Here is a 67,384-nt window from a genome sequence, read left to right on the forward strand (position 1 = left end):
AAAAACTAATCACTCAAAGTTGTCAATGCAGGCTTTTCTGTCCAATTACACAAAACTACCCGAACCTATGGAGAAGGTGAAGAAGAAGGAGGAGCCTCTGCCCTAAAACTTCCATCTTGCCCCATATATGTTGCTATATTCCAAAACCTTAAACTCCAAGTTTCCCACCCTGTGATATTGCACGCCTCTATTCAAACTCCACACTCACAACCCCAGTTCTGTCATTCCATTTTGGAAGCTTCTCCTTGGCGTCAGGTCAGTGCAGTGTTCTCCTGGGGGTCATATCAGTTTCTCTGGATCTGGACTGAAGGCACTTGAGATGATAGTTCATGTTGGGACTCAGGTGTTTATTATTTCTTATCAGTAAAACAGTCTCACTACTGTGAGCTCGGCAGCTTTTTATTAGAAGGCAAACAATCTCTTGCTACAAGGTCTTTTAAGACTAAACCATCCAATTACGTACTGACACCAGATTATTTTCCCTTTTAACCCAGTAACTGATCCCAAAGGGCTGCAATGCAGACTCTTCTGTCCAATTACAAAATGTCACCCAAACCCATGGAAAAGAAGGTGAAGAACAACCAGCCACCACCCTAAAACCTCCGTCTTGATTTATATATATTGCTATATTCTAAAACCTTAAACTCTAAGTTTTCCACCCTGTGGTATCACACACTTCCATTCAAACTCCACATCCACAATCCCAGTTCTGTCATTCCATTCTGGAAGCTTCTCCAAGGCCTCAGGTCAGTGCAGTGTTCTCCTGGGGGCCAGTGCCTGTCAGCACAGAAAGTCTGAAATTCTCAGCATCCATAACCCTTGGCAGCTGGATCCTCTCAGCATCCTGGGGCAGGATGAAGCTGGGCATCACCAGAGCATTTCTCCCTTGGAAAAGGAAAATCAGATCCAGGGGGGTGAATTTGGCCTTTCCTAGGAAGGGGCTGCATTTGGAGGGGTCCAGGCTGGTGCATCATGTGCCAGAGTCACAGCCCACCCTCACAGCCCCAGGATGCTGCTTTTGGGTTGTTTTCCCCCAATCTTCACACATTCCAGCTGGGCTGGGAATGTTTGCCTGAAGGAGGGATGTGGGACCTGCCAGGGGTCTGGGGACCTTCTGGTGTCCTGTCCTCCACCATGAGGGGAGACCCATGGAACCTCCCCAGGGAGGAGCAGCACTGGGTACCCCAATGCCAAAGCACCTTCGTTAATGGGGCATCCTCATTAATGGGACACTCTCATTAATGGGACACCCTCATTAATGGGGCACCCCAATGTCAGGGCACTCTCGTTAATGGGACACCCTAATCTCAGGGCACCTTCTTTAATTGGGGACCCTCATTAATGGGACAGCCCAATCTCAGGGCATCCTTATTATTGGGACACCCCAATCTTAAGGCACTCTCATTAATGGGACACCCCAATCTTAGGGCACCCTCATTAATGGGACACCTCAATCTTAGGGCACCTTTTTAATGGGGCACCCTCATCAATGGGACACCCCAATCTCAGGGCACCATCATTAATAGGACACCCCAATCTTAGGGCACCCTCATTAATGGGACACCCCAATCTCAGGGAATCCTCACTAATAAGACACCCCAATCTCAGGGTACTCTCTTTAATGGGACACCCCAAACTTAGGGCGCTCTCATTAATGGGACACCCCAGTCTTAGGGCATCCTCATTAATGGGACACTCCAATCTTAAGCACCCTTATTAATGGGACACCTCAATCTTAGGGCACCTTTTTAATGGGGCACCCTCATTAATGGGACACTCCAATCTTAGGCGCTCTCATTAATGGGACACCCCAGCCTTAGGGCATCCTTATTAATGGGGACACCTCAATCTCAGGGCGCCTTCCTTAATTGGAGACCCTCATTAATGGGACACCCCGATCTCAGGGCATCCTCATTAATGGGGTGTGGGAAATGGATTTGTAGAGAATTCTCAAGGCTTAACAGAAGGCTCACAGAGTGTACATTTGTCTGCAAACCTTGAGATAAGAAATGCTGGCTTAGAAATGTCAAGAAACACTTATAAGGTATTATAATTAGGAAATAGTTGGCTTCTAATTGTAATGGCATGAATTATAACATCTGTATTGCCTGACCCTTCACATAAGACTAAAAATGGAATAGAATTTTTTAAAATGCCTCTCAGTTGCCCCATCTCTGGGTCAAAAAAGGGCATAACTTGACAATGGGGCATCCAGATTAATAGGCACCTTTTACTTGGGGTGCCCTCATCTTTAAGGCACCCCCATTAAAGGGGGACCCTTGTTTTTAGGGGCATCCCAGCTCCATGGCACCCTCATTAAGAGGGCACCTTCATTAATGGGACAGCACCATTAATTGGGGACCTTTGCTTCTGGGCTACCCTGTGTCCTTATTAATGGGGTGTCCTCATTAATGGGGCACCCTCATTAATGGGGCAGCCACGTTAATGGTGGACCTTCATTTCTGGGGTGCTCCCTTGTCTCCAAAACACCCCCATTAACGGGGTACCCCCATCTCTGGGCACCCGCATTAACCAGGCACCCTCATTAATGGGGCACCCCCATCTCTGGGCACCCCTATTAATGAGGCACCCTTATTAATGGGGCACCCCATCTCTGGGCACCCCCATTAACCAGGCACCCTTATTAATGGGGCAGCCTAATTGTGGGACCCCTCCCATGACACCCCCCTCCCCTGGCATCCCCCCTGTTTTTGGCAGCCCCACAAGGGGTGGGGGGCACCCGTCACCTCTCTGCCCCCCATTCTGTGAGCTCCAGGCCTGGCTGTGTGCTTGCAGACCCAGCTGCAGTTTGGAGGAAAAAAAAAAAAGGAGGAAAAATTGAGTTTTCCTCCTCTGCAAGAACGAAAGTGGGGGAAGGAGAAGCGGCTCCAGGACCTGGAGCTGTTGCTGGACTTTCCTCCCTGGGGGAGGATTTTATTCAGCTGATACAAACGATATCTGGGGCTTTTTTGATTCTGGTTTCCTCCCGGCAACGGGTGGAGATGAGTCAGAAATCCAAAATAAAGATAAATAAGTTTAAAAATAAAGGGAAGCAGAGGCACAACTCCCATCCTACTTGTAAATAAATGCCGGAGCTGCTGGATGGAGCGGCAGAGGATGGAGGCAGAGCAGGAGCGAGGGCTGGGAGGTGTCCCGGGACAGCTCCGGGGGGATTTGGGTGCTCGGTGATGCCGCCTGCATTCCGCGCTCCTCAAGGGGAATGCCCTGCCTGGATTACGGGTAATAATCCAGGATTTTGGACCCTGGAGCTGCAGTTTGGCAGCGTGCCGGGTTTGCTCGGGCTGGAAAGGAGCCGGGATTCGGCGAGGTTTAACCCCTGCGTGTCCCGCAGCATTCCAACGCCACCGCACACTTCCAGCCCCCGGGCGGGTGGTCCCGGCAGGGATTCGGGAACAGCCAGCGTGGCTTGGCCAGACACCCCGCCCGGCGCTGCTCCTCATCCTCTCCGCCACCACAAACCCCATCCAAACGCCGCCGTCCCCGGGGGGCTCTGCCGAGTGACCCCGGGGCCGCCCCCACAGCTGGATCCGCAGCCAACATCTGGGCAGCGCCTCTCGCAGCTTCCTAATTAAGGGATTCATTAGAACACCTCCCTCCCGCGGGGGTGGCGGAGCGGGGGCCGTGCGCCGCCTCCAGTGACGCTTCTGCAGCCCCAAAATTCCCACCACGGCCGTCGGCGCTGGGTTTTGGCAGCAGCAGCCGCTTACTCAGCCTGGAGTGAGCCGGCTCTTCCCGGGGCAGAGCCCTCGCCCCTCCGGCCGGCCGGGCTCCGGCTGAAATCCATCCCTGCGGCTGAAATCCATCCCTCCGGCTCAGATCCATCCCTTCAGCCCAGATCCATCCCTCCAGCCCAGATCCACCCCTCCTGCTCAAATCCATCCCTCTGGTTCAAACCCATCCCTCCGGCCGGCCGACTGGGCTCCGGCTGAAATCCATCCCTCCAGCTCAGATCCATCCCTCCAGCTCAGATCCATTCCTCTTGTTCAAATCCATTCCCGCAGCTCAAATCCACCTTCCCAGAACCCCTTCCCTCCCGGCTCCGATCCATCCCTCCGGTTCAAATCCATCCCTCCAGCCTAGATCCATCCCTCCGGTTCAAATCCATCCCTCCAGCTCAGATCCATTCCTGTTGCTCAAATCCATTCCCACAGCTCAAATCCACCTTCCTGGAACCCCTTCCCTCCCGGCTCAGATCCATTTCTCCGGTTCAAATCCATCCCTCCAGCCCAGATCCATCCCTCTGGTTCAAATCCATCCCTCTTACTCAGATTCATCCCTCCCGTTCAAGCCCATTACCCCAGCTGAGATCCATCCCTCCTGCTCAGATCCATCCCTCCTGCTCAGATCCATCCCTCCTGCTCAGATCCATTCAGAATAGAATAAAATAATTAAATGAAATTAATAAATTAAATTAAATTAAATTAAATTAAATTAAATTAAATCTGTTTCTAGCTTCCAGGGGGATGGAACTAGAAGCATCCAGGTCCATGGGGCAGAAGGACAGGAGATCCTTTCCCCACAGCATGCTGGACCCCATCTCTATGGATGCTCCATGCAGCACCATCCCTGCCATCACCCCAGCTCAAACCCATCCCTCCTGCTCAAATCCACCTTCCTGGAGCCCCTTTCCCTGCCGTGGGTGCCCCCTGGTGCTGCTGGGCACCCCTGGGCACCTGCAATCCCCGATTCCAATGCTGGAGCTGGGTGGATCCCGCTCCTCCCCGGAGCAATGGGATGTTGCTGGAGAATTAAATGCAAAAGAGGGGGGAAATCGGGAAAATAACACAAGAAAATAGCTCTAAGGGTGATGGCAGGGGTGGTGCTGCATGGAGCATCCACAGGGATGGGGTCCAGGATGCCGTGGTGGGGAAAGGATCTCCTGTCCCTCTGCCCCATAAACCTGGATCCTTGTAATTCCACCCCCTTGGAAGCTAGAAACATATTTTATTTTATTTCATTTTATTTTATTTCATTTTATTACATTTTATTATTTTATTCTATTCTATTTTAATTTAATTAAATTAGTTTATTAATTAAATTTAATTTCACTTTTTTGTCCCTTATTTCATTATATTTGGTTTATTTTATTTTATCTATTAAATTTATTTTCATTATGGTAATTTATTTTATTTATTTCATTTTATCTTATTTATCTAATTTCTTTTTTATTTAGTGCACTTAATCTTTCTTCCTTTCAATTCCTTTATTTTATTTTATTTAAATGGCAGCAATTACTCAATTTCAGCCTCTAGACCCAGAAATTCTTTTTTTAAGGGCTGGGGTGTCTCTGAGTCCCTGACCAGGGAATGGGCACTCCCAGGGATGAGTTGTTCCTCAAACCATCCATGAATCACCCAGCATCTTCCAAACCAGGGTGAAAAGTCCCAGGATTTGTGTTGGATTCAGGCTGGAGATGCTGCCTGGAGCTGGCAAATCACAGACAAAGCCAGAGTGAGCATCCATGACTCCAGAGGCTGGATAACCTTCTTCCAAAAATTCACATTTTGGATCAATTTCAGGACCTAATCAACCTGTTCCTGGACAGAAAATGGTCCTGGATATTCACATCATCCAAGGGCACAGCCCTCCTGACATCCAGCAGAAGCTGCACTGGCTGGAATAGGATGGGCTCCTCCTCCTGCTCAGCTTCCCACAGCAACCAAAGAGTAGGGAAGGTCAAACACTTCCCATTCCTAATATTTATCCATGGAATTCTGTTTTCTGGCAGGAGACAGTTGCTTTTTTGGGGGAAAAGCAGCTGTTTGTGTCCCAGTAAGCCTGGACCATGCTGGAAGCAATTCTGGGGGGCCTGGGACACCTGGACTCCCATCCTGTGACTTTGGGGGGTGTCCAGGGGTGAGAGGTGGCACCTGAGGGCAGCAGCAGCAGCAGCAGCTGGAGTTTTGTTAGAACATGTCACATGCAGATTCTTCTGCTTCTTTTCTGCCAAGGTCAGGATTAAATATGTGAGATGGTATTTCATGTTGGCACTCAGATGTTTATCAGTTCTTATCTCTGTCACAGTCTCACAAACCCTGAGTTCTACAGCACTTCACTCTAGCAAACTAAAAATGGAGCCCTGTCTCTCTCTCTACAAGGCCTTTTAAGGATAAACTGTCCAATTAAGAGATGACACCTAAATTATTTGTACTTTTAACCCAATAACCAACCACCCATACCCTGCAATGGGGACATTTATTATCCAATTACACAAAACCACCCAAACCCATGGAGAAGAAGGAGAAGAAGGAGGAGAAGGAGAAGGAGAAGGAGAAGGAGAAGGAGAAGGAGAAGGAGAAGGAGAAGGAGAAGGAGAAGGAGAAGGAGAAGGAGAAGGAGAAGGAGAAGGAGAAGGAGAAGGAGAAGGAGAAGGAGAAGGAGAAGGAGAAGGAGAAGCCTCTGCCCTAAAACCTCCATCTTGCTTTATCTATATTACTGTATTCTAAAACCTTAAACTCTTAAATTTTCCACCCTGTGATATCACACACCTCTATTCAAACTCCACACCCACAATCCCAGTTCTGTCATTCCATTCTGGAAGCTTCTCCACGGCCTCAGGTCAATGCAGTGTTCTCCTGGGGGTCAGTGCCTGTCAGCACAGAAAGTCTGGAATTCTCAGCATCCAGGGTTCCAGCAGTCGCAGTGCTCCTCAGCCTGTCCAAACAGCCCCCAAACAGCTCCTGGGAGCCCTGTGCCTTTCTGGAACCCCCTCCTGCCCAGCTCCCACCCAAAGGGAGGAAGGACCCACAAACGGCTCTGATGATGTGTGAGGAGGAACCTGGGCAGCTCCTCCGTGGGCTCTCCCCACCCCACACCCCACTGGTGGCATCTGCTCCCCCTTTCACAACTTCCTGCAGAGCTTCTCCCTCTGTGCAACATCCCTGACCCGTGCTGGGTGTCACGTTCTGCACCCATCCCCCTGCCAGGCACCTCGTGGGGTTCCTGTTGAAACCTGGGTGCTGAGAATTTCAGAATTTCAGACTTTCTGAGCTGATGGGCACTGACCCCCAGGAGAACACTGCATTGACCTGAGGCCGTGGAGAAGCTTCCAAAATGGAATGACAGAACTGGGATTGTGGGTGTGGAGTTTGAACAGAAGTGTGTCACATCACAGGGTGGAAAACTTAGAGTTTAAGGTCTTAAAATATATTAATATATATAAAGCAAGATGGAGGTTTTAGGGCAGAGACTACTCCTTCCTTTTCACCTTCTTCTTCATCTTCACCTTCATCTTCACCTTCTTCTCCATCGGTTTGGGTGGCTTTGTGTAATTGGATATAAAATTCCACGTTGTGGGGCATGGGTGGTTTGTTATTGGGTTAAAAGTACAAATAATTTAGGTGTCATCTCTTAATTGGACAGTTTATCCTTAAAAGGCCTTGTAGAGAGAGATGGGGCTCCATTTTTAGTTTGCTAGAGTGAAGTGCTGTAGAACTCAGGGTTTGTGAGACTGTGACAGAGATAAGAACTGATAAACATCTGAGTGCCAACATGAAATACCATCTCACACATTGAATCCTGACTCTGGCAGAAAAGAAGCAAAAGAATCTGCAGGTTCCCAACCCAATCCCTTCGCCCACGGGGTCTCCAGGAACACATTCCCATGGGAAGGGAACCCACCCACCCCACCCCACCATCTCCCTCCTGGCTGCAGCCCCCACAGCCCAACCAGCTCAGGGTCACAGGCTCAGCCTTCATCCACCTTCATCCTCCTCCCTGCAAAGATGCCATGGAAATGTTTGGAGGATTTTTCCTCTTGGAAAAGCCACCACTTGCACCCTTGATCCCATCCTGCTCCCCACCATGGCCACAGGCTCAGCGTCCTTGGGTTTGTCCCTGGGGATGTTGGGTTTGGGTCTCTGAGCAGCTCCAGGGGCTCCATCCAGCCAAGGAACTCCCCTTGTTTTATTCCAGGGAAGAGTTGGGATTCCTGAGCTTTGCTGAGCACCTTTTGTGCCATTCCAAGACCCCACTCAGATCCCAGATGGAGGATTTGGGGCTCATTGCTAAATTTTGGAGGGATTTAGAGTTGGAGGAACATCCCAAGGCTCAGATCCCACCACCAGAGAGGGGCTGCTCTGGCAGAGCAGGTCAGGAATCCTTTGGAATAGGTTTGTCTCTGCATGTGGAAGCAATGAGGAGGAGAGAAGGGCTGGGAAGCAGGATGCAGGGGTAAAGAAGGCACCAGCTCTTCCACGAGGGAATTCATCCCAAATGCCAAAATTGGAGGTGAAAGAGCCAATTTCCAGCTTTCCTTGGGCTCCCTTGGATCCCAGTACATCAGGGGATCTCCATGCTGGAGAGGAACATGGAATAACCGTGGAGCTGTGACCTCCCTGACCTCCCTCCTCACCCTCTCCCACCCAGCCACAACTCCCAGACCTTGCTTACCCCAACATCCATCCTTCCCCTGGCTCCCAGAGCATGGGAAACACCTCCAAACCCTCTGAGGATCCTCAGGGCTTGGCCACCCCCAGGCAGGATTTAACCTGCTCATTTGCATGCCCTCGTCACCTCTAATTAAATCTGTGTGGTGCCACAATCCTTCCAGTCCCCATTCCCCCTGGAAATCCCCAGGCTGCACTGCCAGGATGATGGATGGTGGGAAGAAAACAGGATGGGTCCCACACACAGGAGCGGCCACGGGCATGTTGGTTTTTCCCTCTTCACACTAAAAATAAGAAGGTTGGTGCAGGTTTGTGGCCAGAGCCATGGGGCTGTGGAGGAAAACCAGCTCTGCCTGTGGCCACAGGGCTCCTGGCCTGCCCCTGGCCTGGGATGCATAGACCAAGATCACCCAAGTGATCTACCCCAGCTGTTGTGTTGTGATTTCAGGGTTTACCTCAGAACCCCGGGTCCCTCCCCTGATCATTCCCTCCCAGGTGTGTCAGTCCCCTCTCCTTTCCCCTCCCAGCACTGTCTGTCACTCCTGGCATTCTAGAAGGGCACAGAGTGATTGGCAGATCCAAAGGAGGCCCTCTACCCCTGGGGGGCATTGGGCCATCCAGGTGTCCTTTGTCCCTTTGTCCCTCCCCTCCTGTCCCTGCTTGGTGGCTCCCTACCACTTCCCTGCCCCTCTCCTGGGGTTAAAGGAGCAGCAACCACGGGCTCAGGGAGTTCTGTTGGAGCTGCTGCTGCATTCAGAGGCCTGTGGGCCAGAATAAAGCTCTGCATCCAAACCCTCCATCAGAACCGACTCCTCTCCTTCACCATCACCTTAAAGCTTCTCTGCCAGAGGGAAACCTGAGGAGCAGCCCCTGTTATGGGGGGAAGCTCCATCCCAGCCCCACCAGAGCTCCTGCAGGCCTGGACTTGTCCCCACGGGCCCAACTGCAGCAGCCAGCCAGGCAAAAGTGTCTGTGGGGTGAAACACCACACACCCAGCCAGCCAAAAGTGTCTGTGGGGTGAAACACCACACACCCAGCCAGCCCAAAGTGTCTGTGGGGTGAAACACCACAGTGCCATTGTTTGGTTCAGCAGCAAGGCCCAGACAAGCTCAGGCACGTCCTGTCCAGCTCTATTGGTAATTATTTCAAATACCCAACACTCTGCAGCACGTGCAGCTCCCTCACTGAAATCCCAAAAAAATTTCTATTTCAACCTCCTCAAAGCAAGAAAATGATGGTGTGAAGGTCAGGAGGCTCCAGCCAGGAGCCACCAGCTGCGTCCAGCTGTGGACACCCCCTGGCTGAGGTGACATTGGCACTTCACTTCCAGAGTCCCCCAGATGTCACCCACTCAGCACCTCCATCACCCTTTGGTGGCCATGCCAAGGTGACCGTGCCAGGGTGACCATAGACCAGGGTGACAATGCCAGGGTGAATGTGCCAGGGTGAATGTGCCAGGGTGAATGTGCCAGGGTGACCATAGACCAGGGTGACAATGCCAAGGTGACTGTGACAAGGTGACCATAGACCCGGGTGGCCATGCCAGGGTGACAATGCCAAGGTGACCATAGACCAGGCCATAGACCAGGGGCAGACCAAGCAAGACGTGGAGGCAGGATGACATCAAGTTGTCCCCAAGCATCCTCTGTGTTTTCCTGTGTCACCCCAGAACAGGGTGTGAGCCCAGCAGCTGTGACAGTGACAGTGACATTGGCTTGTCACTGCCACCCCCAAGGAGTCCCCGTGCAGGGCAGGATTTGTGCATTTGTGCCCCTCTGAGAGTCACCACCCCCCTGGGCTGTGCTTTGTGCCATGCCATCCGTGCCATGCCATCCGTGCCATGGCCACCACTGCCCTCACCCAGGGACTCCGACCCAACCATTCCCCAGCCCCTGAGGGGTTAAACGTCCCCAGCCACCCCCAAATGACGGAGAGACGCTGGTCCCCAGCAATTAGGTGACAGACCCGGGTACACCGCAGCCCGGGCTGTGACGTGAGGACGGATCCAGGCTGGCTGGCGGTTTGTCTGTCCCTGGCTGGCACCCAGCGCCCGGAGCCGCCGCAGCTGCTTCCCGGCCCCTCGCGGCACCGGAGCGATGTGTCACCGGGAATTCCGGACCCTGCAGCCTCTGCGGTGCCCCCGGGCCTGGCGACACCCCAAAGCGCCCCGTGGGGTCTCTAGGATGTCCCCACCGCTGTCCCTGCTGGGTGCGGGGTGCCCTCCCCAGGAGCAGAGCAGGGGCGCAGCTTGAGGCCATTTCCCTCCCTAAAGCGCTTTGGGGTCAATTCACTGATTCTGCACGTTTTGGCCATGAGGGTTTCAAAACCTGAAATGGGAAAAGATTTCCTGAAATGGGAAAAGATTTCCGAGTCTCCAGAAGGCTCCGAGCCCTCCCTGGGGGGGTTGGTGGCCCCTTCCCGAGCCTGGGGGGCACAGCCGGGCTGGGGTGAGCAGGGAATCGCTGCCTCTGGCTGGGAATTGAGGAGAAAAACAATAAAAAGGGGGTTTGGAGTGACTCTGCAGCCGAGGCCGTTCCCAGTTTGCCCAGGGGGGTGACTGGGAGGAGCTGGGGGGGGGGGGGGCGAGCTCTGGCCCTGCCGGGGGTGGGGATGGAGGGGCCGCGCTCCTGCCGGGGGGGTCACAGCAATAAATCGGGGAGGGTTTGGCTTTTGTGGGGATGTAACCCCAAATCTCCCACGGGGACCGCAGGTGGCTCCTTGCGCCACCCAAGAGTGTCACCCAAATGTCCCCAGCGCGGTGTCAGAGGCGCTGGCAGGAGCCGGGTCCCTGCACATCTGGGGGCGCCACATCTGGAGGGATCGCACCTATGGGGGGCTGCACACCTTGGGGGATGGATGACACATCTGGGGCAGTGTCACACACTGGGGATCCCCATCTGGGCATGGTCTAAGTCTGAGGGAGCTGCACAGCTGGGGGGGGGGGGGGGGAGTCCCACATTTGGCGCTCCCCCCGTGCGGGTTCGCACATCTGGGAGGTGACACATCTAGGGGGGGACATATCTGAGGGGTGACATATCTGGGGGGTGGCACACCTGGGGGGGTGGCACATCTAGGGGGGTCTCACATCTGGGGGTGACACACCTGAAGGGGTGACACACCTGAGGGGGGTGGCACATCTGGGGGACATATCTGAGGGTGACATGTCTGGGGGTGACACATCTGGGGGGCGACACATCTTGGGGAGGGTGGCACAGCGGGGACAGCGGGAACGTGCTGCCCCCTCGTGGCCGCGGTGGGGACTGCACCCTGCCCCTCCCCGGGGAAACTGAGGCACGACCGGCGCCCCTTCCCCGCCACTTTGGGGGGAATTCACAGCTCCCCCATACCTGATCCCCCCGGTTCTGCCCGTGTGTGGCTGCCCGCTGTCCCCGAACACTCCCCAGGGGTGTCGCCTGCTCCGTGTAACTTGAGGGGTGCAGGACGCCAGGGTCCCCCCGTGGTGGGGTCGGTTTGTCTGTAAACCTGGGGAAACAAAGGAGAGAGAAGGTGAGCGGGGATGTGACAGCCTGAGGGACTGGGGAGCACAAATGGGACCCTTGGGGACAGAGGGGACACGGCTAAGGTGATCCATCACTGCCTGAATTGCACCGGAGAAGCCAAAAGGCTTAAAATGAACCCAAACCTCACAACCCTGCGCCGGGAGAGGTGGCTCAGAGGGTCACTCGAGCACCACAGACACGATCCCGGCCACCCCGTGTCCTCCCGGCCACCCCGTGTCCCTCCGTGTCCCCCCGCCAAGCGGACCCCACGGCTCTGAGGATGATGATGATGATTCCTGCATCCATCCTTCACCCCAAATCCTGGACCCTCACCCCGGCCCCTTCCTGGCTACAAACCGCCCCGGGAGGATTTTCTGGCAGTGCCAGCTTTGGGTGAGCCGGGACTGCCCCGCGGCCAAGGGCACGGAGTGGTGCGGGTGACAGGGTCACAGGTCCCTGCCTGCCTGCGGGACGTCACCGCCACCAGCCCCGGGGCGGGGGACCTTGGGGACACCTCCATCCCCGCTGGATGCCCGGGGCCAGCACGCCCTGCCGCGGGTGGGGTGCCAGGTGCTCGTGTCCCCAGCGTCCCTCCCCCGCTTTAACGAGAGGGCAAAGAGCAGCTGGGTGCGGCGCCGACGCCAAGCCCTGTCCCCTGCCCTGTCCCCTGCCCTGTCACCCTCCGCAGGCACGGCCCGAGCAGCAGAGCCAGCACCGAGGTGAGAGGGGACATCCCGGGGCAGGGACCCCATCTCGGGACATGGGGGGACCCCCGAGAGGCCGGGATGGAGCGGGGGGATTGGGGAGGGAGGGACGGGGCGGTACCTGAGAGACAGCACCGCCCGGGGTGGGGCGTTGGGGACACATCGGGGGTGACACAAGGACCGGGCTGGGGGGTTGGGGACACACCGGGGTTGACACAAGGACCGGGCCGGGGGGCTGGGGACACTTTTGGGGTGACACAAGGACCGGGCTGGGGGGTTGGGGACACACCGGGGTTGACACAAGGACCGGGCCGGGGGGCTGGGGACACTTTTGGGGTGACACAAGGACCGGGCTGGGGGGTTGGGGATACACCGGGGTTGACACAAGGACCGGGCCGGGGGGCTGGGGACACTTTTGGGGTGACACAAGGACCGGGCCGGGGGGTTGGGGACACACCGGGGGTGACACAAGGACCGGGCTGGGGGGATGGGGACACGTCGGGGGTGACACAAGGACCGGGCTGGGGGGCTGGGGACACTTTTGGGGTGACACAAGGACCGGGCTGGGGGGCTGGGGACACTTTTGGGGTGACACAAGGACCGGGCTGGGGGGTTGGGGACACGTCGGGGGTGACACAAGGACCGGGCTGGGGGGTTGGGGACACATCGGGGGTGACACAAGGACCGGGCTGGGGGGTTGGGGACACATCGGGGTGACACAAGGACCGGGCTGGGGGGATGGGGACACTTTTGGGGTGACACAAGGACCGGGCTGGGGGGCTGGGGACACACCGGGGGTGACACAAGGACCGGGCCGGGGGGCTGGGGACACTTTTGGGGTGACACAAGGACCGTGCCCAGGATCCCACAGCAGGACCGAGGCGCTCCGGCTGCTCCCCGGCAGGATGGGAGACCCCTTCGGCCGCTGGAGCAGCAGCCCCTCCCGGCAAGCGCCACCCCGGGGACCCTCGAGGGTTGGGCGGGACAGGGGCCAGGGCGTGCCAATGTCTGTCCGTCCGTCCAGGAGCGAATATGAGGACAGGACCCCGCTCCAACATTCCAACAGCTTCGCCCGCCTCAGCGGGAAGAGCATCTACAGTGAGTGAGGGCTGCACCCCACAAACCCCCTCAGTGCCCCCCCAGCTCGTCCCTGTCCCCTCACCCCACCTGTACCCTCAGACCAGCGCAAGGACTACGGGCAGACGCTGCTCAAGCTCCAGAACGATTTCCAGCACCACGTTGAGGTAGAAGCGCCCCCAAAGTGCCCTGCGCCCCAAAGCCTTGCATGGGACCCGTGTGACACCGTGTGACACTGTGTGGCACCGTGTGGCCCCTGTGCCCCCCAGCACCTGCTGACGATGCCCCTGGAGCGGGAGCTGCGCAGCGCCGAGGATTGCCTGTGGCGCCTGCGGGAGCTGGAGGAGCAGGGCCGGGTCTGGGGCCAGGATGTCATCCTGGAGGTCAAGGACCAGGAGCTGGTGCTGAGCGATGTGGAGAGCAAGGTAACTCCGGGCAGGGCTCCCCCAAACCCCGGGACCCCCCGGGCAGGGCACCCCCAAAACCTGGCACCCCCTGGCTCTGAATCCTGGCACCCCCAGGCTATAGGAACCCCCAAATCCCGGTACCCCCTGGCCAGGGCATCCCCTAAATCCTGGCACCCCCAGGCTATAGGAACCCCCAAATCCCGGTACCCCCTGGCCAGGGCATCCCCTAAATCCTGGCACTCCTGGCTATGGGAACGTCCAAACCCCGGTACCCCCAGGCTATGGGGAACCCCAAATCCTGTCACGCCCTGGCTATGGAACCCGCCAAATCCCGGATGCCTCCTGGCTATGGGAACCCCCAAACCCCGGTACCCCCTGGCCACGGTATCCCCTGAATCCTGGCACCCCCTGGGCTATGGGAATCCCCAGATCCCGGTACCCCCTGAATCCTGGTACTCCATGGACTATGGGGAACTCCAAATCCCGGTACCCTCTGGCTATGGGAACCCTCAAATTATGGTGCCCCCTGCCCAGGGTATCCCCTAAATCCTGGCACTACCTGGCTATGGGAACCCCCAAACCCCAGTACCCCCTGGCCACAGTGTCCCCTGAATCCTGGCACCCCCTGGGCTATGGGGAACTCCAAATTCCAGTACCGTGTGGCAATGGGAACGCCCAAATCCCAATACCCCCAGGCCAGGGCATCCCCTGGATCCTGGCAACCCTTGGGCTATGGGAACCCCCAAAGCCCTGGAGGGCCGCCCCCTGTCCAGGTATCCCCAAATCCCAGTCCACCCCACTGCCCCCCACCCTGGCAGCTCCTACAGCCCTGGCACCCCCAATCTGGGCACCCCCCCAGCCTGGCACCCACAGCCCTGCCCCACCCCAGCTCAGCCCCCAGACTCTCCTATGCGACCAGCACCCCCACTAAACCCCTCAATCCCGACCCCTACAATCCCCCTGCACCCCTTTAACCCTTTCCCAGCCACTGATCCCCCGTGTTCCGCCTGGCAGGCGGAGCTGGAGGCGTTCCCGCTGGGAAGCGTGCAGGGATGCTCGGCCGGGCTGGACAACGCCGTGCTGGCCATCAGCGTGCAGGAGAGGAACCCTCCGAGAACCAGCGTGCTGCTCTTCCAGTGCGAGCGCCTGAGGGTGAGCCCTGAGCGGGGAAACGCGGGGGGCAGCGCCCCGGGACGGGCTCTGAGCGCAGCGGCTCCGTGCAGGCAGAGACGCTGAGGAGAAGCCTGGAGAAGGCGCTGAGGCAGAGGAAGGAGGAGCAGAGCAACCACTTCGGGCACAGGTATGGGGGGTAAGTGGCTCTGCGGTCCATCCCTGGAGACAGCTCGGCTGGGGCTCCAAGTGTCGATCCCCAGAGTTGTGGTGAGTCTGGTGATGGGGTCTCCTTGTGGTCCCACAGCGCCCCAAAGCCCCCCTGCCCCACCTGAGGGGTGATGGGGGGGGCCCTTTTTCCCCACTTTCCCAGCTCCTGGCTCAGCCCCCCCATCCTGCCCCACCCCGTGAACACAACCCCCCCCCCCACCCCACCCACAGGCTCAGCCTCCTTCCCACCCCTCCTGCTTTGTCCCCGTGTGCCCGCCCCCACCCCATCCACAGGCCCAGTTCCCCCATCCTGCCCCACCCCATGAACAACTCCCCCACCCCACCCACAGGCTCAGTTCTCCGCTCCCACCCCCCTTCCTCATCCCCATGGGCACAGATCCCCCCCACGGCACCCACGAGCTCGGTGTCCCCTCATGCCCACGGGCACGGAGCGTCCCCCACCCCATTTCCCATTACTGGCCTCAGACCCCCCCTGCTCCTCCTCCTCCTCCCTTCTCCCCCACACCCACAGACCCCACACCCCACTCTCGGAACCAGCCCCGCTCCTGCCCCACACAAACCCCTCTCCCCCCACCCCGTACAGCCCCCCAAGCTCAGCTCACCCTCCCCACCCCGTACAGCCCCCCAAGCTCAGCTCACCCTCTGTTCCCCTCCGTCCCCGCTGTCCCCGCAGCCCCCCGGAGCCCCCCCCTTACGCGGTCCCGGAGCGCTGGGCAGAGCCCCCCGAGCCCGACCCCCACCCACCCCCCCGGCGGGGGCCGCTCTCCTCGGATTACCGTGAGTCTGGCCCGGGGGGAGGGAGGGAGGTGTTGTATTGCAGGGAGGCACCGCGCCGTGCCTCAGTTTCCCCAGGAGCAGCGGTGACGCTGGCGATGTCCCCAGGTGCGCCGGAGCTCCCGCAGGTGTCCCGGGGCCGAGCCTCCGGCCAGGCCGTGCCCGAGGCGGAGCGGGATGTTGTAAGTGCCCACCCCACCGACCCCTCCCGGGAGGGGCCACCTGGCACCCTCAGGCTATGGGGAACCCCAAATCCCGGTACTCCCTCCCTATGGGAACCCCAAATCCCGGCACTCCCTGCCTATGGGAACCCCAAATCCCGGTACTCCCCGCCTATGGGGAACCCCAAATCCCGGTACTCCCTGCCTATGGAAACCCCAAATCCCGGTACTCCCTGACTATGGGGAACCCCAAACCCTGGCACTCCCTGCCTATGGGAACCCCAAATCCCGGTACTCCCTGGCAATGGGGAACCCCAAACCCTGGCACTCCCTGCCTATGGGAACCTCAAATCCTGGCACCCCCAGGTTCTGGGGAACCCCAAACCCTGGCACTCCCTGCCTATGGGAACCCCAAATCCCGGTACTCCCTGGCAATGGGGAACCCCAAACCCTGGCACTCCCTGCCTATGGGAACCTCAAATCCTGGCACCCCCAGGTTCTGGGGAACCCCAAATCCTGGCACTCCCTGCCTATGGGGAACCCCAAACCCTGGCACTCCCTGCCTATGGGAACCCCAAATCCCGGTACTCCCTATGGGAACCCCACACCCCACTGCCCCCCGCACCCACAGGAGATCCTCAACCACGTCCTGGGCGACCTGGAGCGCTTCGTGGGGCGGCTGAAAACGGCGCAGAGCTCGGCCAGCACCAAGAAGCAGCTGAAGAAGTCAGGTGGGAAGGGAGGGGAGGGTCCCCGGGGGCTGCTCGGGGTGCCCAGCCCGGTGCCAGCCCCAGCTGTGCCCCTCCAGCGCTGCCCCCAAAGGATGAGTACACGGATTTCTTCCAGAAGGTGAAATACGCCCTCAACCTCTTGGTAGGTGCGGTTGGTAGGGCTGGAGGGGAGACTGGAGGTGGGGGGGATGTGGGGAAGGGGCTAAAGGGGAATTGGGGGGGCTGTGTGTGGAAAGGGGGGCTCCGTGGGAATAGGGGGGTGTGGGGATGGGGGATTGCAGGAGAATATGGGGAGTGGGGCTGTGTGGGGATAGGGGTCTATGGGGTTAGGATGGGGGGGCTGTGTGGGGAAAGGGGGGCTGTGAGGGTGGGGGCTCTGTGGGAATAGGGCGGTGTGGGGATGGGGGATTGAATGAGAATGTGGGGAGTGGGGCTGTGTGGGGATTGGGGGGCTGTGGGAACAGGGGGGGTGTGGGGATGGGGGATTACATGAGAATGTGGGGCTGTGTGGGGCTGGGAGGGTCTGTGGGGTTAGGAATGGGGGGACTGTGTGGGGTGGAGGGGCTCTGTGGGGTGAGGGAGGTGTGGGTGAGCTGGGGGGCTCTGTGGGGTGGAGCGGCCATATGGGGACAAGGGTCTGTGTAGGGATCAGAGGTATGGGTGGGCTGGGGAGCTCCGTGGGGCTGCGGGGGCTGTGGGGGACAGGGGGGCGGTGCAAGGACAGGGGGGCTCCTTGGGGACACCTTCCCCCCCCCCCCATAGGGACGGAACCACCGCTACGTGACGGAGCCGGACCCGCCCGAGCTGCTGCGCCTCATCTTCTCTGCTCTGTCCTTCGTGAGTGCCCCCGGAGCGGGTCCCACCGCCCGGAATGCGTGACACGGGTGGGGATCACCCCTCGAAATGTGCGACACGGGTGGGGATCACCCCCGGAATGTGTTACACGGGTGGGGATCGCCCCCGGGATGTGTGACACGGGTGGGGATCACCCCCGGGATGTGTTACACGGGTGGGGACCCCCCTCAATCCCCCATCCCGTCCCCGCAGGTGCTCGGGCACTGCCCCAGCCCCGGGCTGGCCCCGGCCGTGCAGAGCCCGCTGCTCCTGCCCGAGGCGCTGCAGCTCCTCGAGGAGACCCTGAGCGATGATGATTACGGCGTCTGGAAGAGCCTCGGCACCGCCTGGAATAAATCCAGGTGGGCTCCAGCCTCCCGACACCGAGAAAGGGGGGTGTGGGTTTGAGGGGGGTCCCAGCGCTCACCCTGGTGCCCCCTCGATGTTGTAGGGCCGAGTACCCCAATAGCGACCGGGTGCCCGCGTACACCCCGGTGTTTTCGGGCGGGTGGCTGCCCCCCGTGATGGAGCAGGAGCGCCGGGGGAGCCTCCAGGACAGCGCAGCGCCTGCCTCAGTTTCCCCAGCTCTGTCGCGACCCTCCCGGTTCCTGCCCCCCGCCCAGGCACCGGGCACGGCCTGGAGGGACCGTCCCGGCCGAGGGTGAGTATCCCCCTGTCCCTGGACCTGAGGGGGGTCGGGGCAGGAGGTGGGCACTGATGCAGCCCCTCCGCACCCCCAGATCCCCGCTCCCCGCCCAGGGGCTGGTCCGAGCCCTGTACGACTTCCAGGCCAGGAACTCGCAGGAGCTGAGCGTCAGGAAGGGAGACACGCTGCAGGTGGGAGCGGGGCGGCCCCTCCATGGTGGGGGGCACAGCTGGGACCCCCGGCCCTGCCCTCCAGCTGCCCTCATTGTCACCTGCCCAGGTGCTGGACCAGCAGAGGAAGTGGTGGCTGGTGCAGGACGAGCGGGGGGACAGGGGACACGTCCCTGGCAACATCCTGGAGCCCCTCCCGGAGCCGGGGCACGGCTTCACACAGGTGGGGGACCCCTCTGCCATCCCTTCCCCGCGCCCCCCTCCACGAGGGGGTGGCCGGCGGTACCACGGTGTCCCCTCCCTTGTCCCCCGCTCCAGGACAGTCCCCCCACCCTGCACCCCAACTCCTCGCCGGCAGAGGTGACGGCCTGGCTGATGGACAAGGGCTTCTCACGGATGTAGGTGCTCCCTTGAGCCCCCTCCCCGCCAAAAACCCGCCTGGGTCTATTTGGGGCTGGGGGCGAGCCCGGCTCACCCCTGTCCCCCCCACCCCAGCACGGTGCGGACCCTGGGGGTGCTGCGGGGACACGAACTGCTGCAGATGAGCCCGGACGAGCTGCGAGGGGTCTGTCCCGAGGAGTGGCGCAGGGTCCTCTTCAAGCTGTCCCCCATCAGGACATCCCTGGGGGTGAGCACTCCCACCCCCGTACCCCCGTACCCCACCTCGGGACCCCCGGCCCCACGCCCCCTCCCCACCCCCGGGATGGCCTTGCGGGACCCCCACCCCCGGGTGTCTCTGGGGGTGTGGGACCCCCGGCCCCCTCCTCACTCCTGGGGGTGTGGGACCCCCGGCCCTGCAGCCCCGCCCCAGTCCGGGGCCATGGGGGGAGGGATCCTCATCCCCACGCCCCCTCCTCACTCCTCCCATCCCTCTCTCCGCAGATCGGCCCCAATGACTGAGCCCCCGAGGCCACGCCGATGTCCCCATCACGTCCCCGCCCCGGACGGAGCACCTTGGGAATGGCTGGGTTTGGGGGCGAACCCCCCCCTCATATCCCTGCCTGGTCCCCCAAGGCAGAAAAACCCTCCTGGAAATCACAGAACGGCCCCCAAAAAGGAAGGAGGGGGGCAGGCACCCCCTCGGCGGGCTCGGGCGCTGTGAAGGGACTTTGCACCCCCAAAATGTAAAGGGATTGATGTGGAAAATAAAAGTAACAGCAATGGGGTGTGCAGAGTCTGGGGGGCACCTCGGGGCAGGGAGAGGGACAAGGGGAATGGGGGAATAGGGGACCAGGGACAAGGGGAATAGGGCAGGGCAGGGAGAGGGACAAGGGGCACAGGGACAAGGGGCACAGGGAGAAGAACCCCGCATTTCACCCCTCCGCAGCACCCAAGGCACATCCCTGGTGCCCACCTTGGCGAGCCGATGGCAGGAGGGGCCCCGGGGGACAGGGCTGTCCCCAGCCCACCCCGCTCAGCACCCTTCGTGGGTGGCAGGGCACCAAGGCTCCCTCCCCCGGGCTTTGTCAGAGCTGCCTCATTAGAGCTCATTAGGGATGTGCTAATGAGGAGCGGGGGCGGGAAGAAGGGAGCCGCGGGGCTGCTTTCCTTTTCCCTTTCCCAGGGAGAGGCCCTGGGAACAGCGCCGGGCTGAGCTCCTGCCCCAAAGCAACCCAGCCACGCTGGGAATGGGTCCCATGGGGCAGGGATCCCCCTCACCCCACACCCACCAACCCCCAACCACGGGTGGGAGGCACAAAGGTGCCCCCCAACCCCACAAGGCCTGTGGGGGCACAGGGTGCCACATCTAAAAATGATTTATTGCCCTGGGGGGTGTCATGCCAGCGCTGCTGTCCCCCCCCGAGGGTGGAGGGTGCTGGAGGGGCTGGGTGAGGACTCCCCCCACCCCCTGAGCCCCGTGCTGAGCTCCTACACCTTCTTGTTGCCCCACTTGGCCATCTTGTTGTTGATGGGCATCTTCTGGAAACGGCTGGACTTCAAGTAGGCAGCGACCTTCTCCAGAGCCTGGGGACACACACAGAGGGTCAGGGACGCCCCCACCGCGGCAGCCCCACCCAGGGATGGCCTCGGGGTGCCCCTGCTCACCCCAAAGCGCTCCACAAAGTCCTTGAGGTTCTTGAAGGGCTCCAGGCACTTGGGCTCAAAGATGCGGTTCTGATCCAGCACGTCGAACATGAGGAAGTCCACGAAGGTCAGCTGGGGACATCAGGGGACACATAGTGAGGACAAACTCCCTCCCCAGCCCCTCAGCCCCCACGGGAGGCCTGGCAGTACCTTCTCCCCTGCAAACCACTTTCTGTCCCCCAGGAAGTTGGAGAAGAGCTTCAGCTTCCCCGGGAGCTGCTCCAGGTAGCCCGGCTTGAGCTTCTCCTGAGGGAGGAGGGAAGGAAGGGCTGAGGATGGGCAGCCACCCTGGGGAGCACCCTCCCAATCTGGGGTCCCCAGTGCTGGCACGGGGTCCCCCAGCCTGCAGCACACTCACAAAGTCAGGGTTGTAGCAGACCATGACAAGGCTCATGCGGAAATCCATGATCTGGTTCTCCAGCATGTCCACACGCAGGATCTCCTCCTCTGTCTCACCACCTGCACAGGGGGATCAGCACTGGGGGCCCAAACCCTCCCTGACCCCAGCCTGCTCCTGCCTATGGGTCCCTTTAACTCCAACCCCAAACCAAGCCCAACTGAACCCCAAATCAATTCCAACCCTACTCCAATCCCAACTCCAACCCTCACTCCAAACCCAGCTTTAATCCCACTCCAGCCCCACTCCCATCCCAACTCCAAGCCCACTCCAACCCTAAATTTAATCCAAATCCAGCCCAACTCCAATCCCAACTCCAAGCCCACTCCAGCCCCAACCCCAAGCCCACTCCAATCCCCAGATTTAATCCGACTCCCATTCCAACTCCCTTCCCAAATTTAATCCAACTCCAGCCCCACTCCAATCCCAACTATAATCCCATTCCAAACCCACTCCAAACCCAGCTTTAATCCCACTGCAACTCTAACTCCAACCCCAACTCCAGTCCCACTCCAATCCCAAATTTAATCCCACTCCCATCCCCTGCCCGCCACTCACACATGTTGTGCTTGCGGGCGATGTAGCGCAGGATGGCGTTGCTCTGGGTCAGTTTGGTGTTGCCGTCGATGAAGTAGGGCAGCTGGAGGGGACAGAGGGACATGGGGACACCAGGACAGCGAGACACCCCCAGCCCCTGCCCCCCAGCCCCCGACACCTACATTGGGGAAGTCCAGCCCCAGCTTCTCCTTCTCGTTGATCCATTGGCTCTTATCATAGTTGGGAGCTGCAAGGGAAGGGGGAGTTGCGTGATGTTGGGTCCGCCACAAAAACCCCAAAAGAGGCTGAGGGTGGTGTGGGGACCCCCTGACTCCCTCACCTTCCCCACAGCTGTAGAGTTTGTCCTCATAGGGTGTCTCTGTGTACTCCAGCAGCAGGCGGATGGCGTGGGCGAGCTGGGGAGGGGGATCGGTGAGACACCCCAAAAACACCCCCCAAACGTGAGCCTGCAGCTGGCTCACACACGGGGAAACTGAGGCACAGGGCAGGGCAAACTGCACCCCCTTCCCAGCACCCCCAGTCAGCACCCCCTGCACAGGGGGACCCCCCCAAAAGCAACACCCTCCCACCCCCAAGTGCAGCAGGACCCCACAATCCATCCCAGACCACCCCCAAAAGATCAAAGAGACCTCCAAGAGCTTCCCCAAAACACCTGAGGGTCCCCCCCAGTTCCCCCCAAAGACCAGAGGTGCTCCCACAGTTCCTCCCAAGGTTAGGACAGCCCAAGACCCCCCCAAAACACCCGAGGGACCCCCACGGACTCACCAGAGCCCCCCAAGGGGCACCCCCTGCCGTCCCCCCCAAGGCTAATGAGGGAGCCTCATTAGAGCTCATTAGGAATGTGCTAATGAGGAGCGGGGGGAGGGGGAAGAGGGGTCAGAGCCGCCTCCCTCAAAACACCAGAGGGACCCCCACAACTGCCCAAATGACACAGGAGACCCCCGAAACCCTCCCATAAACCCCCAGAAGCCAGGGGACACCCCCCAATACCCCCCACAACCCCAAAGGGAGCTCCTGCAGCCCCCCACAAGATCAGTGGGACCCCCCCCCCCCCACAGACCCCTGGCTGCCCCCTAAAAGCTCAGAGGGGTCCCCAGAGCCCCCCCAAGCCAAAAGGGAACCCCACAGCACCCCCACGCCCCCACCCGAATGCAGCGGAACCGCCACAGCCCCCACCCCCAAAGCCAGCAGGGACCCCACAAACCCCCCCGAACATCCCCGAAAGACCAAAGGGACCTCCCGAAACCCCGCAAAAAAGCGGGGGGAGCCCCGAAAACTCCTTAAATCCCCCCAAAAGCGCAGGGGGACGCCCGGCCCCGCCTTTGGGGTGCGCGCAGCCCCTGCCCCGCGCGGGGCTGTCCCGGGGGTGTCCCGGGGGTGTCCCGGGGTCCCCACTCACCCCGCGGATGTCCCAGTACCCCAACACCGCCATGGCCGCGCGATCGCTGCCCCGCCCCCCTCGTGACACGGCCACGCCCGGCTGGGGGCGGGGCTTGGGGGCGGGGCTGAGGCAGGGCGCGGCTGGGGGCGGGGCTTAACGGGACGGGAGGCCACGGGGGTCCCCCTTATCCCCCCCTTATCCCAGGGGTCCCCCTTATCCCCCCCTTTCCCCGGGGATCCCCCTTATCGGATCCCTCTTATCCCGGGATGCTCCTTATCCCGGGATTCCCCCTTATCTCGGGGTTCCCTCCTATCCCGGGGATCCCCCTTACCCCGGGGTCCCCCTTATCCCATGATTCTCCCTTATCCCGGGACTTCTTCCCCTTATCCCGGGAGTCCCCTTTATCCCATGATTCCCCCTTATCGGATCCCCCTTATGCCGGGGTTGCCCATTATCTGAGGGGTCCCTTCCTATCCCGGGGGTCCCCCTTATCCCCCCCTTATCCCGGGGTCCCCCTTATCCCACGAGTCCCCCTTATCCCGGGACTTCTTCCCCTTATCCCGAGGGTCCCTCTTATCCCGGGTGTCCCCTTTATCACGGGGGTCCCCCTTATCGGATCCCCCTTATCCCGGGGTTGCCCATTATCCCGGGGGTCCCCATTATCCCGGGACTTCTCCTTATCCCGGGGATCCCCCTTATCCCGGGACTTCTCCTTATCCCGGGGATCCCCCTTATCCCGGGACTTCTTCCCCCCTTATCCCACCTTATCCCGGGGGTCCCTCTTATGCCAGGATTTCCCCTTGTCCCGGGGATCCCCCCTATCCCGGGTGCCCCCCTTTATCCCGGGGCTCTGCGGCCCCCCCCAGGCTCCCCCTTAGCAGAGGGTTCTGTGCCTCCCCTCCACCCGCACGGAGCCCCCTTAATCCGGGCCCCCCCCCTTATCCCATGATTCCCCCTCATCCCGGGACTTCTTCCCCTTAGCCCGGGTGTCCCCCTTATCCCGGGGGCTCCACAACCCACCAAACCCCGCGGGGTTCCCCGAATCCCGGGAGTCTTGTGACCCTCCCACCCCCATGGGAACCCCTCGTCTGGAGAGTTCTGTGACCACCCCGAACTCCATGGTGATCCCCCTTATTCTGGGGTGTCTGTGGCCGCCCCAAGTTCTATGGGGGTCCCCCTTAACAGGGGGCTCTGTGACCCTCCCCATCCCTGTGGCTTTGCCACCCCCTAAATTCCAGGGGGTGCTTCTTAACCTGGGGGTTCTGCAGCCACCCCAAGTTCTATGGAGGTCCTCCCCATCCTCGTGCCTTTGTGACCTCCTAAATCCCTAAATTATCCGAGGGGTTCTGGGACACACCCAATCCATCCCCACAGGACCACTTTATTCTGGGGGCACCGCCACCCCACAAACTCCATGGGGACCCATTTTTCTGCAGCCCCTTTCAATTCCTTTAGGGTTCCCCCTTTTCCTGGGGGAAATTTTCAGTCCCCCAAACTCCATGGGAAGCCCCTTATCCTGGGGGCCATGGGTCCCTCTGTGACCCCCCCCACCAAGCTTAATTGGGGTCCCCCCTTTCAATCCCCTCAGCTGCAGGGGTATCTCCCTTATCCTGGGGGGAATAGGGACCCCACCTTGCTCCCCACAGCTTCCACGGGGGTCCCCCTTATTCCGGGGGTCCCCTAGGAATGGCTCTCCCCATCCCAGACCCAGGAGGGTCCCAACCCCACAAATGCGGGGTTACCCCCACTCCCCCCGCAGCCCCTCGGCAGCTCAGGGAGGAGGTACAGACACGGCACAGACAAGGGGGAGCCCCTCGAGGTTTATTGGGGGGATTTGGGGGTGAATTGGGGGCACAGGGGGGGTCAGCCCCTCACTCCTTGGTGTTGCACCACTTGGCTGTGCGCCAGAAAATCGGGGTCTTCATGAAGCGCCCCGAGCGCATGTAGGCAGAGATCTTGTCCAGGGCCTGGGGGACACGTGGGGACACGTGGGGACAGGGACACACCATGGGGACAGGGGTGGGGACACTGGGGTGGCTGGGATGGGGACACTGGGGTGTTGTGGACAGGGATTTGGACACCACGGGGTCAGGGGTGGGGGCACTGTGGTGGCTGGTATGGGGACAGGCACACTGGGGTGTTTGGGACAGGGACAGGGACACTGGGGTGTTTGGGACAAGGATGGGGACAGAGGTGTCTGGAGGGGCACAGGGACACTGGGATGTTTGGGGACAGGGATGTCTGAGATGGGGACAGGGACTCCAGGGTATTGGGGAGAGGGATGGGACCAATGGGATGTGTGAGATGGGGACAGTGGCATGGAGGGGATGGGGACAGGGACACCAGGGTTTTTGGGACAGGAATGAGAACACCAGAGGGTCAGGGATGGGGACAGAGATGGACCCTGAGGTGTCAGGAATTGGGACAGGGACATTGGAGTGTCGGGAATGAGATGGGGACATTGGGATGTCAGTGCTGGGGACACCAGGGGTCCAGGGCTGGGGTCACAGGTGTGACAGGAATGGGATGGAGACAAACACCGGGGATTTAAGGACGAGGCTTGGGATGGGACAAGGACACAGCACTGAGGTGTCACCGGGAATGGTGAGGGCACAGCAGGGCTGGGGGATGGTGACACCCAGTGTCAGGGACGGAGGTGGGGCCGGGACACTGCGGTGGCCCCGGGCTGTCCCCGGGCTGTCCCGGCCCCGCTCACCTCGAAGCGCTGCAGGAACTGCGCCAGGTTTCCCTTCAGCTCGGGGCACTCGGGCACGAACATGCGCTGCTGGTCCAGCACATCATAGGCCAGGAAGTCCACGAAGGTGAGCTGGGGGAGGGCCGGGGGGGTCAGACCCCACCGAGACTCCCCAAAACCCCCCCAGCATCCCCCACCAACCTTCTGCCCTGCAAACCAGGGCCGGGAGCCCAGGAACCGCGACAGCTCCTGCAGCTTCTTGGGCAGCTGCTCCAGGAACGCCGGCTTCAGCTTCTCCTGCACGGCATGAGGGGGGACATCTGGGGGGCTGCTCCCCCAGGCCCCCAGAACCCAGGGGCATCACCCCCAGTGCAGCCAGGACAGGGATGTGCCCCCGTGCCAGGGGTGGCTCAGTGTCCCACATGGGGGATGTCACTGATGTATTTGATGGAAAATCCTTTTGCCAGGATCTTTTCTCCTGAGAAGTTGAGAGGCCTCAGAAATGAAATGTTACAATGGTTATCTGCTGCTGTGGGATGTGGCAGGTGCATCTTTGATTGGTCTCATGTAGTTGTTGTTAATTAATGGCCAATCACAGTCCGGCTGTCTGGGACTCTCTGGTCAGTCACAAGATTTTATTGTCATTATTTTCTTGCCTTCTGATGAAATCCTTTCTCTTTCTTTAGTGTAGATTTAATACACCATATTTTTTTCAGATAATATATATCATAAAACAATAAATCAGCCTTCTGAAACATAGTGTCAAGATTCTCATCTCTTCCCTTGTCCTGGGGACCCTCAAATACCCCCACAGGGTGGATCTGTCCCCCCCTGACACCCCCAGGGGCACTCACAAAGTCAGGGCTGTAGCAGAGACGGGCAAAATTCATCCTCAAGTCCATCAGCTGGTTTTCCAGCACATCCACACGCTGCTTCTCCTCCTCTGTCTCACCACCTGCAGGGAGGGGAGGTGTCAGCCCATGTGAAAAATGCAGATTTTATGATTGGCTTTTCACAAATATTAAAATGAATGTTATATGTGTTGTGTTAGAAAGTTATGCTGTATTCATTTTTGAAGTAGTGTGTTAAATATAGTTATAACATAATGTTAAAATAGAAACCACATATGTGAGATTTTTTTTAGGAAAGGAATGAGGTACTTATGGAGGGGTTTGACAGCTGGCCTGCAAACAAAACTGAGTTAATAGAAGTAACAATTGATGATTTTAAAGTGTATCCATAGCAAGGAAGAGGACAAGGCCATCAGCATGGAAACCGATAAGAAAAGATACACGAAAATTTTTGTAAGCTAGATTATGTGCCTAAGTAGATGTGTATACGTGCCTTATTGAATTTCTGTAAAACTTTTGCCAATTATATTGACATTAATTGCTTTGTACCAATGAATATAACAAGCTATTGTGATGTAGTTAATGACTTAAGATCACACTTTGTTAAGAGTATATAAACTAGAGAACACGCAGAATGAAAACCTTTTTCTTCTTGAACCCTGATCACGTGTGTGTGTCATGTCCAGTCTAACAGTGACAGTACTGGCACTGAGATAGCAGCCAGAGGAAACTTTAATCTTTCAGAGAAAGGGAATTTATTGCTCTGTGATCAGAAGAAACAAACTTCTTCCTGCCTCACTCAGGCAGAATGACACCGTTAGGATTTAGAGGAAGAAGTTGACACTGACCAGACAGAAACCTGTATTTGAACGGAATTTATTCATCATGCATGAGGTGTATGAATATTCAACAGGCTGTTGCTTTTAAGGGTTAATCCTCTGTTAACGTGGGTCCTTTTTCGGGCTTGTGTTGCTCAGAAAAAAGTACCTGGACTGTCCATGTTTGTTTTTATTGTCTCATGTTGCCTTAATGCAAATTGTCCAAATTATTATTACTCTAATTATACTGCTATTTTTATAATAGAAGTAATATTATATAATATATATATATAATATTATATATAACATACTTTTATATACTATTATATACTATACTATGCTATGCTAAGGTATAGTATAGTATACTATACTATTATATTACATTGTATTATATACTATGCTATGCTATGCTATGCTATATTATTTTATTTTATTTTATTTTATTTTATTTTATTTTATTTTATTATCATTAAACTTTTGGAATTTTAAAAAACAAGCGATTGGCGTTTTTGACAGCCCACCCCCCACAAACCCCAGTGATCGGGACCCCCCCCACTCACACATGTTGTGCTTGCGGGCGATGTAGCGCAGGATGGCGTTGCTCTGGGTCAGTTTGGTGTTGCCGTCGATGAGGTACGGGAGCTGCGGGTGCCGGGGTGGGGGTTAGCTCGGGAGACCCCCCAAACTCCCCCCCAAATCTCCCCCACACCCCCCATCACCTACGTTGGGGAAGTCGAGCCCCAGCTTCTCCTTCTCGTTGGTCCAGTCGCTCGGGTCATAGTCAGGGGCTGGGGGGCAGAGAGATTGGGGCGCGGTCCCCCAGGCCCTCTGCCCCACTCGTGGCACTCACAGCAATGGGGACACTGAGGGCGTGTCACCCCCCAGACCCTCCGCCCCACAGCAATGGGGGGTGCGGGCATTGGGGGTGTCCCCCCCCTCCCCGGGGCAGCCCGTGCCCCCTCCCGGGACACACACGGGAGAACGTTGGCCCTGAGAGGGATCAAGGTCCTTTCATGGGGGGGGACAAAGGTGGCAGGAGGGCTGGCGGGACACGTTGCCAAGTGGCGGTGTCCCCCCCTTTCTGACACAGCAGGATCGCGGGGCTGGGGAAGGGAGTGAGGGGATTTGGGGTCACACCCCCCTGCCCTCCCTCACCTGGGCCGGGGCGGTACTGGCGCTCCTGGTACGGGGTGTCCGTGTACTCCAGCAGCAGGCGGATGGCGTGGGCCAGCTGGGGGCACAGCACCCGATTTTGGCACCCCAGAGACCCCCGGAACTCTCCCCCACACCCTGAGACCCCCAACACCCCCACACCGCTCTGGACCCCCCGCACCCCTACATCGCTCTGAGACCCCCGGCACTCCCACAGCCGTGCCCTCCCCCGTCCCCACCGTCCCCCCTCGGTGCCACTCACCCCACGGATGTCCCAGTAGCCCAGTGTGACCACCATGGTGACACCCGCCCGAGGTTCTGCGAGAACACGGACCGGGACGGACTGGGCGGACCGGGAGGGACCGGGACAGGACCCTCCCGTGCCCTCCCTCTGGCGTCAGCGCTGCAGGCTCGGTGCCCGGGCGTCCCGCCAGCGCTGCCGCTGCCACCGCCGCTCACAATCCGCCCTCTGACCCTCCCACATCACCCTGGGGACCCCCAAACCCAAGGCACGAGGGCACACAAAACCCCCTTCTGTGCCTCAGTTTCCCTCTGGGGCTATGCTCCCTCCCTCCCTTCACTTCGACTCCGGTGTTTTACTTAAATATTTTTATTTTTCATGCTCGGTTAGGTTTTTCTCAAAACTTTGTTTTTTCCCAGGAATGCCGGCTCCAGATGCAGATGAGCAGCACTGGGACGGGAAACTGCAGGGACAGAGGGGGCAGTGCCCCACAGGGATGGGAGAAGCCTGGTCCAGCCCGATTTGGGCCACAAACATCTCCTGGGAGTGTTGGGGACAGGGACACATATCACCTGCTCCCCCCTCTTCCCTTCATCCCTGAGGTGGTGAGGATGAAACCTTCCCCACGCCACCCCCTGCCTTCCTCCCTGTGGTGATGAGGATGGAGCATCCCCCAGCAGGCACCATCCCCCTGTGCTCTGGGCCACTGTGTCCCCAGCGACAGCAGAGACCTCAGCTCTGGGTTCCTCTGGTTGTCCCCACGGGGTGGAAGAGCAGGCTGAGAGGGCACGAGGGTTAAGGAGCATCAGGACCCAGGTGGGGCTGGGCTGGCACTCCCACACTGCCACCACAGCAGCACCCAGCACCCCAACTTGTCACTGGGAGGTAAATCCAGGACCCCTGGCTGTGCCCTCCCCCGTGTCACCTCGTGGTGCCAGCAGGGTCCAAGCCAGCAAGGAGACCCCAATTAAAAACAACAGAAAAAGACAAAAAGAACCACCCATAAAACGACCAAACCAAGATGAAACAGAGAGGACTCAACAAACGCCGCGCCCTGCAACGGCACCGAGACGGCGGCAAGGGCAGGCGGGGGGACGGCGGCGGAGCCCTGGGGGGCTCGGGGGGGAACTGGGGGGTCAGTGGGTGCCCAGGGAGATGGTGAGCACGTCCTCCTCCTGGATGGGCTCCAGCTCGGCGCTCTGCACCGCCTGCGTGATGAGGGTCAGCTCCTGGCACAGCGTCTCGAAGCGGTAGCTGACGCGGATGTCGGGCACGTTGGTGCGGCGGATGTCGTTCCCCTCCGGACCCTCCTTCAGGTAGTTGGGCCCCAGCCAGTAGCTCTTCACCTGGGGAGGGGGGACAGGACCCGGGGCTGCCCCAGTGCTCCCAGTGCTCTCAGTGCATGGGGAGGGGGAATGGGAATGGGGGAATGACAATGACGGAATTGGGAGCGGGAATGGGGGAACTGGGGGTGAGTGGGAAATGGGAACAAGGGAATGGGCAACTGGGTGTGAATGGGAATTGGGAATGGGGGAACTGGGGGTGAAAAGGAATTGGGAACAAGGGAATGGGCAACTGGGTGTGAATAAGAATTGGGAATGGGGGAACTGGGAGTGGAATGTGGGAACTGGGGGTGAATAGGAATTGGGAACAAGGGAATGGGCAACTGGAGTGAATGGGAATTGGGAATGGGGGAACTGGGAGTGGGAATGGGAATTGAGAATGGGGGAACTGGGTGTGGGAATGGGCAAATGGCAATGGGGGAATTGGGAATGGGAATGGGGGAACTGGGTGTGAATGGGAATTGGGAATGGGGGAACTGGGAGCAGGAATGGGCAAATGGCAATGGGGGAATTGGGAGTGGGAATGGGGGAACTGGGTGTGAATGGGAATTGGGAATGGGGGAACTGGGAGTGAATGAGAATTGGGAATGGGGGAACTGGGAGTGAATGGGAATTGGGTGAGCGAATGGGGCAACTGGGGGTGAATGAGAATTGGGGAACTGGGAGGGAATGGGAATTTGGAATGGGGGAATTGGGAGTGGGAATGGGCAACTGGGTGTGAACGGAAATTGAGAATAGGGCAACTGGGTGTGAATGGGAATTGGGAATGGGGTAAATGAGAGTGGGAATAGGAACTGGGGATGGAGTGGGCAAATGTGGGCATTAGGGATGGAAATGGAGGCAAATGGGAACTGGGAAGGGGGTTGGGCAAATGGGGGAATGGGGAAATAGGGAAATGGAGGCAAATGGGAATCAGGAATAGGCAAACTGCAGAATGGGGAATGAGGGAATGGGCCTCACCTTGTGGGAGAAGCCGCTCATGAGGACGCTGTTGCGGGCCAGCTCACACATGTCGCAGGAGCTGAGCTTCCACACCTGGGTGGCGATGCTGTACTCCTCCATCAGCGGCTCCTGGGGACAGACACCCTCAGGTCCCACCACAGCACACAGACCCCTCAGGCAGGACAGGGGTCCCCACCTCCTCCCAGCCCCTCTACACCACCAGCACCCTCCAGAATCCATCAGTGCTGCCAGTGGCCCTACCTCACCACCAACCCCACCCCACTACCGGCCTCATCCCATCACCCAGCCGTGCCCACCCCACTGCCCCTCTGAGGGTCACTGGCTGGTGCCCCCCACAAATGCTCACCTTGGTGAAGTGGAACTGGAGGGGATCATCAGTGGAGAGCGAGACCATGAGCCCCCGTGAGAGGTACTCGGGCAGGGGGTTGCGGTGGTAGCTCAGGAAGAGGCTGTTGTTGCTCAGCGGGGACATGGCAATGCCAATCTGGGCCAGGTAGTACAGGTACTGCAGCACAGGGGCCTGTGGGGCACAGCAGGGTAAGGGGGGGTCCCACCACACCTCCAGCCACCCCAGGCACCCCGTCCCCGCTCACCTTGCGCAGCAACAACCCGTGGGAGATGTTCTCTGACACCATGAACCCCGACACGAGGTGGTGGATGGGACCGGCCTCACCACAGTGTGGGCGCAGGACGAAGGTGTGGAAGCCCCTCTTCCTGCAAGGGGTGTTTGACTGTCAGCATCACCCTGTGACCTCCCCAGAACCTCCTGAGGGGCGTGTGTTCCAGGTCAGGAAGGGGGGAATTGGGGATGTGCCATGTCCTTACCGCCGGAGGTGGTTGAGCACTGTCATGTTGGCATACATGTAGTACAGGTAGTAGGAGTAGGGTGGGTTGTCCTCCTCCACCCAGTTGCCTGGCAAAGGGCTATCCAGGTTGAAGATGTGATGCTCTGGCTTGGATTCATCATCCACGCTGTCAAAGCCATCCACCTGCAGGAGAGACAGCCCCAGGGTGGGATGCCACCCCTCGCTCCAGCTGGGTTTGGGTTGGGGTGTCCCAAGGAGCAGGACTCAGCACTCACGTGCTCCAGGAAGAGGTGCAGCTCTGGGTGCTGGGCTGGGTGGATTGTGGCCTCGTAGAGCGGCAGGAAGATATTCTCCAGCATCTCCTGGAAGTTGGCCAGCTGCTTCTTCGTCCGGTAGATGTCACTGCAGGGAATGGACCCCACTCAGAGCCGGCTTTCCCCATTCCCCAGCCCAGCCAGCAGTGGGGTGCTGCAGTGTGATGTAACAGCCTGTCTCAGTCATCCCAGTTCTTTCCCCAGGTGTGCCAACAACCTCTCCCTTCCCTTCCCTTGCCCCTGCTGAGTGCTGTCTGTCAATCTTGGCATTCCAGCAAGGGCGTGGTGTGATTGGTGAAGTTCAAAAGATGCCTCTCAGCCCTGGGGACATTGGGCCATCCAGGTGTCATTTGTCCCCTGAGACTTCCCCCCCTTACCCGGTTGGTGGGAACCCTACCCTTTCCTTCCCCCTCTCCCTGGGGTTAAAAGGAACAGCACCCATGGGCTCAGGGAGTTCTGTTGGAGCTGGTGCTGGATTCAGAGGCCTGTGGGCCAGAATAAAGCTCTGCATCCAAACCCTCCATCAGAACCAACTCCTTTCCTTCACCATGGCCTTGAAGCCTCTCCACCAGAGGTAAACCTGAGCTCCTGCATGCCTGGACTTGTCCCAAGTGCCCAGCTGCAGCATCCAGCCAGCAAAAGGTGTTTCTGAGGTGAAACCACCACAGCTGCCGCCCTTGGTCAAGCAGCAAGGGCCAGACGAGCCCAGGCACGTTCCATCCGGCTCTATTGGTATTTAATTCCAATAGTGGGGTGGCCTGCATCCCCCCAGCCCAAGTGAGGGTTCCTGTGCCCCCTTCACTCACAAGAGCCGGGGCACCTGCACAAGCCAGCGCACGTTGTTGGAGTGCACGCGGTGGCTGACGGCCCAGCGGGCCAGCTTGTCCCACTCATCCCGCGAGCGCCCGTAGATGGACAGGCGCAGCTCTGCGTTCTGGTACTTGCTCTCCTCCAGGTCTGCCATCACCTCCTGATGGGAAGGGACAAGTGACAACTGTCACTGCTTGGCCACCAGAAGGGGACATGAGTTATACCACGAGGAGGGGAGGTGGCCCACCTTGATGATGTGGGCAAAGTACTTCCCCGAGACGCGGTTGTCCGTCTTGATGAAGATCTCCCGCAGGATGGACTCCCCGATGGGGTTGTACTTGGCGTTGAACTTGTCAAAGCGGTGGAAGGTGTTCCGGTCCTGAACGTGGGACAGGTGTGACCTGAGAGTCCTCATCACCCACCCCAAACCCCACCAACCCCCCATCTCCTGGGAAAACCCCCTGGGGAAGAACCAAGGATGGGGTTCGCTCATCCCCAGGGTTTGGGAGCCTCCCGTACCGCATGGACATCCAGTGTGTCCACGCTCAGGTCGTAGGCTGTGAGGTTCATCGTCTCAAACACCTCCTTGAGCGTCTGCTCCTTCCCCTTCTCCACATGGACAATTTCATCCAGGTGCTTCTTCATCGCCCGCTTGATGAAGCGCAAGAGATGTTTCTGGTTCATGCAGGACGAGGCATGGATGTGGGTGTCCACCTGCACCAGGGAGGTGATGCTCAGCCCTGAGACCCTCCCAGAGCTCCCCAGGAATCCCCCAAAACCTGGGACTAGCTCAGGATCCCCAGGTACCTTGCGGATGTTGTAGAAGTCACGGTGAGGCACCTTCTTCTGGGCCGCCAACTCCTTCATCTCATTGAGCAGCACATGCATCTGGAACTTGTTGCTCAGGTACTGCAGCCGGCGGTAGCAGAAGGATTTGCTGCCCAAAACAGGGAACAGTAGCTCAGTTTGGGGGTGAGGAAGCAGAACATCCAGCCCCAAAAGGCTGGTGCCCCCACACATATGGGAACATAGACTCTTGGACACAGGTGAGGGTGCACATGGGAGCTGCACCAGCACTATGTGCCAGAGTCACAGCCACATCCTTGGGGCTGTCCAGGGGGTCAGGTCACATCCCCATCATGGGATCCCCCCCAGGGTAGGACCCTCCCATGGGACCCTTCCCCTTACATGGGCCCATTGATGATCAAAGCCATGAGGAAATTCATGTCGGCGATGAACTCCTGCAGGTCGGGGTATGGCAGGTCCAGCTCCGTGCTCCTGGTGGGGGACACATGTGAGAGTCACACAGCACCCCCAAAAACTCCTCAGCCCAATGAGAAGGACCCTCCCCTCACAAAACTCACTTGTCAGTGATGTCCTGCTTGGTGTAGACGTGCACAACACCATCCACCATCTTCAGCCCGAAGCCAAGATCCGCTGGCATGTTCTTGGGGTCCCACTTCTCATAGGGGTGCTGCTCAGCAAACGGGGGGTGCACGGGGGCATCTGCAGTCAGGAGACACCCAGCATCACCCCAAAAGCTCCTGCAGCACCCCAGCTCAGCACTGAGACCGTCCCACAGCGTGCTCACCAGCAGCCACGGGGGTCTCGGGCACCTCCTCGTAGCCTCGGGTCTCCAGGGGCTTCTCAGAGAGCTCCTGCAGGTACCGGGCCGTGGTCTTGCAGAAGCTCTGCAGGGACAGCCCCATGTACTTCTCCCTCACAAACAAAGCCTTCACCACGCTCTTGGCTGCATCCAGCAGGTCGGTGAAGGGCACCTGGAGAGGGGACACCAAACAAAAAACCATCCCCCAAGCTGGGGTTGGCAGCCTGGAGACCCTTGCCTGGTTTCCAGGGGGGTCAGGGGGAGGCTCACCCCACACTTCTCCTCCCCAGAGATGGTGACCCGCTGGAATTCTCGCTCCAGCAGCGCCTCCCGCTCCTTGGGGACATGGTCCACCAGGCTGTCATTCTGCTCCTTGAAGAGCCTGTGGGGACAGACGTGGCCAGTGGGACAGTGACAGGTCTGCCCCATTCCCATGTATGCCAACAGCAGCATGAGCCCCACCCCAGGGACTGTGTCCAGCCCTGGGGTGGCAGGACGGTGACGCTGTCCCCAGGGATGCCACCACGAGGTTGTGACAGCTGTGCCACCAGTGTCCTTTTTGGTGGTGGCATTGTCCCCCTTCCCAAAACACATCCCTCAGCCCTGATGAGCACAATGAAAAGTGGGAGTGGGGAGGAGGAAGGGCACAAAGAACAAAAAAAACTCACGACAGAGACAGCTCCCAAGCGGAGACAGGAGGGAGGGGACACACAGCGTCAGACCCCCCATCCAGGGGACGACAGGGCCAGGACAGGGGTCCTGTGCCAGCAGCAGAGCTGGGACCCCCAGCTCACCCCAACCCCCCTCCCCAGGTGCATTCAGTGTCGGTGAGAGTGGCTGGGAGGGACCTCTTGGCTCCATGCTTGGGTGTGCTGGGTCAGACGGGGCCAGGCGGGTCCCCGATCCCCCCCGTGGCCCCGGCCGGTGACACCGGGCCGGACACTCACTGTAAGTCCGCAGCACTGTCAATTTTCAGGAAGTCCTGTTTGGCTCTGAGCAAAATGTCGGGCTCAAGTCTGGGGACAAGGAGGCGGCGGTGGAGGGGGGGGACAGCCGGGGGGACGAGGGGGAGAGAAATGGGGGGGGCCGGGGAGAGAAAACACCCCGTTAATGCCAAAACAACAGAAACCAGACAGAAACCAGCCAAAAACTCACTGCAAAGGGGACACCAAGTGCGACACCCACGGGAGAGGGCACACAGAGCTGGCACAGAGACAGCCTCTTGGGGCGGGGAGGTGGCCTGGCCCCGTGCAGGGCTCCCTTCCAGCCATTTGGGGTGCACACAGGGGAACCCCCCAGGCTTACTTGACGTCCTGGCTGATCTGGCGCTCCAGGCGCTGGCGCCGCTCCTCCAGCTGCTCGATGGGGCTCTCCTCGGGGAACTCGTAGGGAGCCGTGCGCATCTCGTTCTCAGCCAGCGAGCGGCAAAACAGCTCCTGCAGAGCAGCCCTGCCATGAGCTGGGTACAGCCCCAGCCCTGCCCTGAGCCCAGAGCATCCCTGAGCTGTGCCCAGAGCCCTGAGCTATGCCCAGAGTAGCCCTGTTGTGAGCTGAGCCCAGAGCATCCCTGAGCTGAGCCCAGAGCATCTGTGTCATGGGCTAGGTGCAGCCTCAGTCCTGCCATGAGCTGTGCCCAGAGCAGCCCTGAGCTGTGCCCAGAGCAGCCCTGACATGAACTGTGCCCAAAGCAGTCCTGAGCTGTGCCCAGAGCAGCCCTACCAGGAGCCCAGAGCATCCCTGAACTGAGCCCAGAGCAGCCCTGCTGTGAGCTGTGCCCAGAGCAGCACTGAGCTGTGCCCAAAACAGTCCTGAGCTGTGTCCAGAGCAGCCCTGACATGAGCTGAGCCCTGAGCATCCATGTCATGGGCTAGGTGCAGCCTCAGCCCTGCCATGGACTGTGCCCAAAGCAGCCCTGCCACAAGCTGGGTGCAGCCTCAGCCCTGCCATGATCCTCAGCCCCTGGGTTGGCAGAGAAAGGCTCACAGGGATTCCCACACTCAGAGCTGAACAAGTGGGAAGGGAGGAGGGTTTGGGGAGGATAGGAGTGGAGGAAGGATGGAGGGGAAACCCTCCCCACTCCCCCAACACAGGCTCACCCCCCCAGACCTGGCAAGCTGTGTGCCCCAGACCCACCTCAGCGATCTCCTTGTATTTGCCATCCATGGACGTGCGCAGATCCACTGGGAAATGCTTCAGGCTGTGGGGGGTCCCGGGCAGGGACCAGGCTGACTGCAGGGGCCGGGCCCCCGGCCCCCCCCGCAGCTCTGCAGGGAGTGGGACAACATCAGCTGGGGGGTCTGGACCCCCATCTGGGCAGGAAGGGGTTAATCAACCCCCCCTCCCCACCATGGAACTGGGATGCTGTTCCCAATGGGGATGATGGGGAAACTGAGGCAGCTGAAGGGGAAGAGGCCCCCCCCCCCTCTCATCCCCCGGGGGCACTGGGGGGGCTGCTGGGAGAAACCAACAGTGAATGAATGAGGGGCTCGGGGCTGGGCTGCAGGACCCCCACAGCATGGGGGGCACAACACTGGGGTCCCTACCAGGGCCACCTCCCTGCCCCCCATCCCTTCCCATCCCATCCCAGGGGGACACATCCCCTCACTGGGGTAGGAGAGGTGACATCATCCCCCCTCCAAACCCACCCCATTGCCCCACACCCCCTGCTCCCACCAGCACTAAGCCATGGGGGATGCCCAGTGCCACCCCAATGCCAACACCCCTCACTGCAACCCCAAACCCACCACAGACCTGCCTGGGGGGCACTGGAAATCAGCTCCTACTGGTTAAACTGGGTCCACCAGTAAGAGCCCCTCCACCCAGCACAGCCTGGGGGAAGATCCAGGTCCCCTGACCCCCAAACAGGAGCCTCCACCCCATTTGCTCCCTGCATCACCCCAATGGGAATGGGGGCTGTGTCACCCAGGGCAGGGATGGCACTGGTGTCATCAGATGTGCTGGTGGTGCCCTCCCTGGGGCACACAGTGACACACAGGGTGCCCTGTGCCCCCGGGACACAGCCTGTGCTGCCCACGTTTGACAGGTGGCAGCCCTGGTGGCACTCCAAGATCCCCCCAACACAGGTGCCAGACAGATGACAACCCCAAGGTGCCACCTCGCCCACTCGTGCCACCATCCAGAACACCCTGTGCCACCCACCCAGGACAAACGTGGCTCACCAGAGCCGGGAGCAGCCCCGGTGATGCCCCTAGGCCCCCCAGGTGACAACCCCGTAGTGCCACCTCACCCGGTGATGTCACCACACTCACCCTGTGTCACCACCACCATTTGCCATCCACCCAGAACACACGTGTGCCACCCACGTGTGGGAGCAGCCCCGGCGGCACCCTGAGACCCTCTCCCAACAGTGCCAACAACAAAGTGCCACCTTGCCCACCCCGTGCCATCACTGCCCCCCACCCAGTGCCACCCGAGATCGCCCCCGCGGAGCCCCCCCCAAACCGGGTCCGCCCCCCCTCCTTCCTCCTCCTCTTCCTCCGCTCTCACTGCGCCACCGAGGCGCTGCGCTGGCGGGAGGGGACACGCAGGGCCCCCCCGCCGCTGCCACCCCTCCGGGTGCCGGGACACGCTGGGGGCTCCCCCCTCCCCAAAATAAACGCTCAGAGCAGCACGGCGGCATTGCCCCCTCCCCCCAATGTTCCCCCCTACTCGCAGCATCGCCCCCCACCCCGGGCCGTGAGCTGGCTGTCCCCTGGTGTCCCCTCGGGGTGCTTGGGGGGGGTCTCACCTGCGGGGCTGGGGGTCTGCAGGCTACCCCGCTTCTTGAAGGAGCACTTGGCCGGGGGGGCAGAGGACATGGCGGCTCCAGGGGGGCCGGGGAGGAGCGGAGGGGCTGATGCTGGCGGTGATGATGGTGATGGTGGTGATGATGGTGATGGGGGCGGGGGGTGAATGACGGGGGGCGCCCGGGGGACTCTTACGGCGGCGGGGCCGCAGCGGCCGCTCTCTGCCCTGGTTGATGATTGATGCAGGAACCCGGGAATGGACCAAAGTCCCCGGCGGGGCCCGGCCGGAAACCGGCACGAGGAAGAGGATGGGGCGGGCGGAGGATGTGGCGAGGAGGAGGAGGAGGAGGAGGAAGGAGGTGGCTGCGGCGCTGGAGGGTTGGGGGGGGAGGCAAGACCCGGGATGGGGCTGTGACAGCGCTGGGCCAGCCGTGACCCCCCCACGGACAAACGTGACACCCCCGGAGGAACGCCCTGTACCCGTGTGGGGTCAGCCGTGACCCCCAGACAGCCGTGACACCCCGGGACAGACGTGTGCACCCCGGGACAGCCCCCCCAGGCGGCTCTGTGGGACCCCCGGGACAGCCCAAGCCCCTCCTCGGGGACAGTCGTTACCCCCCGGTTCAGCCCTAACGTCCCCCCCGAGCGGGCATCGCACCCCCGCGAGAGATGGGATGGGACCCCCCCAAAGCGACAGCGATGCTTCCAAAATAGGGTTAATAGAGTTAAGCCCCCCCTCCCCCCCCAGGGTGGACATTATGCCCCCCCAATATGGACACTGCCCCCTCCCCCCGAACAGGCATAGCTCCCCAAAAAGACAGAAGGTCCTTCTTCCCCATCCAGAGCTCGGCCCAATCCCACTGGGAATCCCTGTGCCCACCCAGCGGGCACCGTCACCCCCGGGATGGGCCCCCCCTCCCCAGGGCTGGCACTGCACCCCCTAAACAGACTGTCACCCCCCCTCCGTTAAACACTGTACCCCAAGGGCACGGGGTACCTCCGAAATGGGGCAATGATGATCCCCCCTCCCCAGGGCTGGCGCTGCACCCTCTAAACAGACCCTCAGGCCCCCGTTAAACACTGTACCCCCAAAGGCATCTCCGAAATCAGCCAGTGCCCCCAAAATGGGGCAATGATGATCCCCTCCAGATATGGCACTGCACCCCAAAAGGACTCGCGCTCCTGCAGCACTCCCCACCTCACACCCTGCTGGGGTGCCCTGAGCCCCCCAGGAATGTCCCCAAGGAGCCTCTGCCCCCCAATGCACCCCCCACCCAAATTGGGCCACCCCAGAGGCAGAGCCCGGCCGCGGGGGTGTCACCTGTGCCGGGGGTGTCGCTCCGCGTGTCCCTACCTGGGCCGGGGCTCCCGGTGCCGGGGTGGCTCTGGGTGGCCGTCGGGCTGTGTCCCCTCCGAGCGCCCCCAGTGTCCCCTAAGCTGCCACCGGCGCGGGGGGGTATTTTTAGCCGCTGGTAGAGCGGAGGGAATGTCACCCACCCCCCTCTGTGCCCCCCACCCCTTGTCGAGGGAATGAAGGGACAGCGAGGTGACACCACCCACCAGGGCCAGCGCTGTGCCACAACAGCCACGGGGGACAGTGGGGACCCCCAGCCTGACTCATGTCCCCTGCCCAGCACTGTCCACACACCGCGGGGAGGGGGGGGTGGTGTCTGGTATTTTAATTGGACCCCCCTCATTAGCGCCGAGTTCATTAGAGGCTCAGAAAGGGCTTTGTGTCCGCGGGGACAGCAGGAACAGAGTGTCCCCAAGCAACGGCGCTGGCAGCGAGTACGCGCCCGGTGGGACGTGGGGACACCGGTGCGGGGACACGGAGCCCCCAGTGACCCTGTGAAGTGCGGGGATTTAGGACACCTGAAACCCAAACATCGGGGATTTAGGACACCTTAAAGCCAAACATCGGGGACCTGCAGGGCTTGTGGGGGTCCCAAAGCCCACCCCGGGGCGGGGGCTCCCCCTGCGGTGCCCACCCACAGCCAGCCCCGCAGGAAAAGGGGGAGGCTCCCACCTGTCCCCAGGGTTTGGGGGATGGGCTGGGCTGGGAGGGGGGTGCTGAGCCCGGGAAGAGGAGGAGGAGGAGGAGGAAGGCTGAGCCGCGATCCCATTAAAGAGCTTAGGCAGCGGGAGGGCGGCACCCAGCGGGGCAGGATTAGGGGCCCTCGTTACCCACCTCGGGGTAATTAGCTCCCTTTTCCCTGCAGGAGGAATCCCCGGGTGCCATCACCCCCCTGCCACCACCCTGGCCCCCTGTCACCACCCAGTCCCCTGCCACCGCTCTGGAGCACCCAGGGGTGGGGGACACACACAACATGGGGATGATCCCATCCTCAATGCCCCCCAAAAATGGGATCACAGCCCACAGACAGGAGGGACCCCCAAAATGATCCCCATTTCCCAAGTCACCTCAGGGGACCAGTCCCCACGGGCAGGGGGTGTCACGCTGATGCCCCCCCTTATGTAAAGCCCCCTGCCCACCTCCCTGAGATGCTCCATCCTTTTTTTTCTCCCTGAGCCCTAATCTTTGCCATCTTGGGCTAATTGGATTTCCTGGGTCACATGGCAAGATAAAAAGTCCCCAAATCCCACGGTCAAAAAAATCAGGTTATCCATGGGGAATTAAGGGAGAGAGCGGGGGGCAGCCAGCAGCGAGGACCCACCGAAGAGTGCTGCCGGCTTGGGGCACCCCAACATCAGGTGTGGGGTACCTGGCTCTCCTTTTTTTGAATTTCTGGTTCATCTCCCAGTGCCCACCTCGTTCCCGAGGTGTGCGTGTTATCTCCTTGAAGAGCTGGAAAAGCCTGGGGACCTAGAGGAGCTTGTGGAGTTATTGGAGGAGGAGGAGGACGAAGCCATGGGGAGCGGGGCCAGTGCCGAGGACAAGGAGATGGCCAAGAGGTCCAAGGAGCTGGAGAAGAAGCTCCAGGAGGATGCGGATAAGGAGGCCAAGACGGTCAAACTGCTGCTGCTTGGTAAGGCTGGAGGGGATGTCCCCTAGAGATGTCCCTGTGTTCCCACTCCGTTGAGGCTGAGGGGATGTGGGGATGGAGAGGGGGACAGGGAACCTGTGACCCCCTGGGCTCCTCCTGCCCTGGCTCTGGTACCCCTTGGACAAGTCACCATCAGCCTGGAGATGTTGTCCTGCCACCAGGATGTTATCCCTGGGAAGGGCTGGATGTGGCATTGGCTCTTGGGAACAGCAGACACGAAGGAGACAGTGAGGGCATGGGGAAAGGACCAAGACCCTGGGTCCCACCAGGATGTGCCACATCTCATGGGGTCAGCGAGAACCTGGGGAACTTCTGCCACCAGTACCCCGAAACCTGTTGATGGTGCCAGGCAGGAGGAGATGGTTCCTTGGGGGTCCCTCTGCACTCCATGGGGCTTGGGGGTGACCCTGTGGGGCAGGGGGTGACTCCATGGGGCAGTGGGTGACTCCATGGGGCAGGGGCAGCAGTGGGGCCGTATCCAGGTGGGGGGGCTGGGGTCAAGGCGATTAACACCCTAATTCTAAGCAGCTTCCTGTGCTGCCCTAAGCCGCTTACGGCCCCAGAGGCATCGCCGGGCACTGCCCATGGTGGGCGGGAGGTGTGGGACAGGGGGACCTGCACACAACATGGGGATGATCCCACCACCCTGGGGGTCCCCGAGCTGTGGTCCCACACAGGGTGCAAGGGGTGACAGGAGTGTGGGGATGACAGTGGTCATGGGAAGAGGCCAGGCTGGGTGTCTAGGCAGCGGATGTGTGGGGGACGGTGGCTTCCATCCCCATGGGGTGCTCATCACTGCGGCAACAGGCCCTGATGGGCACTAAGGTGTCCCTCCCACCCTTTTCCAGGGGCTGGAGAGTCAGGGAAGAGCACCATCGTGAAGCAGATGAAGTGAGTATGGCCTGAGCCACACTGGGGAGGGGGAGGCCACAAAGATGAGCCACCAGCTCTTGGACATGAGGTGGCTGGATCTCCAGTCACCCCCCATGTCACCTGGTGGTGGCATCTGTGATTCCCAGTGTGGGGTGGTGATTCCTGGTGGAGGGGATGTCCTGGCTTGGGACTGAGGCCAGTGTGCCTGCCAGGATCATCCACCAGGACGGTTACACGGAGGAGGAGTGCATGGAGTTCAAGTCCATTATCTACGGGAACATCCTGCAGTCCATCCTGGCCATCATCCGCGCCATGTCCACGCTGGGCATCGACTACGCCGAGTCCTCCTGCGCGGTCAGTCCTGGGACAGTGTCCCTGTCCCCCAAACCCCACGGCGTGGGGCCAGGGCAGCCCCCAGAACCAGCGTCCATGCAGCCCCATTTTGTCCCTCCAGTCCTGAGGGCTCTCTGCGGGGACAGGGGCCATGGCAGGGTTGGTGATGAAGGTCCTTCTCGCAGGATGAAGGCCGGCTGCTCTTCAACCTGGCTGACTCCATCGAGGAGGGCACGATGCCCCCCGAGCTGGTGTCCTGCATCAAGAAGCTGTGGAAGGACGGGGGGGTTCAGGCATGCTTTGACCGCGCTGCCGAGTATCAGCTCAACGACTCAGCCGCATAGTGAGTGGGGACAGGGCACAACAGGGACCGGCCTGGGGACACCCTGACAGCTCATGGCCAGCTCCAACCCAGCCTGGCAAAATCCATCTCCTCCCTGCTCCTGGGAATACCCTGAGTCTGCCATTCTTCATCCCACCAGTGTCATCCTCCATCCCGCTGTTGTCATCATCCATCCCACCAGTACCATTCCCCAATCCCACCAGTGCCCTTCTCCATCCCATCTCACTGCTGCCATCTTCCATTCCATTAGTGCTGTCCTACATTCTCCATCCCACCACTGTCATCATCCATCCCACCAGTGCCATCCCCATCCCAAGAGTGCCGCTGACCTGCAGCCCCACCACCTTTGATGTCCCTCAGCTCCCCCAGGGATGTCACTGCCCTGGAGTCCCAGTGTTTGGCAGAGCTCATCCCCACAACCATCCCCAAAACTCTGGGGGAAGGGGGAGACATGGGCAGCCCCTTGGCAGCAGGTCACATCCCTTGTTGTCCCCACAGTTACCTGAACCAGCTGGACAGGATCACAGCCCCCAACTACCTCCCCAACGAGCAGGATGTGTTGCGATCCCGAGTGAAGACCACAGGGATCATCGAGACCAAGTTCTCTGTCAAAGACCTGAATTTCAGGTGGGTGGGAGCCTCCCCCACCTCCATGACCACTCTTCCATGATTCTCCCCAGCCCTGACGGTGGGGAGGGATTTTGGGGTGACCCTGACACTTGAGGGACCACCAGTGCCGTCCCACAGCGATTCCTGACCCCTTGAGGATGTGGCACCATCAGATGGGGGGTGTCAGGACCAGGTGTGAGTGTGTCCCTCATGCTTGTCCCCTCCCCAGGATGTTCGACGTGGGAGGGCAGCGCTCAGAGAGGAAGAAGTGGATCCACTGCTTCGAGGGGGTGACCTGCATCATCTTCTGTGGGGCCCTGAGCGCCTACGACATGGTGCTGGTGGAGGACGACGAAGTGGTGGGTTGGGGTCCTGGAGGCACTGGGAGCTGAGGGGGAGAGGAACAGGGAGCTCTGAGGGGGATCAGAGGAGGGAGGAACAGCACTTTTCACTGTCAGATGCTCTGGGTGATCCAGGAAAGGTGTGGGAGATGTGGGATGGAGCTGGTTCCCACCCAGGTAAAGCACAGTGAGTAAAGGTGTTTGCACTTTTCTGGATAATGAATCCATGGCTCTGCCTACAAGGAAACCCCCAAGTGCTCCTGAGCAGATCCTGAGAGCCACCAGAGAATGGCCACACAGCCAGCCAGCTACAGGGAAGGGCAGGAAGAGCCAGGAACCCACTGGGATGAAGGAAAATCTGGTCCTGAGGCACCTCGTGTCTCGCTGTGCCCTCCAGGGCGAGCAGAGGGGATAAGGAGGGGCAGCTCCCACCCTCGCAGTGTGGGGGCACAAGGACGTGATCCAAAGTGTGTCCAGTGAAGGATGCACCAGCAGAGCCCTGGAAAAGCAGCTTGGAGATCCAGAGAGAAGGAACATGGAAGCTCCATAATGGGTTTTTCTTTGAAGAGATAAGGGGTGAAGACAAGAAGAGCAGGAGTGGTTTCTTCCCTGGCATCTCCTCCAGGTCCCATGGCTGCTGCTTGGGATCCAAATACCTTCTGAAGCTGGATCAGGGTCAGGATCTGCCATCCCTGGGCCCTGCCATGGCCAGGCAGGAGCTCACAGCCTTTTCTCAGCCATGTGCAGGACAGCATCCTTCCCATGGGAGCCCTTGGGAGAGGCTGGAATGCCCACCCAGCACAGGACAGGGCAGGATTTGGGCACAGTCAGTGCTCTGCTTACAGAAAAGCTGCTGTGATGGGAACCTGGATGAGGGAAAACCATCCCTGGAGAACCCACCTGCTGCCCACAAAGATGGAGGACCCCCCTTATATAAAGAAAACCCCCCCCCACTGGACTTGGCTCTGCCTAGATGGATTCTTATCTCCTCAGGATGACCCAGCAGCAAACTAAGAACTCAAATATCTGCTCTGAAACTGGAGATTTCCTTTTCCCAGCTCCTTCCTGAAGCTGTGGATAATGGCCAGAAGCCACAGTCCAACAGACCATCCCCCTGATGACTGGGATGGTGCTCACTGAGCACCCTCCTCACAGGCTCCAAGGTTTCCATGGATCATTTGCTCAGTGAAATCACTACAATCCTTCATTTCTGACAATCCCAGGAGGGACTGGAGCCAGTCCCTACCCTGAGCATCACGTGGATTTATCTGTGATTTTGGGTGGGCAGGAGAGACTGGGCAGGCAGCAGGAGCAGCTGCTGCTGCACCAAACAGGAGAAAGCTCTTTTTTTGGGAATGGGGGCTTGGGGGTGGGCTGCAGTGGCCCAAAGGGGATGCCAATCCATGATGATCCTCTTCCCTGCAGAACCGGATGCATGAGTCCCTGCACCTATTCAACAGTATATGCAACCACAAGTTCTTTGCTGCCACCTCCATCATCCTCTTCCTCAACAAGAAGGACCTTTTTGAGGAAAAGATCAAGAAAGTCCATCTCAGCATCTGCTTCCCAGAGTATGATGGTGAGTCCAGACTATTCCCAGCCTTACCTCTCCTCTTTGAGACCCCCCCAAACCAGGGGCTGGGGAGTTGTGTGGTCCCAGCAAAGATGGTTTTGGGATATGTTGTGATAGGGCTGGGGAAGGCAGATGAGGATGATAAGAACTGGCTCTATCCCAAAAAAAGGCTGGGGAAGGGGATGAGGATGAGCAGAAGCAGCTCCATGCTGCTCTGTGAGGTAGTGAGCCAAATTCTGGGAGGCTGGAGCTGAGGAGAGGATGGATGTGGCCTCAGGAAGGTGTTTGGAAGAACAGAAATGGGGTAAAAAGGAGTTCTGTGCTACGCCTGGTCAGCACTCCACCCTTTTCCTCCAACACTCACCCCCATGGGAGCAGCTTGGAAGCATTCCCCCCCTCTGCAGGTCCAAACACATTTGAGGACGCAGGGAATTACATCAAGACCCAGTTCCTGGATCTCAACATGAGGAAGGACGTGAAGGAGATCTACAGCCACATGACCTGTGCCACAGACACACAGAACGTCAAGTTCGTCTTCGATGCCGTCACAGACGTGATCATCAAAGAGAACCTCAAGGACTGCGGCCTCTTCTGAGCACCAGCAGGTATGGGAAAGGCTGGAGCCAGAAAATAGGGACAGGAGAGGGCAGGAGGGTGGTCAGAGCTGGATCCATCCCAAAAAGGGCTGGGGAAGGGGATGAGGAAGAGCAGAGCTGGCTCCATCCTAAAAAAGAGCTGGGGAAGGGGAGGGGGATGAGCAGAGCCAGCTCCATCCCAAAGAGGGCTGGGAAATGGAAAGGGTATGAAGAGGAAGATGATCACTATTGGCTCCATCCTAAAATGGGCTGGGAAGGGGGAGGGTGATGAAGATGATTAGAGCTGGATCTCTCTGAAAAAAAGGCTGAGAAAGGGGGATGAAGAGGAAGATGATCACTATTGGCTCCATCACAAAAAAGGCTGGGAAAGAGGATGAGGAAGAGTAGAGCTGACTCCATCCTAGAAAAAGAGATGGGAAGGGGATGAGCAGAGCCAGCTCCATCCCAAAAAGGGCTGGGAAAGGGAAGGGGAATGAAGAGGAGGATGGTCAGTATTGGCTCCATCCCAAAAAGGGCTGGGAAAGGGAAGGGGGATGAAGAGGAGGATGATGATCACTATTGGCTCCATCACAAAAATGGCTGGGAAAGGGGAGAGGAATAAAGATGATCAGAGCTGGATCTCTCTGAAAAATGGGCTGGGGAAGGGGACTGGGATGAGAATGATCAGAGTTGGCTCCATCCCAGAAAAGACTGGGGAAGGAGAGGGAGGTGAGGAAGAGCAGAGCCAGATCCATCCCAGAAAAAGGGCTGGGAAGGGGTAAGGCTGATCAGACTTGGTTCCATTGCAGAAAAAGCTTGGGAAGGGGAGAAGAAAGAGCAGAGTTGGCTCCATCACAAAAAAAAGGGCTGGGGAAGGGGAGGGATATGAAAACAATGAAACCTGGATTCCTTCCATAAAGGGCTGGGAAAGGAGGACAGGGATGAGAAAGAGCAGAGTTGGCTCCATCCCCAAAAAAGGGCTGGGGAAGAAGGAAGAGGATGGGGATGATCAGAACCAGCTCAATCCCAAAAAAAGGGCTGGGGAAAGGAGAAGGGGATGAAGAAAAGCAGAGCCAGCTCCATCCCCTCCAAAAACAAGGCTGGGGAAGGGGCTGGAGATAAGCATGAGCAGACTCAGCACCATCCCAAAAAGAAGAGCTGGGGAGGAGGATGAGGATGATCAGAGCTGGCTCCATCCCCCAAAAAACGGCTGGGAGGGGGGATAAGGATGATCAGAGCTGGCTCCATCCTGCTTTGAGGGGTGGTGGGATGTAGGTCCCCCTGATTTTGCCATCAAGTCCTGGAAATCCTAGGAGTAGCGGAGGGGAGGATGGACTGGGAGCAGTGGGGAGGGGGAGTCTGGAGTCCCATCAGCCCAGGGACATGGTCACATCCCTGTGCTGAGCTCCCATGGGATTCAGTCCCACCCCACAGTGGGGTGGGCTCAGCCAGACAATTCCCACCCTTGCACATGGAGATTCCCAAATCCTCCACCTGAGCTAAAGGCAATCATTTTATTTCTCTCCAGTTGCAATTCCAGCCCAGCCTCAGTGGATGGGAATATCCCAAGGAACACTCTGCTGCTCTGAGTCTTTTAGCTCAGCCTAAAACTTTAATTAGGGTTTATCACTCTAATTAGGGTTTATCATCCTAAATCTTACACTAATTCTGAGCAGCAGCAGGAATTCCATCCTCTTTCCCCCCTTTCCAAGCAGCTCCCAGCCACTGGCTCTGGCACTTTGCTTTTCAGGGAACCTCTGGTGTTTCTCTTATCCTTGAACATTAACAAAAAAAGCAGGAAAAAGCTACAAAAAGAAACCAAAACAATAAAAAAGACCTCAAGCAGGTTCCCTGCAGGCAGGAGGCACCAGAAGGTGACACTTGGAATGGGGGGGAGGGAGGGGATGCTCCATACTCATCACCACAGAGGAAGGCAAAGGGATGAAGGGACACAAATCCCTGAACCCCACCTGAGTTTTTCCCTTGTTTCCATAAAATTGCTCCCCTAAGCCCTTCCCTGGGTGTGTTTAACTCCCTGTTCTCTCTCCCTCCCTCCCAGAAGAAGAAAACATTCCCATCTCACCGTTCTGCTGAGCAGAGCCAAAGGAAGAACCAACCCTCACCACACATCACTGCTCCCACTTTTTCTATGACCTGCCCAAATCTGCCTCCTTCCAAACCCAATCCTGGAAGGGGCTGAAGCTCAACTTCCTGCTCCCTTTCATGGCCATTTCCTCTTTTTTTTCCAAGGAACAACCCCTGTTCTCAGCGTTTCACAGGAGGTTTGACACCAGAGAGCCCAGCAGGAATAGGAATATTAAGGGAATTTGGGAGGTAGGATAGACATGGCCCCCTAGCCCATCCCTCTGCAGCCCATTCCTGCCCTTGGATCGAAGCTGGATTAATCCAGGATGAAATTTCTGGGGAAGGTGGAGGCTGTGTTACACCCAAGTCGCTCCTGGGAACCAACCTCAGTCCCTCATTCATTCCTGGGAACCAACCTCAGCCCTTGGCAGGATAAATCAGGGGTTTGTGGGGTTGTTTTGGGCCCTAAATGGAGGGAATTCCTCAGGCAGGAGGGGCTGGGGAAGGGAATCCCAATTCCCGCCCAGCAATGGGCTGGATAAAGAGGAAATGGTTACTTGAAAGATTTTCATTCTGCTACTTAGAGCTGCATTTGCTCTGTCTGTTTGTAAATAATCCATAGATGAGCCCTGTATCCATCCTCTCCCTGTTTCCTGCAGAGATCTCCCAACCAGCTTCATTTAACTGTAGGAAAACACAATAAAGGAATATGCATGATGTGGATGTTCTTCCTTTCTTCCACTTTGCTCCATTCCTGTGTCCCAGAGCTTGGATCAAGGGATATTTCATCCATTCTGGGGGTGTGTGGATCTCTGGGTCTCACCTGGATCACCCCATGGCCACTGCTGGGCTCCTGGGGGTGGGATGGGGGTTACCATGCCAAAAACCTTCCTGGATGAAGCTCCTGGATGAGTTTAAAGGATGAGTTATCCCATGTAGGATGGCTGGAAGGGAATTGTCAAACAGACACAGCTCCAGACAGCTTGGAAGAGATTCCAGAACAGGCAATCTCCCTCAGGGCTCCCCCTGCCAGCACACACCAGCCTCCCTGAGGAATTTACCCTGGATTTCTAAGCAAGTGTTCTGAGAACAGTCCCACCTCCATCCCACAGAAGTGCCCAGAGCAGAATTCCCAAGGGGCTCACAGCAGCCAGTGAGATTTGGGCTACAAATAAACAGTAATTATCCATCTGCCAATAATCCCATGGGCAATGGGATTCCTGGCATGTTCCAACTGTGCCAGGACAACTCAAGTCTTTGGCAGCAGCACAACACCACCAGTGGTGGGTGATAAAGCACAAGGAACATCCCTGTCCAGATAATTCCACCCAATTCCCATCAAAGCTCTTCTTCTCCTTCTCCAGCAAAGCACAAAAGCTGGGAACACTCCTGGAAAAAGGAAGAATAAAGTGGAGAAAAGGCTACAATCTTTACTCACCATTTTAATACTGCCAACAAGTCTAACAGATCCAACTGTACACATGACAAACTGGGAGGAGTCTGGATGCAATCATGGATCAGCAAAGGAATGTAGGACTGGTTAGGGATGGCACTAAAGGGAAATGGGGATTTGGCACCACACAGACAAAGTAAAGGCATGCTCAGGACAGGGCGGGGCAGGGAGGGCCGTGGGAAAGGCAGCACTGAATAATGCACTGTTTTCATCCCAAAAAATGCACAGGAATCAGTGGTTTGGGAGCTGGCAAGCAGCAGATTTCCCCCCAGCCAGGGCTCAGCTCCTCTCCCCACCGAGCTAGGATTATGCTGAGCACAAACCCCTTCCCATAAAACTGGCATAAAACTGGTCTCAAACCCCCAACAGAACCTAAACCTTCCTTCTGCTGCAGGAGCCTTTCCCAAAGCCTGGGGGGAGCAGGATGGTAACAAATCACACATGGAAAAAAAAGCTCTAAGGATCCCTTGGTAGCTGCAGAAATATTAAATCCTGGCCATAGCAAGTGTTAAAAACAAGGAATTCCTGCTAAGAGGAATATTTTCTGCAGGATCTGCTCACATGTGCATAGTTAAGTGATTTTTTTTTTGTTGCTTTTTTTAATTATTATTATTTTTAAAACAAGGTTTGCAAATAAAGAAATAAAGTTTAGTAAAGTTATAGTTTTCTCGATGGAAAAAAAAATAACCTTAAAAACAGACTAGTGGTGGCTTGTTAACCAAAGGAAGAGAGAAAGCTACATATCCAAGGTCTGGAATCCAGCTGGAATCCACTGCACATCCCGGAGATCACGTCGTCCAACGTTGCCAGGAGGATCTAATCCCACTACGTGGCTTCACTGTGCCCTAATTCCACATCCCACAGCAATAAAAGGTCCCTAAGACAGAAGATTGTGCTAAAGAATTCCAGGATTCCACATGTTCTCTGCTCCTGGGTCACGCTCGTCGCTGTCCCCATGAGGCAGCAAAAGGCTGGGGCTCACCAGGCACAAACACTGGGAAGGAAAGCAGGAATGTACAAGGGAGCAGAGAGAGCCCTTCCCAGCAGGACACCCAGAGCTGCATTTACCTCTCAGTAGAGCCCACACTCCTTGAGGTTGTTCTTGATGATGACGTCGGTGACGGCATCGAAGACGAACTGGACGTTCTTGGTGTCGGTGGCGCAGGTGAAGTGGGTGTAGATCTCCTTGGTGTCCTTCCTCCGGTTCAGATCCTCAAACTGGCACTGGATGTAGGCGGCTGCCTCCTCGTACGTGTTGGAGCCTGCAAAGGAGAAGATCCCTGGCTTTGCCCACCGCCTCACGGGAGCTTTTAAGTCCATTATTAAGCTGCTTGCAACCATCTGCTTTATCCAGCTACAAATCCAAATCCACCATTAACTCCTTCTGGGAGACCTGAAGTCTGTTCTCTGGGCAGTGACCTTGGCCATGGGATCCAGGGATTGCTCTGTGCTGGGACAGCCAGGCTCCACAGAGAGTAACAAACCATGGGCTGGAAGGGACCTTCAATCCCACCTTGTTCCACCCCCTAGAAGGAACAGGGACACCTTACACTACACCTTGTTGCTCCTGTCCAGCCTAGCCTCAAGCACTTCCAGGGACAGGGAATCCACAGCTTCTCTAGGAATCACAGAAATCAACAGATTTGAAGAGATTTGAAGGATTTTTTAAACATGTAAATGCCTTGAGCAGTGCCCAAGTAAAACCTTCCACCTGTGTGGAACCACAGCAGGGATGGGTTCTGGAACAATCCACGCTGAACACGGACACTCCAGGGTGGACAGGAGCCAGAGCAAGAGGTGGTTAAGTTCCACAGCCTCTAAAATTGAATTTAAATGGAATTATTGTCCCAGTTAGGTGTGGAAATGGGGAAGTGACCTTCATAGAATCACAGAATAATGAGGTTGGAAGAGACCTTTAAGATCATCAAGTCCAATTTATGCCCTAACACCTCAACTATAGCACCAAGTGCCATGTCCAGTCTTTTTGTAAACACATCCAGAGATGGGGATTCTACCACCTCCCTGGAAAGAGCATTCCAGTATTTATTACTCTTTCGGTTGGAGTGCAACACTTTATTCCAGGGAAGAATAAAGGTTGCTCCCAACCACAGCTCTTCCAAGAAAACAGCACCAGCCAACTGAATAGGCCAGAACTGTCCAGGAGGCAAAGGGAAAGAATTGGGGGGAAAGTTTGTAACTGATTCTGGGTTGTGCAAGGCTCTGACTCACTGACTGCTGGCCCAGTGACACAGATGATCCCACAATCCCAGAGATCCCAGCCTACCTGTGTACTCTGGGTAGCAGATTGTTAGTGGGCTCTTCTTAATCTTCTCCTCAAACAGGTCTTTCTTGTTCAGGAAGAGGATGATGGAGGTGTCTGTGAACCATTTGTTGTTACAGATGCTGTCAAACAGTTTCATACTCTCATGCATCCGGTTCTGGAAAAGGAAATCCAACGGGGAGATGTTAGGGAAGGGTGGGATGGGGGACAGAGGCTCTGCTGCACAGGCCAGACTGAAAATTGGGGTGTCACTGCCACATCCTCACTGCCACTGCCCCAGGAGGAGCACAGGGGGACAATTCACCTCCTCCTGTTCCTTCCTGGAGTGACTCACATGTAGAGAACAAGGCATGAGAACAACTCCAGGCACCTCCCAGCAACTAGGAAGGTGGAAACCTGGTTATGGATGGGTTGTATTTATCACTTTGTGGGGGCAACATTCCACTGGCTTATCTAAAGAGTGCTCATCCTTGCAGCTCTCAGACAATTAAAAGGAAAGCACAATTCTTCCCAACAATATTTCTAGGTTTCACATTCTCTGAACCTCAGAGAAAGAAAAAACAATTCTTATCATTTGCTGTGCCTGTGTTTGTGCAAAAGTAGAATGCAACATGGAGACTGTTTACCCGCAGTGATGGTGTTTTGTTTCCTTGGCCTGTCAGGACCGTGTGTGTTTGTGTGTGTGTGTGTGTGCTGGGACTGTGGGCTGACAGTCAGGAGATTCTGGGCAATATGAGCAGAGCTGAGTGCTTGGCAGATATAGAATATAATATAGGATAGAATAAAATATTAATTTGAATATAATATTAATATGAATATAATATTATTAGTATATTAGAATATATATTAATTTAATACTATATTCTATAATCTAATAGAATATAGTACAGAATATAATACAGTATAATATACTATACTAATATATACTATTATATACTATACTATTATATACTATACTATTATATACTATTATATACTATTATATACTATACTATACTATTGTATTATATTATTCTCTACTATATTACATTGAATCAGTTTAGATGTAATGTAATACAGTGTAATATAGTAGAGAATAGTACAGTATAATAAAGTAATTAATTAGCTTTCTGATAAGGTGGAGTCAGATGCATCATTCTCTCCCCTTTGTGGGGAGACCCTGCAAATTCTATAGGAGGAGTACACCAGGAACGTTCCAGCCTGGTGCAGGATGGAGCCAGGATGCTCCCAGCTCCCTTCCCTGCAGCCACAAATGCCACAGCACGCACCATCTCCTCGTCCTCAGCCAGCACCAGGTCGTAGTCACTCAGGGCCACGCAGAAGATGATGGCTGTCACCCCCTCGAAGCAGTGGATCCACTTCTTGCGCTCCGAGCGCTGCCCTCCCACGTCGAACATCCTGGCAGAGGCACAAGTGGCTCAGGAGCTGGGCACACCCCTCCTGCCCAGCCCCTGTGGTGTCCCCAAGGATGGGGAGGCAGAGCAGGGGTTGGGAACACACAGGGTTTCGGGAGTTTCCCTCAGGAAAGGGGATTTTAAATCAGTATTCTCTATTTTCTTTCAAGTTATGGTGGACAGAGCTTGCAGCAACCTGGGCTAGTGGAAAGTGGAAAGTGTCCCTGTCTGTCTGGTTCCAGCTGTCCCTGGATGAGATTTCATATCCCTTCCAAGCCAGACCACTCCATGAGTCTGGTTTTCAGCAGGAAGAACTGGAAGTCTCCATCCAGAGCTCTGCTGATTTTCTGTTCTCTTTCCTACAACTCATTTGGTTGACTGGACTCCAAACACTTTTTCACAGGAAATGGATTATTGGGAACACACTACCTGCAAGCTCCTGCTGGGACCCAGGAGAAGATTAAGGGGGCTAAGAAATAATTTCATTTATTAAAAATAATCTGAGGTACCAGAGGTTAAAGGCTGAGCAGTTGCTTATGGAATTTTTGTATAAATTGAATTCATTTCTAATTAAATAGGAATTTGTGTCACAGGTAGTTCCAGCCCCCCTGCTCATCCAAATATTTTGATGAGAGCCCAGGATTGGGATTTAATTAAATCAAGTTAATATCTGGGTTATTAAGTCATAGATATTGATTTGTTCCCAGAGCAGACAAGGAGCTGTCCAGGAGGGGATTTAATGATCCCGAACTAACTCCCACCTTCTATTTAACCCTCTGGTCTAGAAGGAAAGATGGAAATCTCTGTGAGAATCCAGGATATTTCCATAGCTTGAATCATTTGCCGTTAGCACAGACATATTCATGAAGGAAAAGCATCCCTGACACCTCAGCTCATCCCAATTCCAGTCACTGCAGCTTCTCCATCCCATTATTAATGTCTGAGATGGAATATCAGAGCAGAGCTGGCAGCACCAGGGTTTCTGATGGATTAATGCTTCCCTTTGTGGAGCAAATCCCTCTGGGACAGCACCTCGTGTGTCTGGGGCCCTGCACATGATCAATGGCTCTGGGCAGGATCAGGCAGGAGGGTGGAGATGATTAAAGAACACACTGGAGATGCTAATCCTGATCCATCACCACAGGGAGATAAGTTATTCCCTGGATGGAGCAGAAGCTGCATAAATAAATTGATGATGCTGAGTATTTTGGCATTTTTGTTTAAAATGTTCTTAAATTGCACAGTTTGGAAGCCAAATTGCTGTTCTCCCAAAAACTGTGCAAAAGTTTTCTTCTGCAGAAGAGACCATGGAGATGCTCCAAGGACTGGAGCCCCTCTGCTCTGGATCCAGGAGAGCTGGGAAGGAAAAGGCTCCAGAGAGAGCTGAGAGTCCTTTCCAGTGCCTAAAGGGGCTCCATGAGAGCTGGAGAGAGATTTGGGACAAGTGCCTGGAGGGACAGAACAAGTTGAATGGCTTCCCACTGCCTGAGGGGAGGGTTAGATGGGATACTGGGAATAAATCCTTCCCTGTGAGGGTGGTGAGGCCCTGGCACAGGGTGCCCAGAGCAGCTGTGGCTGCTCCATCCCTGGAAGTGTCCAAGGCCAGGCTGGACAGGTTGTGGAGCCACCTGGGGTAGCTAAAGGTGTCCATGCCCATGGCAAGGGGGTGGGACTGAATGGGATTTGAGGTCCCATCCAATCCAAACCAACCTGGGATCCTGTTAAAACCCTTGGATTTTAGAAGCACCACTTGGATTTTGCTGCAACTCCACCAAAGTGTTTCACAGCCCATTTGTAAATAAGCCAACACAGGATTTTTAGGAATGTGAGCAGGAAAGACTCCAAACCACTGGCACAGACAGAGGGAGGGGGCTGAGCCACAGGCACTGCACTGTCCTACACCCTCCAGCACAGGAATGCTGAGGGGCTCCAGCTGTTTGTGGGATCTGAAGCAAGGAATTCCTAAGCAGCAGGAAGGGGAGCTACAGGGATCCAGGTGAGGGAGGAGGGATGCAGCCTCAGCCTGCCCTGAGGTTAGAGGAAGCTCGTTAGTGACACGTAAAGGGACACTGCCAGGAGCAGGCTGGATCCACAGCCTGGCAGGGACTGGATCAGCAGAGGGGACAGGGAAGTCCCAGCCCCTGCAGTGCCAGGCCCAGGCTGGCAGTTCCCAGAGGAACACATGGAGCACACCATGCACCCCAGAGCCACAGCCTGGCTACGGACACAGCTCAGTTCCTCTGCTCTGAGGAAAGGGTTAAACTCAAACTCAAACTCCAGTCAGTGTCCTTTTAGTATTATTGTTGGGATTGGGTCCTGGAAACGAGCAGTCAGTACCTGTGTCTGCGATTCCAACATAAAAGCAGCTGAAAAGAACAGAAGGCAAATCAAAGTCAAACTGATCTCTCCAGTGAGGAGAGGATAACGGAGGGAAGGAGGACAGTGACACCAGGAGCAAGTGTGGGGTGTGCCCCCAGAGCAGGGCACAGGGCACGGGCACAGCCCTTCACTCACTTGAAATACAGGTCTTTGAAGGTGAAGTGAGTCTCCACAATCCCTGTAGTTTTCACTCTGGTCCGCAGCACATCCTGCTGAGTGGGAATGTAGGTCGGCTGGGATATTCTATCCAAGTCATTTAGGTAACTAAACCAGAAGAGACAACACAAGAGGCTTTTTTTAGTCGGCTGCCTCACCATGAATCTTTTATAAACTGCAGAACAAAGCGCAGAATTTATTTATCTCCTGCACACAGCACAGCCCTCGAAGCAAACAACCCCCTGGGGCTGTCTTGAGGGGGGTTTGGGGATTTTAACCCCTCCCTGCATGACCTTGGAGGTAGTGTTGGTGCAGCTGAGCTGGCTGGGGAGGGTAGGGAGGGAATGCAGAGCTGTGCCAGGACTGGATCTCCCAGGGCAAGCCACAGTCAAAGTCTTTTGCTTCAGAGCACAAGGCAATAAATCCAAGGGTTTGTTGTTAAAGGGCAGGGATGCATCAAGGGAGCTGGGAGGGAGGGATGAAACCCCTTAAAAACCATCCCAAACCAGGCAGATCCAGTCACCCCCTTCCCCAACAAGCTGACTCTGATGATACAACCCACATCCTTGCAGAAATTTTCCCATCAGGACCTAATTCCAGCCCCAAGCACATTCCTTTTGGAGTTCAGCTCTCAGACACACCAGCACGAGGTACAGCTGATTCCCAGCAGGATCACAAATCCCACTCCAGCCAGCAACACCTCTGAGCTGTCTTCCCTCCTGCTCTCACAGAGATGAGATGGATCCCAGAGCTCTGCAGGGCTGGCACAGGCTGGGTTCTTTCTTGGGAGCAGGTTTAATCACCTCAGCCTTGTGTCATGGGAGGGTTCAGGGGCTCTGAGGGGTGTAATAAACCCTCCCAAATCACACATTATTATCACAGATCCATTGTCAGCCAGGGATTGCTTCTTCCCATGTGCCTGGAAGCTGTGCTAGCAACACATCCCTCCTCCAACAGCTCCAGCACTGCCCTGGCCAGGACTTGCAGAGCCCTGCCCTGTTTCCAAAGCCCAGATCCCAGTGATCTGCCAGGACCTGCCCAGTGCCACGGGGCTTTTCCCACAGAGAGTGGATTTAGCCCAGGAAGAGCCACTCCTCTCATCCCTCTCTCAGCTCCAGAAGGATGGCAGTTTGTAAACTGCTGTGTGACCAGGGCTGGGCCTGGCTTTAGTTTCAGTTTGATGATTTGGAAGGTGTTTACCTTCCACAGCTTCTACCAAGTAATATTTCTGCTGAGGCAGGAACATCTCTCCCTCCTAGCAGTGTAAGTTTAGCTGAGACACAGTGTATCAAAAATCAGTGGGAATGCTAAGAACTGACCCAGCAGCTCCTCAAAGCCTGGCTTTGATACAGCTCACACCACTGATACCATAAATCATGAAACTGTTTTGAAAAGTTCCTTAAGATAGAGCCCCATTCTTATCCCAGCAGTGCCAAGGCCAAGCTGAAGCTGTAAAGCACCTGCTCCCAGCAGCACTTGGAACAATGGGCACTGAAAGTGGAATAATTCCTAATTAAATCCTAAATAATTCCTAATTAAGGCTTTGGGAGCAGCCAGAGAGGGGGGAATGGAGTTGGCAAACAAACTCAATCAGAGAATAAAGCATATCAGATTCAGTGGTGCTGCCTGAAACAATAAACTGGGCCAGACTAATTCCAGGGAGACCAAAAGGGCAAATCCCATGGCAATACAAGCAGTTGGAAAACTCAGCAAAGGGGATTTCTGGGAAAGCCTGGAAGTCCTGCCAAGTGTGGGCAGAGGAAGCAGCTGTGCCCTCCCAAAAATCCAGGCTGTGGAGCCCAGCTAGTGCCACTTGTATTTCAGATGAAGGGGAACTTGAAAGGGATACCCCAAAAAGCTGGGAAAGCAGAATCTCTTTGTTCCCAGTGGCTCCACAAACACTCTGAGAGCAAGCACTGACCTTGCTGTGCCTCCCCTCATCCCAAACACTTCCAATCCCTTCCCACACCTCCATCAGGCTGAGGCTGCACCCCTCCTTCCCCTCCTGGGATCCCTGTGTTTACAGACCCAGCTATTCCTCATCCCTCAACACCACAAACTTCCAAAAAGCCAACTTGGATTTTGGCTTTTGGGTTTGTTTTCCTTCTTTTTTCATGCTTAAAATTTGGCCCTAAGTACAAAAAAAAGTGCTGATCAAGTCTACAGTGTCACTTGTTTGTCCTGCTGACTCTCCAAGCATTCCTGGGACATCCTGTGCCAGGCTGGCACAGGCCAGTGAGTGCAGGGATCACTGAATCCCAGAATTCCAGGATGGTTTGGCTGGGAAGATGTGGGAAATGGATTTATAGAAAATTTTTAAAGCATGACAGAAGGCTCACACAGTATGTATCTGTAAGTAAATTTTGAGATAAGAAATGTTAACTAAGGAATGCCATGGAACAAGATAAACGGCTGAAAGAGAAATGGAACTAGAAATACGTTTCAAAGGATGGTTTTGTAAATAAGATTAGATATTTTAGAGAAATAAAACTATAAAAGATACATTGTAGTAGGACTTATATGGGGTAATTTTAAATGATTGGTTTTAAGGTGATTACAGTATGGTGTGGCTAAAGCTGATAAGATAAGAAAAGTTTATAATGTATTGTAATTAGGAAATAGTTGGTTTGTGATGGTAATGGTATGAATTATAACATCTGTATTGTCTTACCCTTCACATGAGACTGAAATGACTCTGAAAGTCCTTAACGGGGGAGGGAGGAAGAGGAGGATGGGAAAAAGAAAAAGGGGGAAAAGAGGGGAGGGGAAAAAAGCAGTGGAAGAGGAGGGGAGGGAAAAAAGAGGGAGGGAGGGAAAAAGAGGAGGGGGAAAAACCTTGCAGTGGTATTTTCCTTACAATTCACTCCTTTTGGTGCTGAGAAGGAGGATTTCAAAGCCACAAATGGCTCTGAAAGTCCTTAAGGGGATGGGGAGGAAGAGGATGATAGGAAAAATAGAAAGGGGGGAAAGAGGGGAGGGGAAAAAAGCAGTGGAAGAGGGGAGGAAAAAAAGAGGGAGGGGGGAAAAAGAGGAGGGGGAAAAACCTTGCAGTGGTGATTTTCCTTACAATTCACTGCTTTTGGTGCTGAGAAGGATTTCAGGGCCACAAATGGCTTTGAAAATCCTTAAGGGGGGAGGAAGGAAGAAGAGGACAGGAAAAGGAGGAGGGGGAAAAGATGGGAAGGAAAAATGGGGTGGAAGAGGAAGGGAGGGGAAAAAAAAGAGAGAGGGGAAAAAAGAGTAAAGGAGAAAATCAGGAGAAGGAAAAACCTCACTTAGAAATAATCTAGGTTTTATCCAGCACCATAGCAGGGAATTTAGGCCAGAACTGGCATTTGGGAACAGGAGGAGATGTGCAGGACTAGAGGAAGGTTGATCAGGACTGTGCTAATTGCCCATGAGACTGCAGATAATTACCTGCAGCTTCCACAGGCTGGGATCTGCCTGAAATCCAGGAAAAGTATGAAAACTAGGAACAAAACACTTTAAAACATTATGTGCTTGGTGACATTTCCAAGATCCTTAAAATCTGGAGAGGTGTGAAATGGAAATATCCTTCACATTCACCCTGCTGCACCCCAAACAGGGGTTTAATTTAGAGGGGTATTGGGAAGGAATTCCTGTCTGTGAGGGTGGTGAAGCCCTGGAATGGAATGGCCAGAGAAGCTGTGGCTGTCCCATCCCTGGAAGTGACCAAAGCCAGGTTGGACAGGGCTTGGAGCAGCCTGGGATAGTGGAAGGTGTCCCTGCCAGAGGGGTGGAACAAGATGAGCTTTAAGGTCTCTGAATTCTGGGATTCCATGATTCTGGAGCCAGGGATATTGGGAAGGAATTCTCCCTGTGAGGGTGGGCAGGCCCTGGCACAGGGTGCCCAGAGCAGCTGTGGCTGCCCCTGGATCTCTGGCAGTGCCCAAGGCCAGGCTGGATGGGGCTTGGAGCACCCTGGGAAGGTGTGGAAGGTGTCCTTGCCCATGGAATCAGATGGGATTTAAATCCCTTCCCCAAATGTGCACAGAAGTCCCAAATGCTTCTCCACAGCCCTGGCTGGAGGCAGGAGCTGGGAGCCACAGATTCATTGCTCACATCAGAGGGAAAGACAAATAGGAAGTTGCAAAAAGGCAAGTTAAAAAAAATAAATGTTTGCAACATTCCACAAAACCCAGGGTAGCTGCAGGGGGGTTTAGCAGAATGTGCTGGGAAAAGCACTGAGCATTTCCACATCAACAGCTTGGACCAGGAGCTACTCAAGTATTCTTAAAAAAAAAAAATAAAAAGAAGAAAACATGGAAAACACCACGATTCCAGGAGAGATTGCTTGGATTAGTGTTATCCTCCACCTCCTCTCCTCCCATACCATCTCCAGCCTGCCAGGGCAGTGCTCTGACAGGCTGGAGCTCTGCCTGCACAAGGAAGAAGTGCAGGAAACAGCAGGAAGGGGAGTTTGGGAACAATTCTATGCTGAAATCCTTGGCTCTCTGCCACAGCAGCCTTGCTCTTGATGCTACCTGATTTTCACAAGCAGTTACTTGTCTGCTTCTCTCTTCCTCCATTTCATGTGTCTCAGCCTCAGAATCTGCTGTGGAGGCAGAACTGGTCTGGAATCCCAGCACAAAACTGGATTTCAGCTGGAAAACCAGCAAATGGGGCACAGATTTAACAGCTGCTCACACTGCGCTGTTTGTAGGAGGTAATGAAAGGAGCAGGGAAGTGAAATTCCCAAGAGAAGTGACACAAAGACTGTGTCATCCCACCACAGAAAGGGGTGCAGGACATCCATCCTTGGTGTTTGGGCACTTGAAGAGCTCCCCAGGGAATGGTCACAGCCCCAAGGGGAGAGCTGTGACCATTGTCACAGAGCTCAAGGAGTGTTTGGACATCTGTGGAAAAACATCTCCCCAAACACAGGGTGGGATTTTGGGGTGTCCTGTGCAAAGCCAGGAGTTGCACCTGATGATCCCTGTGGGTCCCTTCCAGCTCAGGATATTCCATGATCTAAGCACGGACAAGGGAATTAACCAGGGAACAGTAGAGATAAGGCAGGTCAGGAGCCATGTGAGGAGGGAGAGGAAAATCCTGAAATCCTGGGAATTCTGCAAGTCCTGTGGAAGAAGCAGCCCTTTAGTGGGGTGAATTTGCCATGAAGAAATCAACCACTGATGGCGTTTCCCAACTGTGGAGCTGCTGAGTTGCAGATACATCAGAACACCAAGCTGGTTTGGTGCAATTTCCTGTGGTTTTGGGACAGGAAGCTGAATTTTCTGGGGCACTTCTCAGGAAAGGCCTGGGTGTAAAATCCCCATGCCAGGCTGTGCCAGCTCCTCACAGCAGCCAGACCTGGATTTGTACAAGGGTGGGTGGCAAATACCCAGGAACAGGAAGAACCCTCCAAAATTCCACCTCTGGAGGGCAGCTGGGTCAAGCAGGTACCTACAAAAGCAGGGTAACACCCTCCTTTCCTAATCTGCTCCATTTCTCCAGCTGCCTTCATCTTCCTCCTCTTCCAAAGCCCTCCAGACACACACCAAGGTTGCTCCTTCAGCTCCATTCCTGTTCTCTGCCCAAGTCCCTAAGCTTTCCTCCTCTTTTTCCATCTTTCCATTCAACCATTCCTTCCTTTCCCCTCCTCATCAATCTCTTCCCTCCCTTGGAACCTGATTTTCCTCCTTTCCTGCTGCAAAGGCATGCACAAATCCAAGAAAACTCCCATCAGCCTTGATCCAAACCCCTGCCAAGATGCTGCAAATTAAGAAGGGTTCTGCCTTATTTTCAAGCTCAAATATGCTGTGAACAGAAAAGCCCTGCAGGCAGTGAGCTGTGGTACAGCTAAAACTTCTCCACAAAGCTCTTCCCAACTCATTTTTCCAAGTCTTTTTTTTTCCAAGTTTAAATTAAAACTCATTTCTTTTCCAAGCTTAAACTGAGATGAGTTTTCAGCTGTAAATCACCTTTCAGAGTGTCAAATATTTGTTGCAGAAAGACCAAGAATGTGAGTTTAAAAAAAAAAGAGGAAAAAACCAACAACTGTTTTGCTCATCAAAGGAACAGTTTCCCCTTCCTGCACCAACCTGCCCTTGGAAAAAGATGAGGTATTTCATCAAAAATTCCATTAGCAGCCTGTTTATCTACTTGGAACCTTCCAGTTGTTCAGCAGCTGTGCTGATTTAGGACCAGGACAAGAAGATTTCAGAATTAGAACAGTGCTGCCTGTGAGATGCCAGGCACAGGGACGGGAGGAAAGGGAAAGCTGTAAGGAGAAAATTGAGAATATTGACCTGCCAGGTGAGGGGATCCCATTTTGGAAACAGCTGAATGTCAGGAAAGTGGCAGGTTGAAAATTTAAGAGTGTTGCTCTCCTTTGCAGGGACAATGGAGGTGACACAGCCAAGCACTTGCCACTTCAACAGAATCCCAGAATCACTGAGTTGGGAAAAGACCTCCAGGATCCAGCCCCTGAGCAGAACAGAGCACTGGGTGCCATGTCCAGCTGGTCCATGAACACCTCCAGGGATGGGAACTCCAAACCTCACTTGGCAGCCCCTGCCAAGGCCTGGTCCTGCTGTCCAACCTGAACCTCCTCTGGCACAGCTTGAGGCTGTTTCCCCTCACCCTGTCCCCATTCCTTGGGAGCAGAGCCTGACCCCCCTGGCTGTCCCCTCCTGTCAGGAGTTGTGCAGAGCCACAAGGTCCCCCCTGGGCCTCTTTTTCTCCAGGCTGAGCCCCTTCCCAGCTCCCTCAGCCCCTCCTGGTGCTGCAGCCCCTTCCCCAGCTCTGTTCCATTTTCTGGACATGCTCCAGCCCCTCAATGTCCTGCTTGTCATCAGAAATTCAAAACTGACCCCAGATTGGAGGTGAGGCCCCAGCAGTGCCAAGAACAGAAGGACAATGGGCCTGGGCCTGCTGGACACACTCATTGTTCCTGACCCAAACCAGGTGCCAAAGTTTCTTCCATTAAACCAGTAAATTCAAAAATCACGTTTTTCAAAATCAGATTAAATCCCACGCTGTGAGGGTGGAGAGGCCCTGGCCCAAGCTGCCCAGAGGAGCTGTGGCTGCCCCATCCCTGGGAGTGTTTAGAGCCAGATGAGATGGAGCTTGGAGCAGTCTGGGATAGGGGAAGGTGTCCAGGCCCATGGCAGGGGGTGGGATGAGACCTCAAAGGTCCTTTTTAACCCAAACCACTCCAGGATTAAATTCACCATGCTGAGCTTTTCCCTAAGACTTGTGGGATGTTACTGGGATGGTTATCGGGATGAGACCTCAAAGGTCCCTTCCAACCCAAACCACTCCAGGATTAAATTCACCAAGGCAGAAAACAAGCAATGTGGGGTTTTCCCCAGTGCTCCATAGGGAGTAAACAAACAGCCCTCCATCCCCAGTGTCACCCAGTCAGACCAGTGCATTCAGGACCTTCCCACCCTGCTCCAGCCACACTGGCCCCTCCTGGACCATTGTGGGAGCTGGGAAGAGCCCAGGAGCTGCTCTTGGTTCCTTACTAGGATGCAGAATCGTTCAGCTGGTATTCCCTGGGTCTGCTGAAGCAGGCCTGCACTCCAGGGTCTCTCCAGAGGCATTTGATGACTCCAGCCAGCTCAAAGATCCCTTCCAACCCAAACCACTCCAGGATTAAATTCACCAAGGCAGAAAACAATCAATGTGGGGTTTTCCCATAGGGAAAAGACAAACAGCCTTCCATCCCCATTGTCACCCAGTCAGACCAGTGCAGACAGGACCTTCCCACCCAGTCCCACCCCACTCTTGGACCATTGTGGGAGCTGGGAGGAGCCCAGGAGCTGGTGCTGGTTCCTTACTAGGATGCAGAGTCGTTGAGCTGGTATTCCCTGGATCTGCTGAAGCAGGCCTGCACTCCAGGGTCTCTCCAGAGGCGTTTGATGACTCCAGCCAGCTCTGCTGTCATCATCCCCTCCTCAGCACTGCCAGCCAGCACGAACAGCTGCCGGGCATCGTCCTGCACGACAGGAACACATCCTGAGACATGCACCCAACCTTCCCCACCAACAGCAACACCTCTGCACTCATTAATCACTGCTCTCATTAATCACAGCCCAGTCCATCCAGCTTTCTCCCAAAAGTCAGAGTTGTTTACCTCATGCAGCCAGAGAGGGAATTTCTGGGGGGAAGCTCCAGGCTGAGGGGGAGATGCCCTGATCAGGGATGGCCACAGCACTTCCATCCCCACCACAACCATGGGATTTCAGTCATTTGGTGCCATGTTTCAAGAAAAGGGGGGAATGCTGATGTTTTACTTGGAAAACCACTGTTGGTGTGGCACAGTACCAGGAAAAGGGAAAAAAAGTGAGTTCTGAGAGGTGATGGGACCAAAGCTTTGGGGATTCGCATTTTGCTGCCAGAGCTGTCAGAAGTGAGGGAGACTGATTCCTTAATAAAACATTTCACCAGTAGATGGGATGGACTGATTGGGATCTGAGCATGAAAAATCCCCCTTAGAAGCCAGAGCAGGATCATGCTCTTGTCCAGGGGGATTAGGACACGGAACCCCACGCTGCCCTACAGGCCCCTCTGCTTTTATTCCTACCCTGATCAGACCTGTCAGGTCCTTCTGGGACCTGTGAGAGACCTTCCACTACCCCAGCATTCTCCTCCTAACACCAGCTGCTCTCCCCTGAGCCCCAAACCCTGCATGTGCCAAGCTCAGGGTGCTGATCTCAAATCCAACTTATCAGATGTTAACAGCCCAATGCAGAGGGACCCCATTTCTGCATCTCTGGAGGTCACTCAATGCATTTGGCCTTTTCCTGGGAAAGCATGGGAAGGTTTTTGTCCTCTGAGATGGTGAAAATTCATGGCATTCAGCTCTTGTGAAGCCACCTCAGCATGGGCAGGTAATGAGAAAGGATCTGGATTCAGTATCTTCCCTGTTCCAGCTCCAAGATCCCAACTCAGCTTCAACAAGCACCAAGAAAGATGGAAGAGAACTCCAGGAAGATTTGAAGCAGCAGCTGAACAACAGCCTGGGTGAACATGTGAGTGAAGATGTGCCCTTTGGCCAGGACTTGGAATCATAAATCCAAAATAAATACCATAAATTCAAACTATCTGGGGCTGCATCAAACTAACTGTGACTGCAGAACAGTCACAGTGCAGCCCTGTGCTGACACAATTCCTTTCTCCTGCACATTTCCAGGAATCCCTAGTTCCCCTTCTGTGCCTTTCCCACCACCACAACCATCAAGGCTTCCTGACTTCCAGCTCAAAGTGCTGGACATGAATGCAAGAAACAGGCCAGGGAATGAGCAGAGCTAGAAGAAAGGGTGAAAGCAGGGCCTCAAACCTCCCAAAACTTCAAACTCAAAATTTCCAAAAATTCAAATCATTTAGAGAAAAATTTGGGGTTTGTTTCTTTTTTGAGCATTCAAACTACTAAAGGTTCTTACCCAGCACCTCAGTAAAATATTGATGTTTTGTACTGACAACACACTGAAGTTATGACAGATTTTTTTCTACTTTATCTTGAAAACAAAATATTCTGGCCCAGACTGAAATTCCAGGATTCATTAACAAGTTCAGGCTAAGGAAATAAATGCAATACTCACAGCTCTGGCAACTTCCCCAAAGTCTATCTTTAGCCTCCCCATGGCTCTGATGATGGCAATGATGGATTGGATGGTGTTGCTGTACACAACCACTTTATACTGTTTGCATTCCTCCTCTGAGTAGCCATCCTCATGGATAATCCTGGAAGGAAACCAGCTTATTATTCCCAAGCCAAACCAGAAAGGCACCACACATTTTCTATCCCACAAAAACAAAAGGTTGCAGCCTGCACTCACTTACTTCATCTGCTTCACAATGGTGCTTTTGCCAGACTCTCCAGCACCTGAAAAGCACAAAAACCATCCAGTTAACCACATGAAACTGAAAGGAAAAGCAGGATGTGCTTTTTCCAGTTCCCACAGAAAAGTTGATGGGGTTTGGAGTAGGATATTCCTTGTGCATTGCTGCTGGTAGTAGAGTTCCTCCAGACTGTCCTGGCAGACCCTTCCTGGATTTTATTTATAGATGCCAACAGTCACCATGAGTTCATTGGCTAAAAAACCCTGGAATTTCTCAATTTCCAGAGATCAGCAAGGGCAGCCAACTGGGAGGCAGGTCTGGGATGAGGATTTCTCCAACAGAGCAGCTCCCATCCCTCACTCCAGGCCAAGACAGCCAAAGTGCAACAGCACCACCATTGCTGAGCTGGGCAGGAAAGGCCTTGAACAGCCAGGGGGGGAAGTGACCCTGGCACGGGGTGAAATCCCAGAGCTGCAGGCACATCTGCACCCCAACAGCCTTCCTTTGGTCAAAAACACCTGGCTAAAAAACCTCTGCAGGGCTGGGGGAGGCAGTTATCCCTGGGGGGGTTTAGTTATCCCTGAGGGTGGGGCAGTTATCCCTGAGGGTGGGGCAGTTATCCCCAGACAGGGGTCAGTTATCCCTGGGGGTGGGGCAGTTATCCCTGGGGGGGTTTAGTTATCCCTGGGAGTGGGTCAGTTATCCCTGGGGGTGGGGCAGTTATCCCCAGACAGGGGTCAGTTATCCCTGGGGGTGGGGCAGTTATCCCTGGGGGGGATTTAGTTATCCCTGGGGGTGGGGCAGTTATCCCCAGACAGGGGGCAGTTAACCCCAGACAGGGGGCAGTTAACCCCAGACAGGGGGCAGTTAACCCTTGAAGAAGGGGCAGTTATCCTGGGAAGGCAAATTACCCCTTGAAACAAGGTCAGTTATTCCTGACTGCAAAACCCAGCAAGTTCCCTGCTTTTCCTAATTTTTTTTGCCTCAGAGCACTCCCAAACTAAGTCCCTCAGGGCAGTGGACACAGGGATTGCAAACATCAGTCCTCCTGCTTTGTGGAGCTTAGCCCCACATGCCTGTCCCAGCCAGGAGGTGTCAAAGGCAGGCACAGAGCTCCTGAAGTCAGCAGAACTGCAGGATTTCAGCTCTGTGGCAGCAGGAGCTCAGCTCAGCTGGCTCTGCCACTGCCTCAGGGCTCCCTGGCCTCCAGACTCCCCCAGCTGCAGGCAGGGAATGATGCTGGACCTGCTTGCATTTGGACAGATGACTCAGGTGAGCCTGGATGGAATAAATCACCCATAGAATTCCAGCATGGTTTGGGTTGGAAGGGTCCTTAAATCTCATCCTATTCCACCCCTGCTACAGGCAGGGACACCTTCACTGTCCCAGTTTGCTCCAAGCTCCATCCAGCCTGGCCTTGGATGCATCCAGGGATGGAGCAGCCACAGCTGCTCTGGGCAAATGGGCCAGGGCCTCCCACCCTCCCAGGGAACAATCCCCTCCCAATATCCCATCCAACCCTGCCCCTTGGCACTGGGAAGCCATTCCCTGGGTCCGTCACTCCAGGCCTTTGTCCAAAGTTCCTCTCCAGCTCTCCTGAAGCCCCTTTAGATCCCAGGTCTCCCTGATCCTTCCCTTCTCCAGGGTGAAC

General features: G+C 56.3%; 6 protein-coding genes across 9 annotated transcripts in view; 2 read left to right on the forward strand and 4 right to left on the reverse strand.

Moving 5' to 3' along the window:
* The first annotated feature begins 13,518 nt into the window (after nt 1–13,518).
* Nucleotides 13,519–19,654, forward strand: EPS8L3 (EPS8 like 3). Its single transcript, XM_059487741.1, has 18 exons — nt 13,519–13,559; nt 13,638–13,711; nt 13,793–13,857; nt 13,960–14,115; nt 15,112–15,249; nt 15,321–15,397; nt 16,112–16,215; nt 16,321–16,394; nt 17,005–17,104; nt 17,182–17,246; nt 17,867–17,941; nt 18,152–18,300; nt 18,390–18,599; nt 18,643–18,775; nt 18,864–18,977; nt 19,073–19,152; nt 19,250–19,382; nt 19,637–19,654. Exons 1-18 carry the CDS (start codon nt 13,519–13,521, stop codon nt 19,652–19,654), a joined length of 1,806 nt encoding a protein of 601 aa, XP_059343724.1.
* Nucleotides 19,655–20,493: 839 nt separating this feature from the next.
* LOC132083230 (glutathione S-transferase Mu 3-like) lies at nt 20,494–23,269 on the reverse strand. The gene is made up of 8 exons (XM_059487845.1): nt 23,194–23,269; nt 22,114–22,189; nt 21,956–22,020; nt 21,795–21,876; nt 21,198–21,298; nt 20,990–21,085; nt 20,801–20,911; nt 20,494–20,719 (listed from the first exon to the last, which is right to left on the reverse strand). The coding sequence occupies exons 1-8, from the start codon at nt 23,224–23,226 to the stop codon at nt 20,624–20,626; spliced, it is 660 nt and encodes a 219-aa protein (XP_059343828.1). The 5' UTR covers nt 23,227–23,269; the 3' UTR covers nt 20,494–20,623.
* Nucleotides 23,270–24,979: 1,710 nt separating this feature from the next.
* Nucleotides 24,980–29,059, reverse strand: LOC132083229 (glutathione S-transferase 2). The gene is made up of 8 exons (XM_059487844.1): nt 28,954–29,059; nt 28,695–28,770; nt 28,263–28,327; nt 28,100–28,181; nt 26,725–26,825; nt 26,072–26,167; nt 25,892–26,002; nt 24,980–25,142 (listed from the first exon to the last, which is right to left on the reverse strand). The coding sequence occupies exons 1-8, from the start codon at nt 28,987–28,989 to the stop codon at nt 25,047–25,049; spliced, it is 663 nt and encodes a 220-aa protein (XP_059343827.1). The 5' UTR covers nt 28,990–29,059; the 3' UTR covers nt 24,980–25,046.
* A 256-nt stretch (nt 29,060–29,315) lies between these two features.
* AMPD2 (adenosine monophosphate deaminase 2) lies at nt 29,316–38,781 on the reverse strand. Of its 3 annotated transcripts, none has more exons than XM_059487848.1 (18): nt 38,523–38,781; nt 36,908–36,971; nt 36,080–36,210; nt 35,722–35,790; nt 35,045–35,156; nt 34,760–34,946; nt 34,533–34,674; nt 34,357–34,446; nt 33,976–34,105; nt 33,688–33,882; nt 33,416–33,547; nt 33,165–33,328; nt 32,320–32,446; nt 32,064–32,227; nt 31,832–31,952; nt 31,585–31,758; nt 31,236–31,346; nt 29,316–30,278 (listed from the first exon to the last, which is right to left on the reverse strand). In XM_059487848.1, the coding sequence occupies exons 2-18, from the start codon at nt 36,935–36,937 to the stop codon at nt 30,069–30,071; spliced, it is 2,289 nt and encodes a 762-aa protein (XP_059343831.1). In that variant the 5' UTR covers nt 36,938–36,971; nt 38,523–38,781; the 3' UTR covers nt 29,316–30,068. The 3 variants fall into 3 exon arrangements, with proteins under 3 accessions (XP_059343831.1, XP_059343829.1, XP_059343830.1); XM_059487846.1 differs by having other exon boundaries at nt 36,908–37,038; XM_059487847.1 differs by lacking the exon at nt 35,722–35,790 and having other exon boundaries at nt 36,908–37,038.
* A 2,559-nt stretch (nt 38,782–41,340) lies between these two features.
* Nucleotides 41,341–49,127, forward strand: GNAT2 (G protein subunit alpha transducin 2). The gene is made up of 9 exons (XM_059487750.1): nt 41,341–41,507; nt 42,374–42,416; nt 42,611–42,752; nt 42,917–43,074; nt 43,573–43,701; nt 43,913–44,042; nt 45,450–45,603; nt 46,002–46,202; nt 48,232–49,127. The coding sequence occupies exons 1-8, from the start codon at nt 41,390–41,392 to the stop codon at nt 46,190–46,192; spliced, it is 1,065 nt and encodes a 354-aa protein (XP_059343733.1). The 5' UTR covers nt 41,341–41,389; the 3' UTR covers nt 46,193–46,202; nt 48,232–49,127.
* A 552-nt stretch (nt 49,128–49,679) lies between these two features.
* Nucleotides 49,680–67,384, reverse strand: part of GNAI3 (G protein subunit alpha i3) — a 31,072-nt gene continuing 13,367 nt past the window's right edge. The window contains exons 2-9 of one of the 2 annotated variants that reach the window (XM_059487749.1): nt 65,734–65,776; nt 65,493–65,634; nt 63,729–63,886; nt 55,900–56,028; nt 53,260–53,389; nt 51,995–52,148; nt 50,779–50,972; nt 49,680–50,587 (exon numbers count right to left, since the gene is read on the reverse strand). In XM_059487749.1, the coding sequence (XP_059343732.1) occupies nt 50,782–50,972; nt 51,995–52,148; nt 53,260–53,389; nt 55,900–56,028; nt 63,729–63,886; nt 65,493–65,634; nt 65,734–65,776 (947 nt within the window). In that variant the 3' untranslated portion in view covers nt 49,680–50,587; nt 50,779–50,781. Of the gene's footprint in view, nt 50,705–50,778; nt 50,973–51,994; nt 52,149–53,259; nt 53,390–55,899; nt 56,029–63,728; nt 63,887–65,492; nt 65,635–65,733; nt 65,777–67,384 lie in introns of both variants that reach the window. The other variant, XM_059487748.1, reaches the window with a different exon arrangement.

Source organism: Ammospiza nelsoni, chromosome 23 (genome assembly GCF_027579445.1).
Source record: "Ammospiza nelsoni isolate bAmmNel1 chromosome 23, bAmmNel1.pri, whole genome shotgun sequence".
In the NCBI taxonomy this organism is placed as follows: Eukaryota; Metazoa; Chordata; class Aves; order Passeriformes; family Passerellidae; genus Ammospiza; species Ammospiza nelsoni.

Coding starts and splice junctions, on each gene's coding strand:
- EPS8L3 (XM_059487741.1), top strand. CDS start 13,519: ATGGGAGACCCCTTCGGCCGCTGGAGCAGCAGCCCCTCCCG. Junction 15,398..16,111: donor AGCAACCACTTCGGGCACAG/GTATGGGGGGTA, acceptor CTGTCCCCGCAG/CCCCCCGGAGCCCCCCCCTT. Junction 16,216..16,320: donor GCCGCTCTCCTCGGATTACC/GTGAGTCTGGCC, acceptor CGATGTCCCCAG/GTGCGCCGGAGCTCCCGCAG.
- LOC132083230 (XM_059487845.1), bottom strand. CDS start 23,226: ATGGCGGTGTTGGGGTACTGGGACATCCGCGGG. Junction 21,877..21,955: donor TGGGGCTGGACTTCCCCAAT/GTAGGTGTCGGG, acceptor TGTCCCCTCCAG/CTGCCCTACTTCATCGACGG. Junction 20,912..20,989: donor AGTGGTTTGCAGGGGAGAAG/GTACTGCCAGGC, acceptor TGATGTCCCCAG/CTGACCTTCGTGGACTTCCT.
- LOC132083229 (XM_059487844.1), bottom strand. CDS start 28,989: ATGGTGGTCACACTGGGCTACTGGGACATCCGTGGG. Junction 26,826..28,099: donor CGCCCGCAAGCACAACATGT/GTGAGTGGGGGG, acceptor CCCTCCCTGCAG/GTGGTGAGACAGAGGAGGAG. Junction 25,143..25,891: donor AGTTCCTGCAGCGCTTCGAG/GTGAGCGGGGCC, acceptor CGTGTCCCCCAG/GCCCTGGACAAGATCTCTGC.
- AMPD2 (XM_059487846.1), bottom strand. CDS start 38,592: ATGTCCTCTGCCCCCCCGGCCAAGTGCTCCTTCAAGAAGCGGGGTAGC. Junction 32,228..32,319: donor TGCACCTCTTCCTGGAGCAC/GTGAGTGCTGAG, acceptor TCTCTCCTGCAG/GTGGATGGCTTTGACAGCGT. Junction 31,759..31,831: donor ACGGGTTGTTGCTGCGCAAG/GTGAGCGGGGAC, acceptor TGTGCCCCACAG/GCCCCTGTGCTGCAGTACCT.
- GNAT2 (XM_059487750.1), top strand. CDS start 41,390: ATGGGGAGCGGGGCCAGTGCCGAGGACAAGGAGATGGCCAAGAGGTCC. Junction 43,075..43,572: donor CTCAACGACTCAGCCGCATA/GTGAGTGGGGAC, acceptor TTGTCCCCACAG/TTACCTGAACCAGCTGGACA. Junction 43,702..43,912: donor GTCAAAGACCTGAATTTCAG/GTGGGTGGGAGC, acceptor TCCCCTCCCCAG/GATGTTCGACGTGGGAGGGC.